Source organism: Haliaeetus leucocephalus, unplaced genomic scaffold (assembly GCF_000737465.1).
Source record: "Haliaeetus leucocephalus isolate CR32 unplaced genomic scaffold, Haliaeetus_leucocephalus-4.0 Scaffold406, whole genome shotgun sequence".
Lineage (NCBI taxonomy): Eukaryota > Metazoa > Chordata > Aves > Accipitriformes > Accipitridae > Haliaeetus > Haliaeetus leucocephalus.
Window position 1 is genome coordinate 7,422,708 of NW_010972842.1, and position 72,089 is coordinate 7,494,796.

A 72,089-nucleotide genomic window follows, 5' to 3' on the forward strand; every position below is an offset into this window, starting at 1 on the left:
TGCAGCCGAAAGCCTAAGGACACCCTTCCCTCGGTTACACGCTGATTTTACCCCCCCGCCCCCCCGCGAAGTTTCTCACTACATTTCCACCATAATTTCGAGTACGCTGCATCTAGAGACCGAAACTGAACCGGGGCTAGTTTAGCAAGTAACACAGATTGCGGATTTATTGTCATCCAGACGTACAGTTTATGGAATAATTCTCAGCGAACGGACTTGTGTATTAAAGCTGGTGTAAATCATGCTTCTCTTCCAAGGGCACACAGCAAAATGATTTTTAATAAAAGGGTTTGTGGCTACATATAATGCCCAAGGGTCCTAAATTCATGCTACAGGCAAACTGAAATTCTTTAGTACGGTACAAGGTATCTGGTAAAGATGTGATTCAATACAGATTGAAGCCTGGTGAGCCATGGGTGATACTGCTGGTGATTTCAAAGATGTTTTGAGCGCTACCTTATAATAAAAATTCAGCTTTTTATTCATCATTCTTATTTCGTGTTGAATTTCTGCATTTCTGTGCACTTGGATGATACACCAGTGAAGTAAGTTTAATCTCCAGGTTATTGATTCAACATTGATTGGTTTCAGACCCTCCATTGGAACATTCATTTGTTTGAAGAAGCTTGTTGTCTTCATTTAGAGTAAACCATTAAACTTTTCTAGTTGCCTCGACGTATCAGAATACTGGGTGAAATTTAAGTTGATCACAGTGCCAATACAGTCTGAGGAAGATGATAATAACTTTTTTAGTCTCCTTCCCCTGCTATCACAAGTGAAAATGTTGAGCCTGAGTTCTTCTGAAAGACCTACTTATGGAATGAAAATTCCATCTATGGTAGCGTATGGAGTAGCTGTCCATTTGTATTTTGCACACTTTCTTTAAACTAAACTGGTTTTAAAATACTAACAATTTTAACGGCAGTTTGTTCAGACCTCGGTAGCGTGGAACACTGGTAGATGCAAAGTGACAGTACTGCTTGTAGCCAAGTTACTTAGATTCCAGCCATGAGATCTGGACGTAGCGATAATTACTCTGGGGAAGGCAGGACCCCAAATCACAGTGAAGTATCTAATACTTAAGGCAATAAGAATTTTGTTTTCCAATTTTAATTTCTCGTTAATGCTGACCGGGGTTTGCTTTTTATGCTGCAGATCTCAGGGCCCAGATGCTCAAGAAATTGATGGGAGTTGTGATGATCCTTACATAGGCTGCTCAGCTTGCAGATCGAGGCCATCTGCCGATAAGCAGACTTTGCAGAGAAATCGTGATCCAGGGATGCATCGAATGGTCAGAAAGGAGTTCAGAACCACAGGATTCTTGTAAGGCTGGAAACAGCTGGTTGTAAGCCCAGCAATTCTTTGTTCCCACTGAACATTGACAAGTTTGCTCGCGGCGTGATGTCATCTAATTCATTGTGCTATTTCACAACAGAAAGGTGCTTTTGTCACTCGTTACATACTAAATTACAAGGAGTATTGTTTTTCAAAATCTAATTTGGATGGGAACAATCGGTAATTAGCTTTCTTCTACCAAATAGTACTGGTGTGAAAACAGTACCTATCCAAAATCTTTGTTGATCCCTCATGGGCACAAGCTGTGTGAAGCTGACAGTACATTAATTAGGATGTGAAGCCTTTCTGTTGATCATCTGTACAAATGTAAGCTTTCTGGCATCACCAGTAGAGATTTTTATTGCGGAGGATTGCTGATAGCTGTCTCCTTCTTCCAAACCCATCAGGATCCTGCCTGTGTTTCCCTGCCCCTGTACCAAACTATCTATTACAGTGAAAGCTTTTCAGTTCTTGTTTTCATGTCCTGTGCAGTGCCAGACAGACTGATGGGGCTTGAGAAGGGCTTTTAATAACGATTTTTCCCCTGCGCTCTTGAAAGCCCCCACAACTACAGAAATGCCTCTAGTATCTTCAAAAAGAAGCCTTTTTAGTAAAACAGCAATTTTATCACAGTTGTATCATTAAACTGATCATTAAAGGACTTTTTTCAAAGGCAGGATCCTTATTCACTTTGCCTTCAGGGAGTTTACAGTCCCTTCATGAGCAAGCTATGTAACTGTTGGGCTAGGGACTAATTAGGAGGGGGCTACTGAAAGAAAGGAATATCCTCCACCTCTCCTCTTACACTCTGCTTCTGGCAAGGGCAAGGGTTTTCTGCCATAGTGCTCAAGCGGGAAGAAGGATTTCCAGTCTCCAGTTTAAGGCCTGGTTATATACATTGTAGCCAGGAGACAGCACATAGTAAAAAGGGTTAGGGAGTCATCTTCCTTTTTGTGATTCCCCCCTCCCAGTCCTGAACTAATTCTGTTTCAGGGTAAGTCCAGCCTGGCGGTTAGTCCTTCAGTGAGCTGGGAGCTGTGGGCTGCAGTCCCAGCTGCACAAAGTCTGAACCCCCCCCAGGGAAGGCAGGGAAGCAAGTTGCACAAGGACTTAAACTCTGATTTGTGAGCACCTGGCAGGGAAGAGCTGTCTCTTCTTCCCCCAGACACGTTTTAGAAGAAAGTGGTAGCTGACACTGCATTTTGAATAGTCTACACCAAAGAGCTCGACAACATCTGGCAGACCAATTCCCTTTGCGTGGATCCTGTCTGGGCTTTGGTGTGTGACACAAGCACAAAGGCTTGGTCCCGTCAAGGCTCCGACGCTTTCGGCATGCCCTGGAGCAGAACGCGGCTGCTGCCCTGCCTGGGGAACTCCAGGGTCAAATCCTGCACTGCCTCAGGGGATGAAGGGAACAAAAGGCAGGTCTGGCAGGGATGGCTTTTAAAGCTCTTGTGTATCAGATGATGAACAGGCCTGTCACCTGAGAGTTGTAATTGCTCTTTTCAGCTCTGTTTTCCAACCACTTCAAAGCTGGGCCCTGAGCACAGCTCTTGTGTTCCACCAGGACACCGCTCGCCAGGCTGCTCAGTCTCCAAGGGCTGAGACTCTTTTCTTCTCCTTCTTTTTTTTTTTTTTTCTTTCCTGCTGAAAAGCTCCTTTTTTACTCCCACGTGGGAATCAATACTATTCATTAGACTAAGGGTAAAGAAAATAAGAGAGTGATTCTTTAGTCCGATGTGTGGGATGTGGGAGGATTGTACTCCCTCCCTACCTGGGCAAGCAGTTCCTCACTCCCCGTCCTTAGACGTTCTGAACTGCCTTTTCTTCCTCTCTGTGACTCAAACATATTCTATTGCTCCTTATTTTCAGTTTTATAGATCTGCAGGTCTGGAGGGGATGTTCAAAGAGACACAGAGCGTCACCTGTCCGTCAGTGCCGTCTTTCCCCATTCTGCCCTCAGAATTGCCACCGGCTGGTAAGTACTATTGAGCAGGGAGTCTGAGTAGCTAATGTTAAGTTAAGGTTCTCATTAGGAGTGAGTATACTTTAGGATAAAAGCTTTTTACTACTTATATTTATTGATTTAGCCCTGACTTCTTGCCCTTTCTCCATTCAAATGCTTCTTTAGTACCCAAAATGTCTGTTCCTCAGTTTGGCAGATTTGTTGTCACCTGCAGTCCTCTCTGATGTCTTTGCTATCTCAAGGATTTCATAAGACCGAAGATGGGAAAAAGACCAGCAGATACAACTTAAGTGTCTCCATGAATCAAATTGATTTACTTTAAGGGTCTCCTTGCTGTGTGCCGGTGCCATCAAGTTTGTGTATAAGTTACGGAACATGCGGTTTATGGCCCAGACGATTTCTAAAATGCTGAAAGAGCTTGAACTGAGGTATGCATCATCCACAGGTGTGTTTCATATGTGTTATGAAAAGTAAATGAACATTCTGACACGCATGCTTATTTTGAGCTAGATTGGCCACGGAAGTCTAAAAGCTTGGAAATGAAGGAGGCGAGTGTCAGCGGCTTGTGTGTCCTTGTGGATTTTCAGGGTCCTTAAGCCTTAGAGTTTGCATATCTCAAATACACCCAGAGACCTTGTTAAGCAGTCTTCAAGTCTTTGGAGCACATTTATATGCAAGGAAGGCATTGTAAAGCACTGGAGGATAATTTATTTTCATTTTTGATTCCAAAGGCAGCACTTGAGAAAATGTTACAAATTAACAGAAAGTTATTGGTTCAGTGAATTTAGCCTTTGATAGTAAGAACATTTAGGCAAGTAATTTGTCATGGCCTGGAGCAGTCTCTTTTAAAGCAGTACGATAGCTTTTCTATGATAACAGGTAGGTAACCTAACCTTTAAAATGCAGTTCTTCATGCAAATAAACCTTGCTGATGAACTTAAAAAGGTGATTTTGAATGCAGTCAGGCACTATTTCTTGAGATACCATATGTCTCTCATACAGCCAAAATGAAAGCAGGAAAGCTTCTTAGAACACCAGATTCATTTTGCAGTATAATGGGCTGTGGTGAGTTACTGCAGTAACTCTAAAATAACATCTAAAGAGAGAACATGCAAGCAGATTTTCTATTAAAACTTGAATACTACCCCATGGCAATATATGAAGTATTTGTCAATAATCTCTAGATTTGCAATATCAGGCACAAGGAGAAGGAAGATGGGTGATCGCACCTTCTCGACTTTAATTGTTCACAGATACAGCGCTAGAGTGGCTATACGTCTCAGGAGGTATAGTGCAAACCCATTTTGTGGATCTGCAGCACTGGTGGGAGATTGAGGAGGTTCTGCGAGGTGTCTCATATTGAGCGTGTGACTCATTTAATTGGCTCCTACCTCCTGCTCCCCCTCATACTTTTCATGGAGCTTCTGCACATTTTCTCTCCCACTCCCAGACCCCACATGCTGGATAGGGCAGATCATGAATGGTCAGTCTTAAATACAATCGGTCTGGTGAGCGCGTCCGATGCCCGGACTCATAGAGAGAGCACAGGAGGTGGTGCATTGCATAGAAAAAAAGAAGAAAAAAAGAAAAGTAATAACCCCCCCCGAGCCTAGAAGATCAATCCCTACATGTAGCCTTTCTCTGCATCTCTTTCTCCTCATATGACTCAGGGTGCCAGGCGTGGGTCCCCATTCTGTGACCAGCGCATGGAACCCCAGATCATGGTGCCGCAGGATCCCCCAGGCTGATAGGAAGATGCTGGGTCTGGTACAGCAGTGCTGTGAGTTTTGCTCCGGGCAGGGGCTGTACTTACACAGCTGCAAAGGACAGACAATTTTCTGCACACAAATTCCTGCAAAAGGTTGTTACAGATCTGTAACTCCTCACAATAATGCGTCATAGCTGTGAACCAATGTTATAAAACCTTTTATAAAACAACAAACTGAAGCTCCTAACAATTACTATGATGCCTTCCCCCCCCAGCCGGTGTCCTTTTTAAAGCAGATAGTTTACTACTAGCATTTAGCAAGCAGTTGCCAAATAACGTAGGAAAACTATGTAGGAAAGAAAGAAAATTGTATATTACTTTGGTGAACAACATTTTCTTTGCAAAGCCTTTTACAATCCATATTAATCCAGGCTGAAACTGCTCTGACTTTGCTTCCACTAATACCAAGGATGAGCACAACCATCCATTATCATTAGTCAATTTTGGAAAAAAAAAAACCAAACAACCCCCAAAAAAGGATATAAGGAAAAAATCTATGGGGAACTGGCACTGTGATCCTGGACCTGAATGCAGCTTCCCTGCTTATTTCTTTTGGCAATACCTGAGCTGGAAATAAAAGAACACATTGCCCATTATTTATAACCATGCATCTTGAAATCAGCAAGGGTTACGGGAAGGGTAGAATTTTGTTTACATGCAGAATTGTGTTCAGTATGCTGCTCATTCTTTCTGTTACAGCCATAAACCAGCACGGTCTAACGCAGCAGCATCTCTCCGTAATGACCACGTATTGCCGTCTCGTTGGCAGCGCCTGCGGCAGCGCTGGGCTGGCCTCTCACACTGAGCATGCCTCTGGCCTGATTCGGCTTTTGCAGAGAACCTTTCTCTTCTTCTTCCTCATCCTGCCATTTCAGGACTGAAATGATCGCAATGTTGCTCAGCGCAGTTTGTTTATTTGTTTTTGCAGAAACTGGAATTCCCTGTCCTGCTCTCTCTGTCTGCCTTGTGTCTTGTGCTAGGGTGAAAGTCAGTATCAGCATCTTTTCTGGGCTAAGTTTCATAGTAAGGGATGCCTGAGAGTCCCCTTTAAACTGTTATTCGTACAAAGGGCAAAACTTAATGAAATAACTATGTTTTCATTTTTTTTTATTTGACAATGTTTTGAGGCATATGATCTTGCAAGAGTTATGAGACCAGTTGTGGACTTGATAGTATCCCTGTTTCAATATAGTGGTTAATGCCTGTATATAAATGAATATATATTTATTAAGAATAAATTTCAAGAATGTATTATATATCCTTATCAATGTACTCAGTTGAGGTTAAGGTCTCTGCTAATAAGGATTTGTTTCCAATACACCTGTGGTATCTGGATGGCTGATGGTGTCTGAGTGCTTGGGTTTTGAAAAATGGTGAACTGAGAAAAATTAACATATTCAGAATAATCTCAAAATATTTCAAAACAGCTTGTCCTTTGAACTTCAACTGTAGCTGGAAAAAACTTGACAAGTCTAGAACTTGAGAGCGATTTTAAAGTGGAGGAAAAAAGTATCTTGAAAACTGATTACCCGGCAAATAAAGCAAAGAAGCATCTTTTGATCTTGTGCAAAAATTTTGCTGCAATTGGAAGCTTCCACAAGCTGTTGCTGTAGTCACCACCTGCAGTAACATTAAGTAAAGCAGAAATGTTTCAGAGCGTGGAAGAGCATATGGTAGAGACTGACCGTCCTTGTCTCCCAGTCCATTCCTATCCTCATTTCAATGTCTTGAAAAAGCAATTCGTTCTTTCAAATCCCGAAACAAGAAAGCTTTTTTATCTTTGTGTTTTGTGCTTGATTACAAGCTCCAACTGAAGATTTTCATGTGACTGGAGCATCTGCAGGGCGTCCTGTCCAGATGGAATCTCTAGTAAAGCTGAAAAGTTCATGTTCACTTGCTCGGTTCTTCTTCCCACAGTCAGAGCATTTGATCGTTACTTCTCCTTTACCCAGGTGATTCTTTTATGAAGCTTGTAGGCCTACCCTTATGCCTGAGACTTCACTCCCTTGTAAGTTTGGCTGAAAATCAAAGTCCCTGGGGAGACAGACAGCTACAGAGACAGCCAGCCTATCTGCATAAACCTCATTTACTTGAGGCACCTTGTTAGAAACAGAACAGCTGAGCATAGGGTTAGCGTGCCCCGTCCCTGAAGAAGGGAAAGTGGGAGATCCTGTGCGTTGTCTCTGCTATTTGTGCCTTTAAGCACGGAGGACCGTAGTCAGCCGTGTTAATGGTTATGTACATAGGTACCATTGATTTCAGCAGGTACTTTCACTTAGGAGCAGGTATAACCTCATTTATGGCTGATCTAATTGATAAGAGACTAAACAGAGTTACATTGGTAGGTATTACTGAAGTTAAAAAGGTATTGGACAATTCCGGTAAATGACACTTTGGAGTCCTCTGACCTGCTCGATTCAAAAAGCTTTAAAAATGCAGGGCGGAATGGATGTCCCTCCATCCATTATTCATTCAGGTAATCTCATCCCATCACTATCACTGTTCCCTGAACTGATGTTATTTTTTTCTTTCTTGGACTGTAGTTTTGGCTATAAGGCTTTTCAGATCTACCATGAATTTAAAATGCAAAATCGGAGGCTGCCTAAGATCATGATGGTATCCAAGTTACCATTTTTTTTTTGCCCAGGACACACGCATCTCTGTCATTCATGTCAGTACGTGACCCAGAGGGAAGAGATTTATAAAGCAGCAAATTTTGATGTCAGAAGAATGTCAGATCTGCCTTCAGCTGATTTTTTGTAAGTTTATTATTGTATGAACTCCTGTGTTCAAGAAAACAGGAAGAAAGGTGAGTGCAAAGTTTTATTTGTATTACAAAGTAAAATACTTTAAATAGGAAGCCTACATTCCAAGCAGTGGAAATAAAATTCCATTTTAACCTGTGGAAGTTTTGCTCTTTTGCCCCTAGAACTAGATCAGTTTTTGTCAGAAAAAGCCTTTATTATTTGATCAACTCCCCGTGCCCTCACAGACAACTGTGTTTTTCCGGCAGACATCTGACTGCTAGAAGCTTGAAAAACAACACATGGTGAGGTAAAATAACTGCTGTGCTTTAACCAGCCAAGTCTGCTTTTCTCTTGCTGTAAGCTCCCGTTCTTTTGGCTGCAGAGAGCACCTGCTTTTAATGAACACAAATAAGCCAATAAAATTCATATGTATGTTGTTATGAGGTTTCCTTCACTTTCGACGTAAATATGATTAGCATTTTGAACTCCAAATACCTTCTTTGGAGTTTAAACATAGCTCCCTGTTTTTCTGGCATCGCTACAATAATTAATCATACACATTGGGAGAAGCTGCAAGGAGATGACAATTCGGGTGTCTTCTCTTATTATTCTTGGCCTCACATAAATCCATTAGTACCTCTGTCTCTGGATTTGTTAGTGCTGATTCCTGTATTCATGTTCGTATTCAGTAGGATGTCACGAAGGCCGGTGTGAGTGGAGACAATGTTAAGATTAAGATCCAAGTAAGAGTCTGAGTCTTAGTGGTAGTTCTTTTTTTGGCAATTGAAATGCAGAGGGCAATTTTCCTAACTCGCAGAACTAAATTTTGAGAGTCAGTTGTTGGTTTTTTTTTTATTGGAACAACTTTGTCTTTTTCATCTTTGTCCATTGCTACCTTTTTCATCCTGAACAGTCAGTACTGGCACATTTTCTTTTATCCTTTTGTTGCTTATGAGTTTTGTGATGTGACCCATGGCTTGCACCCAGCCAAACGTTAAAGCATGTGCTCAGGTAGTATATAAGAATAGTTTTGCTGAGTCTATCAGGTCATCTATGCTCTTTATTCCTTAGTTTGGTTAGTGCCGTCAGTAGCTGCAGGATGATTTAATCTTTGCATTTCTACTGATCTTTTGGGTGGGAAACTGGGAGGATAGGGTCGGTACTCACCCTATTTTCAAACCCTGCCTGTTCTTCTCTGGCAGTGAGTTTCCAGCGCTCATCTACTTCTCTCATATTCTTCTGAACCCTGTCAAAAGTGTGGAGGAATAGCTAGCTGTTTTTGAAGGAAATATAATTTGGTATGTTAGACAAAAATATGTACGGCATGTTTGGCAAAGCTCCTGTAATGGCTAGCATCACCTGAGCAGAGCCAGTGCTTGTGAGATGTGCATTCCTATTCCGAGCTTTTATTTAGAAGAAGACATATCAAAATTTGATTTTAGCCAGATTTGATTTTCAGTTTGGGTTGGACTGACAGTACATGGCTGGTGTGTACTTGATGTTAGAGAACAGGTATGTTCTCATGTAAACTTATGCTCCAGATTGTTATTTTGTCATACCAATTCTTAAGCAGCAACCAGGGGATTAATTTTGGAAGGGCTGGTAACACTGTATTTTGTTGAGGTCACTGAGTAATTCCCATTGTAAGTCCCCGGTTTTGGTTGCTTATAGCCTTGTAAAAATTTCACAGTTGGAGCAAAAATATCCCACACTGTCTATCTGCCTCAGCTGATGTTTAATTAGGAAGTGTCAGACTTTTCTGAAACATTCTGAAATACATCTCGAAAAAAAGGAAAAGCAAGCAACCAGTATTGCCTGTGTTAACATTTCTGATGATTTTTTTCTTGGAAACGCTCTAGCACCTCCTTGTTTTGCAGGAATTTGTGAGGAAATAGCCAGTTTAAAAACCTTTGAGCAACTACGTTTTGCACAATGATAACCAGACCGCTTGCTTTTTACCAACGAAATACCCTAAAGATTCTGCCTGCACTGGGAATGCCCTAGACTAGGACGGAGCAAAGGGAAAAAACTGCTGCTGGGGGTTGTGCTGTGTCTTGAACGTGACATCTGAACTGGGAGTCCATCTCTTCTGTTTTTATAGTGAGCAATCCCGGGACCTGAAGAGCTGGGAGAAGGGAAATCCTCCTGGGACACTAGAGGAGTGCTTAGAGGTGGGTGTGAGAGCAAAACAGTAATGGAGAAAATAGTAGGCAATAGTGTAACTGATGACTATGGTAAACATGCACAGAGAAATGTTATGAACTAAAGAAAACATAGGCAAGCTTATTTCTGGTTGACATTGTGTCTCAATTAGTGTGAATCAGAAACTGGCCCGAAACGTGAGACTTATCAAAAAAATCAGGTAATCATGGAATACTTTAGATAGGAAGGAACTGCCGGAGGTCATCTGGTCCAACTTCCCTGCTCAAAAGAGCCAACTTTGAAGTCAGATTGGGTTTCTCAGGGTCTCGCCTAGTTCCAGCCTCTCTGAGCAACCTGTTCCCATGTCCTGCTTCAGCTTGTCCAAGTCAAGAAAACTTAGATCCCCTTTGCCAGGCAGATATGATTGACAAGTTTTCTCCTGAGTGGAAAACCTCTGAATCACTCAATGCCACTTAGTAACATTGGGTAAAATCGGTAATTTCAGTGTGGATATTGGCAGTGGATGGCAGCTTTTTGTGAGCTTTTTCTGTGAGACAGTCACTTGTATAGAATGAAGCGTACAGGTAGCCTGCAGCATCTGTCTGGAGTTACAGAGCTCTCTTCTGTATTCCCCTCATTTTTGCCGCAGCCAGAAATGTACTTTTTCCTCTGTCTTCCCTCCTTTCCCCCAGTTTATGTGTTTCTAATCTATTGGGAAGGAGATCTTACTGGAAACTAAGCTTTCGTTCAGCTAAGCCTGGGTCTGCGTGTCACCACCTGCTCTTAATAGCCACCCCACTCAGCCTGAAGATTTAACTTGGCAGAACTCAAGGTTCTCGGGGAAATCAGCTTTACAATTTATCCTCACATCCACCCAAGCATATCACAAAACACATCAAGTTTTCAAAGATTTTCTAAAAGTAAAAATCACCCCACTTTGCAAAAAGAAAAAAAAAAAGCTAGTTTTGTCCCTATCCCAGTTATACAAACTAATTAAGAATGTTTGAAAGTCTAGAGCAATATTTTGATTAGCAGTATTTGTTGTTTCAAAGTTGTATGGCAAAGCATCCTAGATAAAAAAGAATGTGTATGTGTCTTGCATCCAAAAATAATTAAAATTCACAATTATGGACAATATTTATGTCAGCACCGGTTTTGGTTATGGCACGATACCATCTGGTGTGTGGGATCAGCAGCACAAAGTCATTTGTTAGATATTGTACAAAATAGCAGCCTTCTTTTGTATTTGCCATTTTTGCCTATTTCCCCATACATCTGCATAGGGTCTAAACGGACAAAAACCGGGAAAAAAACCCCTTGCTAAGCTTCTCTTTGAAAGTGTAAGGTGATGAATACAAATTTCCTTGCGGGGTTTCACTAACACAGAACCTTTAAGCAGGTTTTCTACGGTAATAAGGGCTACGTAATCATTCTGCCCATCTCCATTCCATGAGAACAAAGTTTTACTCTGGTGTCCAATATTAATCACATTTCTTGGATGAACGGACCTTTTGTTATTAAGTTACTAAAATTTAGCACATATTGCAGCTGGGTCAGAGAAACCCTCCCTAGGAAAAAATCTGCAAGTTGCCTGCTCTGCTTGGCCTGTTGCTGGCCGCTCACCAGATAGATAGATAAATGCTGCTCAGCAATTCAGAACAGCAAATCTGGGAACCAGCCCCGGCGCTGGGCTTGGAGGACGTGGATAGTGAAGGGTTGGGGGGGGAAGATGGGTAGGTAGCAGCGAAGGGGGCTCGTCACAAGGATTGAAGCTGGAGTTGCTATGACAGGGGAAAAAAACGGCATTGCAACATCCATAAGAAACAAAGCCTCGTGAATTCCTCCGTTGAAAGAACAGGATACTTTGTAATTTAAAAGTGATAAATCAAATTTCAGCTGTTTGATGTTAAGATGTTTTACGGTAAGCTACCCACTATGGTTAATTCCAATTCCAGCAAACTCCTTGCAGTTCTGAACTCTGAACTCTGATCTGAAGCTCCGCTGGACTTCGTGTGCATGCACAGTTCTGTTTAAGTTTTAAGGAGTTTGTTCTGTTTAACAGTTTTAAGGAGTTTGCGTTCGGCCTGGGATCAGTACGCTCATTCCAAACTGTTTAGTACACTGTGTGGTAGTAAACTCTTGCTCCGAAACACTTAATTCACAGTGACATTTATACACTTTATAAACAATTGTAACCTAAAAAAGCCTTTTCCTCTGTGGTCACAAAAAAATTGCAGATACGACTGATGGATCATTTCTGATGGTGGCATTGTTGTGGTGTTAGATTGTCTTGTTTCATCTTCGAAGTCCTTTTCTTCTAGCTTTGAGAGTTCTCCAACCAACCTTCAGAAGAGTTATGTGAAGCCAGGAAAGTCCCTCTGGAGTCCTGCAAGGTCCAAGTCAGGCAAGGAGGATTTACCTTCCCCTCAGGCAAAAGATCCACTTTCAGGCAATGACAATTTTAGGGCCAACTACCCCTGGGAAAGGAAAACAACATGGAGAAAGCTGAAGTGAACAGACTTGAAAATCCATTGACTGGGGAAATGCCCTCAACTCTTGGCAGTCAAGTCATAAAGAAAGTACTGCAGAGGGATTGTTTTTGTGACAAACCTGGGTTACTGTCTCATGGGCAGTCGAAGAGGACAAAGTGTTTTGCAAGTACCCGGTTTTGTGCTGGACACCTTGAGACCCTTCAGTGTAGTTTTGGAACTCTTCCAACATCTGGGGATGAAAAGATGAGAAAAGAGTTGATTGTTTAATTTTTCTTAAGTGCTGTTTGGTTCGCACAGCTCAGCATTTGTTCCTTTCAAGAGTTAGTGGAAGAGCAGTACAATAGTGATACTGCTCAGCTCTTGTATATCAATATCTACGCATGGATTTGCAAGCGCTTTATGAAGATGGGTCCTATGACTATTGTCATTTCACAGATTAAATGTTTGAGGAACAGAGACAGATAATGACAGACCTTCTAAATGACCTCAGGTAAATGGGGAAAACTGGAAGTATACACATTTATTGCCTTTTTCCTCACCGTTTTCCCCCCAGATTTGTGTAATAGTTGCTTCTACTTTGAGGTGAGAAATGTAAATTCTAAAGGGCTTTTTGAACCATGTGTGCTATGTTAAAATGCCAATTCTTTCCTTGAAGGTTAATAAAGTGATCTAATTCGTTTGACATGTGTTAAAAGGTAAAGATTCCAGAAAATGAAGCTTGAATACAGAAAAACCCTAGTACCATCTCCTTCCTGAGTAGGTTTTGCTTTGATGTCTCTTCTGGGGTGAAACGAGTATTTAACTAAATGTCTAAAAAGAGCTTTGCAAAGAAATGAAAACAACAGGCCTCCTCTTTAATCCAAGGTAAACATTTTTTTAGAAAGACTTGTTTTCCTTTTAAATATCTACTAACCAAATGTCGATTTCCCAAATTTAAAACTAGTATTTACCATCATCAAAATTATCATCGAGAAGTACTAGATTTCCAAGAACACAGCCATGCATGTAACACCTGATGAAATACAGTGACATAAATGAAAACCATTGGACTTAAAAGGGGCAGAACCAGCAGCAGGATCATTTCTGTGACACTCAATACTTAACTATTTCTTTACTACATACACTTCAAGAAGAGAAGGGACTGTGATGCCTTCCTGTGTTTTCTGTGCAAACAGGCAGAGACATTCACACAGGTACCCCTCCAATAACAGTTACTTGTAAGATGTGTTTTCCAGCTATGAGTTCAGGCATGCTTTATCAATAGTAAAAATTGGATTATCCACCACTTCCCCAGACAATGTGTTTCAGTATCTGCTCATCCTACCCATAGTAACTGCTTCTACTTTCCACCTTGATTTGGTATGGTTTCTTTTTGAGCCATTGGCACTGCTTATGTCTTTGACATATGCCTTTTACAGATAGGCATGGAAGATGAAGGTCTTCCAAGATGCTAAGAATTCAGCGTGACCCCGACGAAACCCACGGCAAAATCCATTATTATGGTTTTCTGCTACATCATGCCAACACATGAGTCAGTAAGCCGTCTCTGGTTAGGAATTTAGCTTCAAGGCTGAGTATGTTTGAGTAGGAACAAAAAGCCCTTCTGCATGTAATAAACAAAAAAGTTGTTTCTGTTTTATGTTTAATTAAAAATTGATCTAGCTTTGCTCAAGACTAATAAACATGCCTGAGAGTCTTTCTGAAAAAGAGTGGAACATGCAATTGTGAGAAATTCTTTTGATTCTGAAATTGTGTGTTTATCCTGGATATGTCTAACATGCGTATAATTTGATTCAAGCTTAGTGCAAGCCAGAATTAGAACAGCAGATTGCTTACTTTTGGGAAGAAGTGTAATCCAGGGCTTTACTGCTTACATTATTTGTGTAATTAGAAAAAGGCTATGGTTGATGTCACTGGTTTAATCTCCAGCAAGCTAGAGCATTTGATAACCTACTGACATTGAAGTCCAGAAGACTGCAGGGCACATTTTAACTAATCCGTGACTAAAAGAATAATTAATTTACCTTTTTACAGTGTTATCATAACACTGCAACGGGAAATGAAAACACAGTTTCTTAATTATTTAATTTATTTTATTTCTTGTTTGGAAAGTCAATATTTTTATTCAAAGATAATGCGAGGATTGTGTCTAATATTTACACCACAGCAGTTCAATATTGGACCCTCAGAGAAAAGTCTGCTTGTTTCACTTTCAGATCTGGTCTAGTGATAAGTTCTCACTTATCACAGTACACACTTCAGCCTTTGTCTGCCCTACGCCTGTTAATCGAATTTAATCTAAGCAATTTAATACACTGATCATAAATCATGATTTAAATCAGTGATAAGGAAAACTTAAATTAAGGATTTGTTTTTAACATTTTTTGCATTTCATTTAAGGTTCTGTATAATAGCATTCCCAATATAACTCACTTGAATCCTGACTTTCAATTAAATTTAACCTTTACAGTTGAAGGTTCACCTTGATATACAAAAGATAAAATCTCTTTAATTTGAACAACCTTTACAGTGTTACATGTATTTATAAATGCTTTTAGAGTGTTTTCAACATAGAAACATGTAAATAATATATTTCTTGTTTACTTGTTTCTTGATTACTAAGTAACTAATATATATCTTGGAAGTTGTGGCAAGCTGCATTTAATTGGAAATTAGGATCCACTTACATGCAAACCAGATTTCCTTTCTATTGAATTAAAACCCCTTCTTCACTTCTTTAATAAAAGCAGTAAAAACACCAGGTGCTTAAATTTCTTTGTAATATGGAAGAAATACTGGCTGTGCTTAATGATTTAACTGAATCAGGAGATGACTAAGTCTTCTGAAGAAGTAGAATTAATAGATCCTCTCCATCTCATTTCTGAACTGGAAGAAGAATACAAGATTTATTACTTTCTTAACTTTTGGTTTTTCAGCCAAATGATCTGATTCATGGGCAAAAAGACAACGTCCTGAAAAAATTATTTAACTTTTTAGTCAATTCCCATTCTAGACAATTAGCCAATATATTCTATCATTTTCAACTTTCTTTAAAGTTCCTGCAAACTTGTACTACTTCAATGACTAAAATTTTTTATGGTTGGCACGACTGATGGGTAGTAACTAGGGGCATAGCAGTGCTTTCCTTTTCTGTTTTTAGGCATTTAATTTAGTACTTTATATTTGGAAGTGACAAGTGCTTTTTTGATCTACCTCTTTGTAAACTGCTATATAATTTCAAACTTTGGCAGTTCCTTCTGTGCAATTTTTTCAGAGGTCTTTCCACAGCTCGGCAGTGTTCTCAGTAGATTGAATCCAGCCATCACCTAAAGTTTGTTTGATAGTAAGTAAAATATGAGAGCATTGATAGAGAACAGCTAGCAAGTATCTTCCAAGTAACCCATGCAATTAATAATCTCTCCAGTATACATATTAATAACACAAAGATAGATTAATGACAATTATTACGTTTCAATGAGTGTATATTTTATGATTAAAGCTGAGAGGAAATCTATGAATGTGCTTCTGAACAAAGAATAAGCAGTTGATTCAATTCACTCACCTGTGCCAACACCATTTCCTGATCATTGCTTTCAAAAGAATAATTCTTCTAATGTCATTTCATTTTTCTTGCCTGTTTTTTGAACATTTGCATTTGCCATGGAATGAAATGCACATTTCAATTTTTTTTAACCTAATTACACTGGAACTGCTTGAGAATTCTCCATATGGGATCTTTTTGGACATTTGTCTGTGCCATAGAACCCCCCTCTGAATGACGAAAGACTGTAATAAACAAAAACCAGAAATAAAACCAAATGTGAGCTTGTTAAGCAGAGAAAAGGAAATTGATGATGGTTGGAAAAATGAGAAATATTAGTGTTTTGCCCATTACTGTGATTCAACTCCTTACTCAGTTACATGGAACTGTATCATTTTTATGAAGCTAGAATTGACATAAAAGATTAAAGGTATTTTCCCACTGATTCTGTACCACGTTCAAAATGCACCCTCCATCCAGGAAACGGGGAATGGCTCTTTGATGCTATAAACAGGGCTATTTACTAATTAATGAGTTTTAGTTTTCATTGCATCTTAATAAAGCTCATAATAATTTTAAATTAATTTTAAAAATATTTGTAAAATAGAAACTATAATTAAACTAAAAATATTTAAATTAAAGTAGAGGAATGTTTATTAGTAACACTGACAATTTCAATATTTAGGAGTCTAACAAAATAATGGCCAAGCAACTTGGGCCAGGCAGCATAGTTTTCATTCTAAGTAATGCAAAACTGATGCATTCTGCAAGATGCGTGGGGTCTTTGGAAAGTTTGCCTCTTGACATGTGCTCTGTGAAGGGCCATTATTAATTTCAAATATTAATCTAAAAAGGGGGGTATGGATTTTGTAAACTGAATTATGGATTGAATTCAGTTGCTGGCAAAATACTACATATATTCATTTGACTAGAAATGCCCTTTCCTGCTTAAATTCTAGTACACAGAAGATGTATAAAGGTGATTTTTTTTTTTTCCCCAAAGGCCAGTAGAGGGTCATTTGTACCTTAGGCATGTGCAAAATATTTAATACATGCAGAGAGCAAGGTGAACAACCTCCTCCAGAAAAAAACCAAACACCTTTGTTCCTACGTTGCCTTTACATGAAGATAAAATATTCTGGGGAAGGAGCCTTTATTATAACCTCTCCCTTACTTCCAGAAGAGATGAAGGTTGCAAGAGGAGAATGAGAAGCCCCTTAAGGTATGGTGTCTTATCACCAACTCCCCTGTTAGGTGCTTTTACAGACACAATCGTGTCCCTCCTTCCTCACCCATCTGGCTCTACATCCCTGCTCCTTCCCTCCCTCAAGTCCAGCCCTTTGAAAGCCGGGTTACCTTCCCAAACCATCAGCAAACTAACCCAGGGTAAAAAAAATTCTGCTGCTTCCCCAGGCTGCCGCTCCAGTGAGCTGAACTGAATTACTGGGAAGTCAGACAAGTGCGGGTGCACCAGAAAAATAAGATGGAGAGGTACAGAGCAAAAGCAGGTGGTGAGATTGGCTTGAATATGACAAAACTTCATTCTCCGAGCCCTGAAGTGGAGCCTGCAGCAAGGGACGTGTGCTCTAAAGTGCGGACAAGTGCCTCGTCAGCACCTGCTGATGGAGAAGGGAGTTAGTTACAGAGGGAAGGCTGTGCTTGTTCAACGGAGAATATTTGTTGCTTGTTCTCAGTCCTTCTTTCCCTTCTAGCTTATGCAGCCAACCACAACCCCGAAGTAGGCTGGTGGTAGACTGGAAATAGGAGAGCTAGAATATGTTAGAAGACAGGAACCAGTCTGCAGGGTGTTGTGGCCAGGTGTCTCTTTGGACATTTGGGTATTTGGGAAGGTGAATTCAGAACAAAAGATCTACAGCTCTAAAGCTCAGAAACCAGCAGGTTGCGTTGACGAAGGCTGGACTTGGCTGACTCAGGAGAAACACTTCTTGGCAGCCTTCTTTCTGAGTGAGCACATGTTCATCTGTATGGAAAAAATACAGACAAGGCAAGGATATTATCATCAGGGAACTCAGGAGATTGCACAAAGGAGTACTTCAAAGGCAGTACAAGAAAATCCAACTGTATACGTACACAGCTTGACTTCTTGCCACCCCTGCATCTGCAGCATCTCTGTAAATAATTTCCTGCATAGAGACCTTGGCATTCTTCTGTGTTATTAATTATTCAGTATGCAGTTCATGAACCACAGGGGAGAATGAGTTTGTTGCTGCATCAGAGGGACTTGGCTGAACATAAAGTAGGAAGACTGTATGGTTCAACAAGTTTGTCATGGATTAATATCAGCACCACATTCACAATGCCACTGAATCTGGGATTGAAGTGCAGTTCACAACTGGGCAAAGATAGATTACATACCAAAAAAGTAAGCAGTTTTCAGCCGGCGAAAGCTATATGCTGACTGCAACATGAGCTGCAGGAGTCTAAATGGAGAGAATGAAAGTATTAAAAAGATTCTGTTACCTCTTTTTGAAGAAATGTTTACATTTCTTTACAATTGTAAACCTCTGAATTTTCAAAGAAAACATTTTGACCAACAAAATAGTATTTGAGATTGCCCATGAAACCAAACCCAAAATGCTTGAACGTCTGTAGTGTTCATGCCAATGGAGTGTTAATCTGCTGGGAACTGAACTCTGTAGTACACGGGATTTTGAAATGTTTATGTCTCTTTCTCTGAGTTTCTCAAAGTTTCTATTTTTTCCTCCTGGAAACACTCTACATGGGGCAGAGGCATGGTGATCCGGAGAAGGAAGCTTCTGCAGAGCTATCTACAGGGCTTTCTTCAACCAGAAGCTAAAAGTAGCACCTCCACCAGTTAGGCTTTTCTGTACGTACATGCTGTATGACAAGCTGAGCAAGACTCTGCAGCATACAGTGAATGTGGGAGAATTTCTTCTGCCCTGGTCTCTCTGCCCTCTGTACGCACTGTGGAAGGATAACTCTGACCTGGAGCTAAATGGTTTGGGCTGGAGTCCAGGCTGTGAGCCTGGAAATGAGGAATGAGGGTGGGAATGAGGAAGAACAGAAGGCATGGGAAGTGAGATAAGTTATGAGAAAGCTGGGAACTATTGCTCTGTTGTTCTTAAAGGTAGGGTTGTAAAGTCAATTTTGAGGGAAAATACAGAACTGAGCAGAAAATGAAAGCTGTTGCAGCTAGAGCCCTGCTAGGGAAAAGTGGGAGCTGAAAACTGAGCTCTTACCCATCTGCAAGCTGAAAGCTTGCTTCCCCTGTCTTTGTAATACTAAAATGGGGTGGAAAATCTGCTAAACATCTTGTCAGCAAAATATTCTAACATATTATTGAGCGTAGGTAAAGTAGTCCTTGTGTTGAGAGTGCCTTTGTATCAGGAGAAATGTTTTTTTTTTCCTTTTTAGGGGAACAGGAAGAAAATGGGCCTCTCAAAAGAGTTCAGTGCCCTAAGCTTTAGGAAAACAGGAGGAGAATACTGATAATTCTATCACATTTGCAATAGAAAATGCTATTAAGGGTGGAAAGACAAGTAAATTAAAAGTTTCAGAAAGGCTGTTCAAACTGAATGAGATACTTCGCTAAAACACAAATCCTCTCTCTTAAGAAAAGCAGCTTCCTTTGTTTTATGATCTTTCCTGGGAAAATTAGTCAAGACTTGTCACCTGATACCCTTCTATTTTTACTGCTTAGCAGATACACAGTTAAGAGCAGGAATAGTGAAATTTAATCTTTAGAACCAAAATCTTGTCTTAGTTGTACACTAATGCACTGTCTGCATTGATGTAGACTCTCACTACATGCTAGTGTAGACTCTCAATTATATCTTTTAGAATTTAGAATTTGTTTTAGAATTTAGATTTTTTTAGAATTTCTGTCAGGTTTTACATATATTGCTATGTATGTAATAAATATTTAGGCTGTATTGTCTACTGGTAATGGCAATAGATTAGAAATATTTTGCTCAGTTCTATTAATAGTGATGAAAAACTTCAATGAGCTGGAAGTAAAAATAGTGTACATTTCAACACTGTTCATCTTGCAACACTTTAGACTACCTTCATTGCATGCACAGTATCTCAGCTTCTGATATAGGTGCTGTGAATGTTGGTTTTGATCAAAAGGACATTTATTTTCCTTGAAATTTGGTGCAGTTTATCATCCTATGTCCTGAAGGTCTCTAAAATATCTTCTATTTCTGTTTGCCTAGGAAAACGCCATGGGAGGTGAATCAGGTGGAACATTAGGTTATAATTTCATCTCACAGAACATTTTCCAGAAACATTTATCTCATTAGAAAGCTTTAACGTTGCCAGAAAGGGAGACCATCATTAACGGGAGAGCAGGAGCCAATGAATTCTGTATGGTTATAGGAGCTTTTGAATTCCTGATCTCCAGCCCTGTGACAAAGATGTAGTCCAGTCCTGGAGGCTTGCAGTCTGAAAAGCCCTGTATGCTGTATTTCAATGGCATGGCTCAATCCTGGATTGGGCCATGTCTTTTAATCTCTTTCTGGGAATGGTCCAAAAGACTTTCCTTATAATATCTACTGCCTGTGATGAGCTTAGAGGTTGGAAATCTTTAAATTAAACTGGGAAGGAACTAGATGACATGCTGCGGGTAGTAACTTAGAAGTGGGTTACTGCTTTGTTTGGGGGTATTTGTACTTGGGAAAGAATTAATATAGTTTGGGGTACTTCATACATTTTTTAAAGTGTCTTATATAGTAAAATTAGTGTATGTTGAAATAATGTGGTTTGCCTTGCCATTGGATCAACTAAGAACATGCACAAGCTCGTTTATGGATCAGTGATTAGCTGATTAGCAGGAGCATGTGAAGTGCCTTAATGCAGTCACGGATACATACTCTTAATCACCTTCTCCATCTGAGAGTGCTGCAGAACTGTAATTGCCAGGCAGAGTCTGAGTCTTTGGCCACCACTGTGAAATACAATCTTCCACACAGATAATATTCTGCAAGACTATTTCCAGCAATGGGTCCTATTTGCAAATGTAACAGACTAAAGTAAAACATGCTTCTCTGGATCAAAAGCCAATCAAACCCCCTTCTGCTAATGAGAGACGAGACCGAAATAGTAGAAAACACATTGTGAACAGTCATCAATTGATTAAGAAAAAATGTCTGATTTGAGGATTGAGCCAGACATGCTGTGAATGGGGTTGTCAGGCACAAGTGGTGCTGAGTAATGCCAGTAGGAGAGAACGGGGAAGCTGAAATCATCCTAGTCTCTGGTACATCTTCTAGTGGTCTGATCACAACCAGTCAGCTAAGGATTTGCCTGGCCCTGGAAGAAGCTACCTAATATAGGCTCACCCTTTCAGAAAACAGGTAAAAAGACAGGTTATGCAATGTTTTGGCCACTTTCATTCATCTTAGGGGGGACTGTGGTAATGTGAAAAAGAAATAGAAATCAATGCAACAGAAATCAGTTCAGGTATCGAGTTTAAGAGCATTTTCCTTTCTATAATGTGAAAATGATAATGAAGTATTAGAAGATTTGGATCACAACAGTGGGTCCTAGACCTGGTTGCCTGCTAAATAGGCCTCCTCTACAGTAATTAAAGCCCCTGGTAGACATAAATTTGACAGTACTGCTAATTACCCAACCTTGTTCACTGAAAGGGAGCTAGTTGCCTGTAAAACAGAATAAGTGTAATGTAATAGAAATGACAAAGACTCAGAGTTCAAGAGGAAAAATAATACGTTTGGGATTAGGAGCGCAAGCATCTTTATATAGTTTCCCTTTGTATTTGTGCAGACTTGAAATTTGTTCAGCAGACAATTGTGGGGAGCGAAGAGCTAATGTGACTGATGAACACTGTCCCTCCTGTTGGCTTGATTTTGTTTTTCTGAGTACTTCCTTTTTCATTACTGATCCCAGTGAACCAATATTGTGCGCTTAGCACTGCTGCTCCTCATCATGCCCAAATGATGAGTCAGGCTGCAAGAATCAGGTTGGCCTTGCTTAATAAAATTTTGGCTTTTGTAAATCTTTCTGCCTGTTTTGTCTTTTAGCAATAATGAAGTATTCATAGCAAGTAACAATTCCTTCTGATTTTTTTTTTTTTTTTTAAATTACCATAAGTCAAGAGCAGGAAGAATAAATGATTGGATAAGGGTTTCACATGTCAGGCTTAAATTTCTTCAAGCGTTCTGTAAGCGACTGATTGATTGTGCCCACACACCCATCTGCATTTTTAAACATTTTTATTTCATGTTCAGTAGAAACAGTATTGTTTATTTCCTAAAGGATAAGCAATTAGGAATGAATATAATTAATATACGTGACTTTTTTTCCTGGCTCTTATCACAGTTCCAACAAGCCATCCCCATCTATGCTTCAGTAGGTTTTATGAAACGCTTGCAAATGACAGGCAGATGGCCTCTTTGGGTTGCTGTATTAAACAGTGAAGATTAATATTACCACTCCTCATGCAGTATGTTCAATCACATCTTGTCTGCCAGAAGCTGGTTGTTTTCAGTGCCTCTGTCTATAAATACTTATGGTCTCCTCTATAACTGAACAAATAAACAAACAAACAAGCTTGAATAATATTTTTTAGAAATTTCTTAATATTCTTAAGAAATCTATCTATAAATAAATAATATTTCTCATAAAGTAATATGAACCTATCCATCCTTCCTGAATTTACACCTAATCCTTATTTTTTTAAGAGACCACACTACCTTTGTATGGTTTTACTGTCTGGTTCTCATAGGGGAGGAGAATGTTTATTGTGAGAGCTTGTCAACTGATGGAAAATAGCATATGACCAGATGCTAAGGGTATCAACTGACAGTGTAAGAATTACCTCATACCAGCTCCCTATGTAGAAGTGTTTTTATAGAAGGTAGCTCTTGCCGCTAAAAGTTTGACTTCCCAGCACTTGAAGAAAGCGAACCTACATTGTCCTTAGGCTGGAAACGGCGTGGAATTGGATATTTCTAGATTTTCAACACTGGAGCATACCTGGCTAAGGAGGTCTGTGGTAAATTGTGGGTTTATACCTAACTACTCCTCTGCCTTGACTTCCCAAAGTGGAAGAGCTCCAGATGATTCCCATTTAGAAAGAGGAATTTCTAAAGAATAAAACTGTCCATGGAAGATATTTAGTATATCTACTAAAATGTCTACATATAGTGGAATATCCCAATGTCTGTTAATCATTGATTAGAAAACTAACTGGAAGTGTCTTCTTTTCTCCCACTTCTATACAGCACTATGCACACTTAACATAGATTAATTGACAATCATTTCATCTCTTCTGCATCCCTGAGGAAAACCTTACTGAATGAATTATTTTGATACAGTCATTGACACAATTTTTATCCACTTAATTTCATTTTTCTGTTTTAAATGACAGCAAAAAAATGATTTTTATGTCTTATTACTTTGAAGGTATTGTATATCTGTCATTCAGTAAACATCTACCATGCTAAACTTTCCTTTTAGAGATAACAAAAGTGTCTGAAAAGCTGCCTCATGCTGTACTCTGCAGCTCATCGCTTTTCTCTTTTTTATCTATTCTTGCTCATGCTAATCAGTGGGTTGATGGTCTGTGATACTACAAACACCTTCATCTTTCAGCCTCTCTGCAGTTAGTCACAAGCCTTCCTGGAACAGTATTTGATCCTAAAGACTTTATGAATAAAAAATTGAATTGGTCAGTTATCTGTAAAAACTATATGTTGGAAAGTGCCAGATATTTTATTTACTTTGGCATTTTATCATAGGTTATTTTTCCTAAGGAGTTTGACTGGATAATATGAAGATTCTTGGCACTCTTATTAGTACTTAAGCTATGACAACTGGGTCTAACCTCGAAGAAGTAAGCTAAAAGAAAAAAAAAGACAATTACAGTATTATTAAATGCATGCTACTGTTTATAATACTGTGGCAAATCTTGCTACCTTGTCCAGCTGTATTGTTCTGAACTGGAAAAGCAAGATCCAGAAGCTTGTGTTTTAAGAGTATAGAATAGTTTATATCGTATGGAGGACATCCCCAAAACACTGCTCACAGCGTGAGGTCTGTTGACACCACTAAGCCTACGCAGTGGCCAATGCCCCCATGCTGCCACTCCTCCTTGCAGCCATTTGCATGTTATTGAACTTTGGGAGGGACTTCGTGCTTAAGGTATGAGAGAGAACCACAGTCTCAGTGGACGAGTAAGAAGAAAATGGCCAAAAGGCTAGGAAAAGGAAAAATTGGCTTTGGCAGATGTAAACTACTTCGTTTTTTACGCAGGGGGTCGCAGATTGCAGAACCTCGGTTATTGATGTTAAGGCCCAGCATCCCACAGTGGCTTTGTTTGAAAGTAACAATGATTTCTTCAGAAGAGGGAAGATAAATCTCTTTCTGAAGGTGATGCTAACTATAAAGAGAGCCCAAGAAATAAGACTAGACTTCTAGGTTGTAGGCAGCTGAAATTAGATGAGATGATCCTTTTTTTCAATCATCCTAAAAATAAAAGAACAAAAAATAGTAAAAAATAAGTCATCATCCCTGAGTTTTTCTTTTAAAATAGTACCTTATTTAATCTTATCACCCTGAGATAAAAGAATGCAAAACCTTCAAACATACTATAATTATTTTGTTTCATTAACAAATTACCTTCACTATTAAGAATGCCTTTATTTTAAAACTGAATGTAGCTTACATCAGCTTTCAGATCCGGTTAGTTCTCATTTGTTAAAGGGCTTTTTGATTCAGCAGATGAATTTCTGTCACAAGTATATGTATCTGATGTTTTATAAGCTTATTCATTTTAGAATTCCCAACCCCTACTTGAGGGGCACCATTTTGGTGTGCCCATAGGTCCTGTAGTTGTAACTTTCTGTCTTTTTCAAACAGAAGCCCTGGGAAGGTCTTTTAAGTCTAAACTGTTGTACTAATGCCTAAAAATTTAATCTTTCTTCTACTAAAATAAACATGACATAAACACAGTTAAGTACACAGCTGGGAAAACAACTTTGAATGAAAGAAGGTAAATTGTTCTAATTTTTCTGTGGTTAGAAGCAAATATTTCAGTGTCGTTGATTTTAATAATTTTTCTTTTTTATAATTAGAAAGTAGTTCTTCCTAAAGGTAGCTGGTTTCATTACCTTTGCTTGAATAGCCTGACTAATTTGATTTCATGCCATATTTAGCAACGTATGTTGCTAAAAATAATAATGATAAGGCTATAACAATTTAGCTATATTTTGGCAGTCTTAAAGTCGTATCTATACAAACATATATATAATGTTCTGCATTGTATTTTTAAGTCCTAAATGGAGTTCAGTGTCTTTAGTGCGCATCACGTCATTCATCATGAACCTGATTCAATGTTCGTTGTGATCTATGCATTTCCTTTAGTGAGATTTGGATTGTGCACTCGTGTGAAATCCATTTAATTTTCACAACTTGATCCTGCATTAGGTCTTTATCCATATGGATGTAAATGCCTGTGATGCTAAATGTTGAAGAAGGACTGATACTTCAAGTAATAAAATAAAATAAAAGTACCCACACTAGCTCTACCCATGTGAGTGCAAAAGCAACTGAGATATTCTGTTGTTTTGATTCATCAAGAAAAAGGTATAAGAAAGTATTTTCACCTGCATCTGATGGTCAACTAATACTTTTTCTCATGTATAGTTGTTGGATTATCTTTTTGCTTTTTAAAAATCATCCCACCACCTTTCTGTACGTGAGTTACAGAAAACTTTATTATAGAGCCTCACCTTCCCAGTAGCTCTTCTGACTGTTATTTCTGGGTGTTATCTGAGAGTGCAGATAAATTAAAGACTTGCATTCAAGGAACAGTATAGTTAGCATGCTCTATAGAAGCATGCATATCAAACGTGCATGTTGTATATCTGAAAACAAAAAGCAGCTCTCAAAGCATCAGATTTCTCAGTGTTGCTGCAGTCTATTTGCCTTTGGAGCTGCAGAAGCTTGATTGCTTGATTATGGATCGTTGCAGTGGTTAAAACAACTCTGGGGCAAATAGGTTTTCCTTTTTTTTTTTTACAAAGAAAAGGAGCTGAAAGGAAGAAGAAAATAGAAAAATCTAAAATTGTTCTGAATTTAAGAGTGGTTTCTTTAGCAAAATGGGCTGTTCTTGGAAAAGTAATGTTCAAACAAATGTACACTGTGAAGCCTATTCAGGGAGGAGCGGGTATGTCTGCATCCAGGACACTGAAAGTTCCTGCCTATGCTTTCTGCCTAGCTACTCCTTTTTCGTCTTCTGCATAATACATCACATAATTTCCAGCCTGTTCATATCCATAATCAGGAAGTGCCTAACATAGTCATCCATTGATTGACTGTGTGCAAAAATGCTTCCATCTCTCTGTATTAAACAGCAATACAGCCAATTTTATTTTGTATTTTTATAAACAAGTAATCAGATTATGACGTTGTATAGTCTAAAAAATAGTGTATAAATAAGAAAGGAAATTTAAAAAATCAAAAACCAGTTTGAATACTGTTACATCTTACACTATTTAGATCAATATTGATGCTAAAAAGGCCTATTGTACTTTTTTAGTTTAGTGTCCTGATTTGAGAAACATCAGCATGCTTCCTCTTTAGCTGGCCTGGGCATTACTCCTAAGATGCCATGAAGCGATTCTGTGGGTTGGTAGAATGTGAAAACCACGGATATTATCGTGATTTTACAAGTACTCTTAAGTGCTGCAACTTTAATTAAAGAAAAGGCTATGTGAGTTTTGTACAGAATGTAAAATATACGGTAGCAAACTGCTCTTTGCGATGCACATTTAACTCGCAAGCAAAGCAGGCTCATTACAAACCCACCTCTCCTCCAGCAGCTCCTCGGTCGTGCTCTGCGGGCCACCAGCCATCTGCAGAACGTTCCGTGGGATGTTCTCCGGAGAGCGCAGGGGAGCATGTGGTGTTCATTCACTTTGCTTCCGTTCTTTTAATTGCACGAAAAGAAGTTAAAAATCTGTCAGTACTTTCCCAGTGCCGTCTAGCTTCACTGTAACAAACCCCAGGGAGTCATGGAGAATTGTTCATCCTAACGGGGCTGGTTTGGCAATTTGCTGTATTGAAACAGTGAAGGAACATCCAATTTCAACTACCCAGTAATAAGTTGTGCTTTTATGGCAATTACTTCACACTGCTCAATATTTAAAAGATGCTTTAAGAAGAAAACAGTAAGGAAATTAAAAAGGAAGAAATAGGCCTTTAGAGGCTAAATCCAGCACGCTGTGATAAAGACGAGGAAAATCGGGTTTGTGTCTAGAACAGCCTTCTGTAAGCATACACTCCGATATGGCTGATGACCAAGGAGACTGTCCCTTCTTCCTGTGGAAATTATTAAAAACAGGAGGAGGGTGTGACTTGCTTTAAATGAAGTTAGCCAATGTTTGCTTTCCTTGTAAACATATAATGTAGCTGTGAATGGGGTGGAATTCATTTTCTGTTAAAAGAACTGATGGCTGTGGTTGCCACGATCTGTAGAGAAGGGGGTCCACAGACAGAGTTTTTCTTCCGATGTCAGCTATGTCACAAAGCTTACGATTCCCTGGCTTACTCCCTATTACACCATCGTATAGTATATACCAACAGGGTAAATTCATGGCCCCCATTTAAAGTCAGCAGAGACAACGTTTATGCCAGAGATCTGTTTAGTTGCCTTTAATCTCAATAGGCTGCTCTAATTGGTTTATTCAGGCAAAATCAACAAGCATAACTTTTTTTTTATACTGTCGAGTGATTGTTGCTCCACTTTAATGTAATTTTAGTTAAATTTAATTTCAAGCCATCTCAGCTGAATTACTAAATAATAACATTAAAAGCAAAACAAACCTGAAAAAACAGATACGCACTCAGATCTTGTTCTGATTGCAATTCAGGAAAGCTAAAACCAGACAATAAAAGAGCTTGTAATTATTTGAAACAAAGATCTATTTTTGAATAAACTGAATGTAGGTATTAAATCCAGGGTATTAATATTGGACATGTGCAGACAGACATCTGCTTCCATTTGCTCCAATCACTTTAACAACATCTAATAGTGGACGTTAGCAATTTTATATAAATTAATTATTTTAATATCAACATTTATTATCAAAATAACTGTTACTTAAGTAGGCAAGCCATAGTTCTATTATCTATCTATCTGGCATATTCTCGTTCAGCAGGGTAACTTTTAGTCCTTCATAGTATAACAACTGTAAATATTTACAATTTCCATTTTCTAGGTCCAGATTTTACGGTTTGTTCAGCACTCCAGCCATGATCCACTGAATTCCTTGGTAGGGAGCTTAGTAGAAGCTTGACAGAGAAGATGAAGACAGTTTTCTACTTCAAGCTTTGATGTAGCCTTGGTGTCACTGGCCATTCCCCTTTCTTTGGGCACAAAAGAGCTGGAGAACTGGCTTAATGCTGAGCTATACTGTGAAGATATGTATGGCTCCGATGTTTGGGACTGACATTTCTAGAAAGCATGTGATGTGGATCTCCTCCTCCTGCCATCCGACACGGGAGGCATTCCTGGGGGAAAAGTGGTGGGATGGCGTAGGTGGGAGCAGCCTCCTGGGGTCACGGCAAAGAGACACAAGTCAAAGCAGGTTGGTCATGGCTCTAACTTTGTGCTAGGACCAGTCTGGTGTCTGCTCAGGAGAACGTGCGAGTTAAATAAAAGGTGTTTGGGTAGAAATGACATAGGTCCTGTCCATTCTGGATCCATTCTCATTGAGTGCTGAGCCCTAGATATAAACCTTTGGTCCAATTGTAACTTGCTTTCTCTTGACACTGTTGAAAGCTTAAACTTTAGATCTGTGATGCCTCTCTTAGACCCCCGAAATCCACCACCAGCATGAGAGTGCAAGTCTTATGCAAAGTTTTGTTTTGATTGGATTTGAATATTAGCACATAGCAGAAAATTAGCAGTAATGTGGCTGTCCTGGCTATGCAAAAACAAGAAGAATTAACACTTCTTGCTAATGAGGTCTCACTAAAAATGGTTATGATTTCTTCTTCTCACCCTAACTACTCCTTATCCCTGCCTGGTTCCACAACTGTTGTCCTTTCGATTTGGAGCAATTTGCTAATGTAGCAATCAGCTGATGAGCAAGGGTTCTGTGCTTACAGCACAGAACATGTTTACAAGGTACTTGTAGCAAAACCGTTCTCGGTGATGAGCTCTCTCCAGACACCTGCACATCTTGCTTTGAAAGCAGGCAAAAGGAACTGCGCTGGACAAAAAAGAGGCCTGTGTGACCCACCATGGTGGGCCAAACATCCAGTGTGTGCACACTTTGAGTATCGCTTCTCTGACCGCTCTGTAGTACTACAGTTCTTGTTCTGCATGTCACTGCATGATAATAAAAAATGTGCTCTATCCTTATTGCTTGCAGACAAAAACAGATATAAAGAAAGATTGCAGAAGGTGCAGAAGCTTTAGATCGCATGAAGTTACATGTGATAAATCTAAAGGTAATCATCTGTGGTCGTAAATACAATATACCTCGCAGAATTAAATTGAGCTAGTCGGCAGCAACTGGCAAAGACATACAATGCTCACAGCTTTCTAGCATTCACATTTATTTTGGTAGCTCCACTGGTATTTGTGATGGTTTCTTGTCTTGAATCTCATGACAGGACTTGCAATAGTGCAGGTATGGTCGCGTAATTTTTTAAATCGACTGGTGACTGACAGCCCCGTTCCAGCATTGCCTCAGCTGCTGCCCAGCAAGAGGTCAGGCGTATGGCCCAGCACACCCTGCTTAGGAGGAATGCTCTGTACTGGTGGTGAGACAGTGCCTCATTGTTTGCAAATACAGATTTCAATGCAAGGACTTGAAATATGCTTCTGTTATTTACTCGCTGATGATGCTAATAGCATTGAAAGAGTAAAAATACTTTCAATATATTGTATTTTTAAATTGCAGTTGTTCTCTAACAGACGAAATTATGTAGCAAACATCTTTTTTTCCCTAACTATCCTATTTTCTTTCTTTCTGCCTTGTACATCGCTTTGCATACTAAGACATCATTTCTTGTCAGATGTATGATACATATGTTACTCTAGCTAAAACATCTGTTATGTAACTTGTCCTAGGTCAGTCTGCTTAATTATGACATTTTTTTATGCATCATTGTATTCTGCAATTGTCAGAGAAATTCTATAAACCTTGTTGAGGTAAAAATTTATATCCAACCATTCTTTCCCTGTAAATTTCTTCTGTGAACTTAAAAAAAGCCAAAGAATGAGAAACACTAATTTCTGGCAGCTGTTTAACATGGAAAAAGAAATGTTTGTGTTCGGTGTATCCAAATGTTTAAAAGTAACAATTTCTACTATTGAGGCAGTGAGTCTAGAATAATCTTACATATATAATAAACATACTTAGATTTTAGTTATTTAGTGTCCCTTTAAACATGCTGCTTTCTAAGAAGCAATTAAGGAAGTTTTCATTAGTAAAGTAATTACTTTTTCTACATCTTGAAAATCATTGATCCTGCTTCCCCTTAAATCAAGTGTAAAAATGCCAATGATTTTAAGAGAAGATTCATGTTGCAGGTTTACATATCACTGATCACATGTAGTCAACCGGCGTTCAAGATGAAATCCATCTGATCAAACGTAGGCACCTGCTTATGGGCAGGACGAATCATTCCCCAGGCTCCACTGACTGACCTCTCTACGAACACAACAGGTAAGAACTAGCTCTGATGAAGACGTAAATTGTAGACAGCTAAAACAAAGCACAGTTAGCTTTACCTTTCATCCTTCACCCACTCCGTCTTCAAAGGTCTTCTGTTCTAGCAGGCTGAAAATTAAAATCTCTTCTTGGAATCATCATCGGTCAGCATTCGGCCATCCACAAGGACCGCACATTTCGCCAGTGATTGCGGTATAAACAGCTCGTATTTCAGAGGATGGAAATACCGCCTCAAAAATGCAGCTTTGTAAGAATGTGCAGTTAACAATTTTTCATTTGTATTTTCACAGTTCATCATGCTGGATTTCAAAACATCCAGCTGTATTTGTCTGGGAAGGGTCTGTTACTGATTGTAAGGAGACACTTTAAAGATATTTGTTTAAACTAAATATTTATGTGAGTTTATAACAGATAGGAAGATATTTAAACAGGATAATAATTCTTAAAATGACTTAGACATACAATAAACTTAGAAGGAAGAAATAACTGATGTCCCTCTGAAGTCAGAACTATGTTGTCAGCTGGTTTGTCTCTGGACATGTACAGGAACTACAACAGCGAGAAACAAAACCCAAAAGTTGTTAAAACAACTTTGTCTCATTAATCTTTCTCTCTTCCAAACATAAATTTAGGGTAAGGACTGTTGGAGCTGCTTCATCTGCTGAGAGACCAAGGTCTTTAATGGGGTACCTAGAAGGAAAATAGTATTGTCTCAATCTTGCCGTGTAAAGGTCTTTTTTTGTTTGTTGTGGCGGTCATACATTGTAAACAGTTAGGTCTTTTGCTGTGACTATGGAATATTTCTTTTAAGTTGAAAACCTGTTTTGTAGCAATTATTAGGTTGAGTGTACCAACTGTTACTGTGTGGTAGCTTCTGCCAGATGTTTCTGAGAAGGCTAGTGCTTTATGGGAACTTCAGGCAGAATTTGTTATTAGCATCAACACAGGCACCTGGGTCGCCTTGGCCAGAGGGAAGCATCAGCATCAGCATCATCACCTGAGCTCAGGTCATGGACTGCGTGCATGCCAGGAACACCATGAATGTGTTACGGTAGCAGAAACCACATTAGAGGTGGCTTCAACAAGGGTGTTGTACTTCCTGAGGAGAACACGCTAGAGGAAAGTGGAGGGATCACCGAGGCAGCTTGCTCAGGCACCAGTTTTTGGGGCTGCCTGGAAGTGTAGCCTAAAATAGGAGAGCCATCTGAGTCCCTCTGGCTTTTTGAAGTCAGTCAGCCACCTACCAGCTTTATCAAATGGTCTCCCAAACCATGCCATAATTCTTTGAAAAATAATGGTAAGAAGACTATGTCAAGTAGGAATAACTGGAAATATGACAGCATCAAATGATCTTGTGCCTGGTGGCAGTGAAATGAAAAGATGCTGGGCATAGCAAGCAACTAAGGACTTAAATGTTATTCAGGATTTTGCAGGAGTCCAGGGTTCACCAGAAATGAAGAATTAAAATGTAACCAGAAAGCTTTACATTATAAACTGACAAAAATGATGTCATTTTGAAAGTTGTTTCGCTATTGTATAAACACAGTAAGACTTGCATATGAATGGACTTGCTTGGTAGCGACAGGACAAAGCCATGAGCCGTAAGCAGCAGAGAGACTGGGCAGAAGCGCACTATTATGCAGCCTGGATTGTACAAAAGACAGAAGTAAAATGTCAGTGTTCTCCTATGATAATGTGCTCTCTAGCAAAATTAGATGTCAACAAGTCGCAGCTCAACAAGGCGATGGCTAACCTGCCATTGACGGCAACAGGAATGGAAAAAATGATGGTACCTAATACTGTGACTAACTTGCTGATCATCATATTGTGTCATCTCTTTTCCTCTCCTTGGGCAATTTCTTAAGGGACTCATGTGGCAGAGGAAAGGAGCTTAATTTGGCAATCAGGCAGAGCTGAGGCTACATTGAGGAGCCAGGCCAGGGTGAGAGAACTTTTTACAGGGGAGAAGGGTCTGTAGAGCTAGACCCAGTAACTGCTCTATAAGCAAAGATCAGAAAGGTGTCGCTCTTGTTCATTATCACAAATATGACAACCACCAAGGTCACATGTGATGAGAATGACTGCTGCCCTTGATACTTACAGTCTAACACTTAATACTCATCAGGAGGTTTATGGCCTCTTCAAGTGAAAGACCATCTAACTGGGTAAGAAAGAGTAACGCTGAGCTCAGGTTGACATAAGATTTGATAAAAATTGGGATATGGCCCCTTGGGCTTGGTGCCACAGAGATGTGGTCAAAGCATTGGAAGGGGAAGCTCAGCACCAGGCTATCGGACTCTGAGGAACACAGTGACATGGCTGAAAACCTGTGTTTATGTTTGGAAAAGTGTAAGAAGAAAGAGGTGTAATGAAAAACATCATCATTTTGTGAAATTTGAAATGGATTTCTTCTTCCTCCCTGAACATTTTTAGTCCACTCAAAATAGAGTTTTGTAAAATAACCAACAAAGACAATGTATTTTGATTTTTTTAAAGAGCTTATGGAAGTCAGCACCTTTTAAGAATTTAGAGGAAAAAACAATTTTGGGGAAGGCTTGAATTCTTTTCTTGTTTGTTTGTTTTGCTGGCTTTGTTTCTGCCTTTGTACTAGACAGTCTGTAAAAATGAATTAAGAATTGCTATGTGGGCTTTTTTATTGGTACCGTCTAAAAGGCCTGTATCCACCTATAGTACCTATTTCTTTCTGCCAGTACACATAAATCTCTTCCATCTTGCTAAAATAATGCACTCATTAAATAGAAATGCAAGGAAAGGGAGATTCTCAAAACATAATCAGTGTTAAATCAAACCCAAATTGTTTTCTTTGAATTGAGTTTAATAACAAAACAATCCCTTGCAGTTGCAAAGGTGAGTTGAAGAAGCATAAGTCGGTTAAAGCCTCAACAGCTTCTGAAAAGAATTCTTACTGGTCATGTACTTGCAGAGCTTCCTAAGAAATATCAGTCCACAAAACCAACAGAGCCAATTGTGTAATCCTTATGAAGAAGCAAGAGAACTTGCCAGTGATACAAGGTAAGTGTACATGCATCGTGAGGTCTCCCTATGAGTTAATTCCTACTGAAAAGCCCTGTGATTCTGTTAAAGGACTACCAAATCCAGAGCAGCTGATGTGAACAGGCAAGGTGTGCTAGTGTAGGCTTGTCACCCTATGGATGGGACCGCACGCCTTTTGATCTTCTTGGAAGATGGTTGTATCTTCTTACTTTATATTATATGGGTGCACCTATCGTGAAAGACAGCTTTTGCAAAATGCATATATAATCACTTCAGGGTAATATAGGCCAAACACAGTCCTTGAGTAGGTCTGGAGTCCATTGGGGTTATTCCGTTTAACAACAAAGTCAAATTTAGTTCTCTATCGTTTTAGTAACTTGGCAAAACTCCCTGCAAACAAATCATGGCATATCACCGAAGGCTCTTAGGTAAAACAAGGATAATAGACTTTCTTCTGCATAGCTGTTGCTATCGCTGCAAATGCTCAAATTGTGCTCTTTGCGTACAAGAACTGGACTGAAACGTCAAAGAAACTGTCAGGGCTGTGCTTGCGTTTGGCTCGTAGTCATTTGTTCAGCAGATCTGGAGAAGAGGGCGAAACAGGCTTTATAACCCTGTGAGAGACAGCATCACTAATGCTGCCATTAAACTTTCTATTTTAGAATTGCTGCAACTAGTTTCTGAGTGGAAGAAATGTAAGAGGCACTATAAATACTGGATTAGCAGGAAAGCAAAAGCAAACAGGGACTAAAACTTGCAGAATCATAGGCTGCTCAATATTCTAGAAGGCCAAAGGGCTGGTTCAAATTCACTGGGGCTGTGCTCTATGCGGGAAAAGAAGAATTGCTTTCTCAAAAGGGTGAAAGTTCATAGTATAAACTCAGTGCATGGTGTATATCGTATCAAGCTTTTTATTGCAGTGCCAGAATTTCCTCCCTCACTAAGTTACAGAAGGTAGTGCAGAAACAGAGGCAAACTAGAGTTAATATGGGTATCTCTGCGCTGTACTGCTATGGTCACGTTTACGTTAGTGAATAAAAGAGGACAAGGCATGCTCTGCTGAGCCCTGCTTGTACAGACTTAGCGGCCGACTTCCCTCTTTATGCTTTAAACTGAGGTAAATGGCACCAAGGTAAAACTGAAATGTAAATAAAAGTATTTGTCCAGATAGTGGTCTGTGCTGCTGCTGCTATAGTGGGGGCTGTGTATAGCCAAACTCTGGAAAAATGCCTGCTGGAGACATTAGCTCATTGGCTTCGGTGACACGCCGTGTCCTTCAAGGCAAGCATGTGGTTAAATGTTTTACTGGAAGGAGGTCTCTGTCATACTGATTTGAATTATTATCTACAAGGCAATGTGACACTCATTTTCTCATCTCTCCTTTAACTCTTCTTTTCTGCTGTTGCCTATAAAAGATGCACAGTCCTACTTCTCTTTCTTTATTGCTGCTATTGTCAGCTCCATCTTACTCTCTCAATGTATTCTCATCTTTCTTTTTCCATTTTTAAACCTAAGCATTTCCTATGCATTCAGATGCACCCTACCTCAGATTTTTTTGCAGACTAGCCTGTGAGACACTCACTGTATCCATCTGTGGTGGGTTGACCCTGGTTGGATGCCAGGTGCCCACCAAAGCCGCTCTATCACTCCCCCTCCTCAGCTGGACGGGGGGAAGAAAATATAACAAAAGGCTCGTGGGTCAAGATAAGGACAGTTTAATAAAGTGATAGCAAAGGTTGCGCGCGCGAAAGCAAAGAAAAAAACAAATGATGCTATTCTCTACTTCCCATCAGCAGGCGATGTCTGGCCGCTTCTCGGGAAGCAGGGCTTCAGTACGCGTAGTGGTTGCTCTGGAAGACAAAATGCCCCCCCTTCCGTCTCCCTTAACTTCGCTTTTATATCTGAGCTGACGTCATATGGTATGGAACATCTGTTTGGTTAGTTTAGGTCGGCTGTCCTGGTTATGTCCCCTCACAAGATCTTGCCCTGCCCCAGCCTGCCATTGAGGGGGGGCAAAAATGTTGGCGAGACAGCCTTGATGCTGTGCCAGCGCTGCTCAGCCAAAACCCTGGTGTGTTATCAACACCTTTCTAGCTACTGATGCAGAGCACAGTGCTATGAGGGCTGCTATGGGGAGTATTAACTCCATCTCAGCCAGACCCAATACACCATCCTAGATTGCTCTCGTTATTTTGCATATTTGTACAAAGCGTTTTGTGATAACTGCTGTTCATTGTGTGGGCTGCTTCTTTGTAATGAATCCAGAAAGATAAAGAAGATTTTAAATAGAAGCAATCCTGTGTTCAATCAGTCCTTCCTTTTTGCGATAGCTGATAAGGGAGAATATTTGGGAATTATTTTTTTTTTTTACCATTTTTATTGTTAGTTAACTGGTATGTACCTGAACTTAGAGACGGTAGAATGAGGAAACTTCATTTATACTGTGGTACATGGTTGAGTTGATCCCAAGAGCCACACTTTGACAGAGTTTTTTAATAATTGTTAATTCATGCCATTCTATTATTATCCACATGTCTGAGTAGGCATGCACTTAAAGAAATGCATTTCTGATACTACAGGCTCTAAATAGAGCACCTGTAGACTTTCTTCAAATCTGTGTATGATGAGAAATAGATGCAGAGTAGGCAAGGCCTCTACCCCCACACAAATATGTCACATAGGCTTGAAAATGCATCCTCCAAATTATTCTGTGGATGAGTAGAAAACAACTGGCAGTCATCAGCAAAATGCAATACTTCACAAAATACAGTCTAATATTTTACTAATGGTACAATTGCAAAAAACGCAATGCTTAGCAGCAGAAAAAGTCTGGCCTTTTAATGCTCTGTTAAACACAAATGTTATTAAATGACACTTAAGGTATCTAGATGATGTAGTGTCTGTTTTAGATGGCAACTGGACAATTTAAGGTAATTAAAACTTACAAAAGTCCTGCTTTTGCTGTTGTCTGGAAAAATGACCATTGAATTTAATGGGAAAAAGACAAGTCCTTATTTAGGTCATAAAGTGCCATGAATGATTTCTGACATTCAGAAGACATTGTGCTTTCCAGTAAAAGAATAATAAGAAGTGTGGCTAATCTTTCACTGCTTAATGAATTGATTTATTTCTTAAAATTGTTAGAAAGTGCATGGGAATCATTTTATTACTTTGCTTTTTAAATGAAACATGTAGATCCTTAGGGAAGGGGCTGCCTTCCAGTCATGTATATATAAAGCTTGGTCCTTGACTGAGATTTCTAGGCACTGCCACACTGCAAATTATAAACATCGACAATAAAATGCTTCTTATAGAATCTGTTTGGATTTGATTCAAGAATGACTAAGTCACTTCTAAAGATTCTGGCAAATAAATTCCAATCGCCTCTTGTACACATGCTGAGCTTCCAGTAATCTGCTAATTACTCTTAAAATGAACACAATCGGCAGCCTGCAAGAAAATATGCAGCAAGTCTTCAGTCATACAAACTTTTGAACCCAGACCTTTAATAAACATAATGAGATGGCCACTTAATAAGGGCTTTCATCAGAGTTTTAAGGCACTTCATTCTGCACTAAACTGCAGAAAGAATTTACAAATAAGGAAACTAAATTACATACGATGCTTTGGGAATAAAATATGGTTGATTACTCCAGCTTCAAATGTCCGGAATAGGTGTGTGAGAGAATATCCCTTGCCAAAGAGCTTTATACCCCATTATACACTTCCTTGAAAAAGCTGAATCTCTATTTCTGAGGAAACTTTTTAAGATTAAATCTATTAGGAACCTCTGTCTTATTCCAGAAATTAACTCCAAGAAAACTGTTGATGAGACTGCAGATCCTCCTCCTCTTAGAATGAATCAAATGAACATTTTCAAGAGGGAAAAATAAAGAAAAGCTTTTTTTCTTTTTTTCATGAGCTAGGGGAAATGGGAGGCCTTAGGAGCGCAAAGGGGCTTTTATGATGCCCTAGGCTACAGCATGGACCTAAGTGGCTAAAAGGGATATAACACATTAGGACTGTATGGACTGACATGCCAAAATCTCAGGGATTTTGTTCTTGTGGTACCTGAATGGGCCAATCCAGTTTTGAAGAGCTTTGGTATGATCCTTCAGGTCATACTGACTTTCTTGTTGGGATACACCGGTGGTATCCCTCGCACCATGGCTCCCTTCCCTTTTCCCTTATTCTCACTTCAAAAAATGTTCCTGTTGAGTTTGGGGCTGCAGGACCACACCGAGGGCAAGAGGCATCTGGTGCTGAAGTTCTGCTGGTGCTGATCTAAACCCGGCCCAGACCTTCTGTACATGGTTTTAAAAAATCAGGCTGATTCACTGGGCATTCATACTCTCAGCATTTCAGCCTGTGAACCTTTTCTCTTTGTGATGTTTGGTATTTTGAAGGAAAAAGGCTAGTAAGTATTTTAAATGTTAGGAATTCATGAACTTGCGCACGGTATCTGCCGTGTTTGGATTTTGGGTCTGTCTCAACAGTAGGCAGTATTTCAATCAAAACAATTTGCGAGCAAAGTCAACTTTGGCACAGTTTCAACTATTTAGCTAGCTGGAAGTTAAATACTCTATTTTTAAAGCTATTTCCAAATGAAGTTATGGATTTGAAGTATGCCCCTTTTTGCTCTATTAACACTGTTTGAAAAGGCAACTTCTGAATCCAAGGTCAGAGTTTCAGCCGGTCATGAACAATGCAGCATTTTCCACTCTATGTTATTACTACGTGTAATTTTGCAGGAGCAGCTGTCTAAAATATAAACCATGTCTGTGTTATCATGGCAGTAATCATTTGACCAACACTGCTCTTTTGGAAGCATTGTAATCTTTTTTTCTCAAGCTATCATCAGTACCTAAAGGATTGCTGGGTTCTCTTTTTCTAAAGTACAATTTAAAAATTATGTTGGATTTTTTTCCCTCTATTCAGCCACAAATCAAAAGTATTTTTCATCAGTTTTGCTAGTGTTCACTATAGAATTAAATCTGACATTAAAAAACACTAAAGGTACTTGTGTTGGAGGAAGTAGACCTTTCAAGCTTTCATTCTTCAAAGTGTCCGCTTGTCAAAATCAGAAAGAAGAGGGGAGGGAAACCACATATTGTACGGTAACAAACAAACAAATAAAACGCAAAGGATTTTTCTTTTCAAACCTAGCATGTACTCCAGAATAGTTCTCACTATGGGAACACTTGATTAATCTCAGCAGCTTCCACTTTTCCCAGTCAGGTACTGTCCTGTCACTTCTCAAGGTAATTGCAAATACAAAGCTGTTTTACATACAATAATGGGTGAGCGAGTTGGTGTTCCTGCACATTTTGCCAAGCTGCAGAAACATATTCTGAAGTATATTGCACATTACTGGAGAGTGCATTTACCCAAGGGAAAATGTGTCCCAAAATAATTTATGATCAGCCCTGTTCTAGCAAAATACAAGGAACGTGTTGTCCTCTCTGGAGCCTTGTGACGCAGTTTCACTGGTATAAAATTAGACAAGGCTGAGACTGGTTCCTCTGAGTGATTGTACAACCGACACCTGGTTTTGAGTCCTGCACTGGATTTGTGGTTTCCTTTGGGTTCACTGAGCACTGCTGAAGGACCTGAGCCTGTCACGCCCCCATCCATGGGTTAGTAGGGCCAGGTTCTGCAGATTCCTCCCCTAAAGCAGTGGGAGGTTCAGGGCTTCAGTGCATGCTCTATTAGACCCATAAGTCACTTGATTGAATTGAGGTACAATCTGCTAATTATATTTTTTTTTCCTTTTTCTCTGTTTTTCTGTTTGTGGTGGGTTTTGGTTTGTGGGTAGGTTTTGTTTGTTTGTTTGTTTTTGGGTTTTTTTTTGTTTGGTTTTTTTGGTGGTTTTTTTTTTTTTTTAATTGGGAGGGAAGGAGAGACATGGGGGGGAAAGAGGAAGAGAAAGGGAGAAGGGAAGAATGACAGAGAAAAAAATCCTCTGAGACCTTCAGCCTTCAGCAGCGAAGATGGTGATCCCTGTGGTCAGTCTTCCAACACTTTACAACTCGCCTCTCTGAATTCTTACAGTGAAGCCCTGGGTGAGAAACTAAACTATAAAGAGATAATTATATGGAGAACAATGCATGCATGCATACGCAACATTTTTAATGTATACTTGTATATAGACTATCTATATAAAATTTTTATATACACTTTTAAAATATAGGACAGCCTTATGTAAGAGAACTGTCAGATATTTCCAGGATTCTTCCACTACTGAAGCTACTGCAAATCAGTGGAATGCTACAGAATAGCAGGATAATTAAAGTGCTAATCATAGGGCTAATCTCCCCCTCTCTGCCTATTGGAGTGCATTGTTGAGGCTTGACCCTGGATAACAGTCTGGAAAACATCTGGAGTACGAGAGCTGGCCTCGCTACCTCAATCTTAGGCCTTCAGTTGCAATGAAAAGGTTTATTGGGTAGCAAAATGTACAGGGGACTCTCAAGTATGCTTAATTACCCTTTGCTATAATGCAAGAACCAGGGGGCTTTCAGTTCTTATAATTAAGAGATACTTAAGAAGGCAGAAGGAAATAATGTTATGCTTGTGCTGGGACTGGCCTTGGAAACCAGAGCTATCAGCTGCCCCCTGTGAAGACATCCTTAACTGGTGATGCTTTCCAAACTTCCACTGCATGGGCTGAACTTTCTGAGGCAGGTGCTTGCCTCAGGCTTGAATTATGCACTCTTCGCTGGGTGAAAAAATGGCTGGATGGCTGAGCCCAGAGGGTTGTGGTGAACGGGGTGAAATCCAGTTGGCGGCGGGTCACAAGTGGTGTTCCTCAGGGCTCGGTGTTGGGCTCTGTTCTATTTAATACCTTTATTGATGATTTGGATGAGGGGATCGAGTGCACCCTCAGCAAGTTTGCAGTCGACACCAAGTTGGGAGGGAGGGTTGATCTGCTTGAGGGTAGGGAGGGTCTACAGAGAGATCTGGACAGGCTGGATCGATGGGCCGAGGCCAATTGTATGAGGTTCAACAAGGCCAAGTGCCGGGTCCTGCACTTGGGTCACAACAACCCCATGCAGCGCTACAGGCTTGGGGAAGAGTGGCTGGAAAGCTGCCCAGAGGAAAAGGATATGAGCGTGCTGGCCGACAGCCGGCTGAAGATGAGCCAGCAGTGTGCCCAGGTGGCCAAGAAGGCCAACGGCATCTTGGCCTGTATCAGAAATAGTGTGGCCAGCAGGAGCAGGGAGGTGATCGTCCCCCTGTGCTCGGCACTGGTGAGGCCGCACCTCAAGTGCTGTGTTCAGTTTTGGGCCCCTCACTACGGGAAAGACATGGAGGTGCTGGAGCGTGTCCAGAGAAGGGCAACCAAGCTGGTGAGGGGCCTGGAGCACAAGTCTGATGAGGAGCGGCTGAGGGAGCTGGGGCTGTTTAGTCTGGAGAAAAGGAGGCTGAGGGGAGACCTTATCGCTCTCTACAACTGCCTGAAAGGAGGGTGTAGTGAGGTGGGTGCTGGTCTCTTCTGTCAGATGGCTGGAGATAGGATGAGAGGAAATCAGCAGGGGAGGTTTAGGTTGGATATTAGGAAAAATTCATTTACTGAAAGGGTTGTCGGGTATTGGAACAGGCTGCCCAGGGAAGTGGTTGAGTCACCATCCCTGGAGGTATTCAAAAAGCGAGTGGACAGGGTACTTCAGGACATGGTTTAGTGGGCATGGTTGATGGTTGAACTCGATGATCTTAGAGGTCTTTTCCAACCTAAATGATTCTATGACTCTATGATTATTATAATTTTTTGCCCTAGCATCCCCAATCAAGTTTGTACGCATCTCAATGTGTTCTTTAACGGTGCACTTGCACGCTCTTCTCTTCAACTTGCATCTCTGGAAGCACGGGATTTTAGGGGTGGGGAGTGGGAGGAGAAAGGGGACAGCACACCGCTGTCCTTCACCCACTGCTGTGCTGGTGTTGGCAGTCCTCCCAGTCTTGTGGTTTCTTCCCAATGGTCATAAAGTCTTTCGGTTGAATCCTCTTTTTCCTGGGCAAACTGTCAGTGTCGGTATGGTGGCCCAAAGAATGAAGGGCCACTGCCAAAGGGCAGCAAGGGGAGACAGGATCTGGTGTAAAGAAATATATAATTGTGGTTTGCTTGTATTTACTACCAAAAAGTTGTACAATAACACACGGTCAGCACTGACCAGCAGAACTTATTGTTAGCCTGATTTCAAAGGCACAATAGTCCTTGAAAACTCTGCATTGGCTGTTACTATGTCATAAAATACTGTGTGTAAAATATAGGGCATAAAAAAATCACCATTTGTGACAAAATACAGTAGAAAATAACATATGAATATAGAATTAAACACATTTTTTCAAAATCAGAAAACTGGTTTTATCATTTTAATGTTTTTTCCCCTTCAGTTTTTCACCTGCTGATTTTCCACCAGCACAATGACATTTTGGGGAAAAATATTGGTTTCACAGAGACCAGCTTTGCATTTATAAACTTCAACCCACAAAAACGTCTCTGAGACTTTGCTTTTATGCCTTGTAGAAAAACAGGGCTTACTTTGTTTTGCCTTTTAAAAAACAATGATAAATGTTAAAATGAAGTTGCCTTTCAGAAGATGTGCCCTCAATACCAATATTTTTGGCTCGTACAGGAGTAAAAATGAAATTCTGTAGCCTGGTTTGGGGAAAGCTGGTCTTCATGATGCAAAAGCTCTTCCTGATTTTGTCTGCAAAATTATCTAATTGTGGTGAAATCATTGCCAGTCTGAAGTTCATTTGAATGGATTAGTAGCACTGGATTCTGACCCTCCTGATGGAAAAGTCCACTGAAACTTTGTCATTCCTTTTGAATGAAAAATGTGCTGATCTAGTGCATGCGAAAACAAAACAGAAACTGCTTGAAGAAAAGCAAGACCAACTACAGTGTTCTGTCCGTAGGGATGGGAAGAGTTGTGGGGAGGGAGAGCACTAACACAGCTCACCTCCTGCCTCCCTGTTGTTCTGTAGGGTCTCTGAAAAGTGAATGTAAATAAGGTAAATAAGTGCTCAGCTGGTGGGGCAGGGGGAATTAAAAACCAAACCTAAGGCTGTAGGTCTGATAATCTATGAAGAGATTGCTTTTCAGTAAAAATAATAAAAAAAAAAGGCATTGTTTCATTTAAAAAAAAAAAGAAAAAAAGGTCTGATTTGCCACTGCTGGTGCAGGCAACTGCAAATGGCAGTTTTGGAATCCAGCTGGGATTGACCCCATCCTTGGAGAGCACAGGTGGTGTTTTACCTTTCTGCCAAGAAAAACAGTTTTCAATTACAGCCTGGCCTCTGTGGGAATCTCGCAGGCAGGGGCTGTCTGGAAGAAATTTCGATGCCATGCATTTCCTCCGGTCGTGGTCACAATCCCCTTGCTGATTTGCCTGGGGTTGATTTGCCTCTTGCAAAGAGCACGTGTTTGCTTTCATTTCAGTGCTTTTCAGTTTGTTTCTGCTTGAAAATGCTAGTCTATAGTTTAGACCAAAGTGAATAGCTAAAATATTTTTAGTTTTCTGGAAGAATAGCATTTTTTTTTGTTTGGCTTGTGCTTGACATAAAATAAACCAGTTTATTTACTTTCAAAATACATGTTTTTAGAGTGTAGCTTTTTTTCAAAACAATAACTGGAAAGTAAATTTTGAAAGGTTAAAAAAGTGAGTGAATTTTTCTGATCACAGTGTATTTTTTCATGTTTTAAAATCAAAGCTCTTCAGTGCATTCAACGTGAACTTGCACCTACTTTAATTGACTCAAGTCTTCATTTTTGATGAGTAAATTATCTGTCTAAAGAATCTGACATCCTTCTGTATGAAGGTTTGATGTTACAGAGCGTGACACTGTTCCTTTTGATTGCCATGGTATCTGATCACTTTGACTAAGATTCTCTCTGCGCATCTGAAGGGAATTAAAATGTTTCCAAAATGGGATTTAGGACCTAGAGTTACTTTAGATGCCAGACCTTCTGGTGTGACCACATGCCACACTGCAGAACACATGCCTGTTCTTTACTGATCTTCTTAGCGTGAGGGTTGTCTAACAGGAAAATCCTTTTGACTTGGGAGGTTTACAACTTTAGATGGTGCTCCTAATTTCTTTCTTTATTTTCTACATGTTTTATATTCTGTAGGTTTACTAGATGTTCAGGCATTCTTAGAACTTTGGGTAGATGTATCTTCAGAAAAAGACCAAGCACAACTCTAAGGGATTTGTTGGTGTTTGCCTGCTTTTTCTGACAAACCACAGCTGCAGGTGAACTTGGTGACTGCTCTATTCTTTAAGCAGCCAGTAGCACAGCTGTGCCCTGGGGAGCATTTAGCAAGTACAGATTACAGGACAGGTCTAAATTGGTTCTTTGTGTATTATGACCTGTGTCTAGAGTTGAAATGCCCCATAACTAGGTGGGACAACATTCTATTCAGATTTAACGTTGACCTTTAGAACTACATGAATAACAAGGATAGTGTGGATTTAACAAATTATTATGCCAGTACTATAATGTAACGAGTGGTGATCCTCAAAATTTTTCTGAGGTGACACCACATAGGTATTTACAGCGACACTCAAAGGCAGTCTAGCCTTCTTTGCAATTCCACATACCCAGAAGCTGTGGCTGTCACAAGGAAAAAGTTGCCCATCGCCTGATGGACATTTAATCCAGCTTTGTATTAGAATACATGGAGAGCCCAAACAGACACTGCAGACCCATCAAGTAAGAGGGATGCTTGTCTCATCCTTACTTGGTGGGTATTCTTCTTTCCACATGACTGGAAGAGGAGTGCCGGAAAAAAAGTAGAGAGGGTGCTGTAGGCTGAATCTCAGTCCATTCCGCTAGAAGTAATTTGGGCACTTGTGATGTGAAGTAATTTCAACTCATCAGGCTATTTCTTATCTATTATATTATTGGTACCGGATTTGATTAGAACTGCTATGCCAGATTCAATAGTTGAGCATCATAATTGTAGTGCCTAGTAAACATAGCTTATATTTGAGATAATATTGCATTTCAGCTGATCAAATCCAAGTATATTCACAACTTTAATTTTTATGCTTACAGGAATTCTGTCTAGCCTATTTAATACGTTGCATGGAGTTTAATTCTATGAAGATGGAAAACACAATCAAATCAGCTTGCTAGCTCAATATCAGTTATTAGAATTTTTTACAGTTACCCACAAGCACAGTGAACTATTTCTCTGCTCCTGTACCTGAACCATAATAGTCTAATGTTTAATCAATTTTTAATGTAAGATCTGTTATCTAATTTAAACTTTGTGTTTTAGTTGCTGTGCGTGGAAGTGGTGTATAAAGGTGTCACTTGCACATACTGACTGATCTGGAGGAGTTGCCATTATAATCCTTCTAACACTTCTAAAGTTTAAGAGTATTTGTACCTAGGGGCCCCGGTCAGTCCACTACTAGAAAGGGTGTAAAGGGTTGATGCTGAGGCATGGAGCGAGGCCACAGCGGAGCCCTGGTTATGGGGGCATGGGGAGAAGATGGAGGGGCTGCTCGTGAGTAAAGCTTGGGGCATGGCTCTGAGGCGAGGGAGCAAGAGCTGAGCTTGATGCAATAGTTTTTAGCAGTTGGTTTGGGAATTGACATCGCTTTTAATAATAGCCACCTCTACTGAATCAGCTTGGACTAGCACTAATACAAGCCCTTTCAGTAGCCCCGCAGGCAGAAAATCCTCCATGGGAGAGAACCTTTTTGAGGTCATGGCATATCACATGAATTCACCGTCTGCTCTCATACAATTTACAGCAGTTTCAAGCTAGTTTGACTCTGGAGCTGTGCTTTTCTTAGTCTGGTCTTTGCTGAGCAATGTTTATTGGTACTTTAAACACAGGATCCTTGAATAAATGTATTAAAATTTTGCATAATAAAAACTTAACTGGAGCTAATTAAACCTGACTAACATGAAAGATTAGGAATACAAAAGGTGTATTCTCCAAGCCATGCCTCATTCTTCAACATTTATAGTATTTATTTGCTAGTAGAAATTATATAGGACTGCCTATACAGAGAGAACTGAGTTTTTTAAAAGAGTTTCTAAGTATCACATATGGTTCAAAAAAGCTCAGTCAAAAGTGCATCCACTGATTTCCTATTTCTATTTCTCCATCAGAGTGAGCAAGTAAATATGTTTGAAAACAGCGATTTTTTTAAAATTAATGCATTCATAAATGTATCATTTGTTTATTGGTTTCTGAATGCTACCGCTGTTTTGCACGGTAAACATTCAGCTAATATGTTTTCATTTGCCAAAACCCCTCCAGAATTGTATACCCAATAGCTATTGTTTAGATAGAGAAGATGTCATCTGTAGCTGAAAATATTCAATACATTTCCCTTATTTTGTTCCAAATGCAGATATAATATGGTGAAAATGTATGTCATGTCTCCTTCCATGTCCAGATCTCTCTGAGCTCTCTCACAGTTTGATGTGTGCAGGGAAGACACAGCATGGCCCAGGGAGGGAAAATCATGAAAACATGTGGAGCTGTGGGTGGGTAAATACTATAACTGTTATGCAGAAAAGATTCACGCAATCACAGAATAATGTAGCCTGGAAGGGACCTCCGGAGCCACTCTGCCCAAAACAATGCAAACTCCAAAGTTACATTAAGCTGCTCAGGGCTTTGTTCAATCTTTTTTGGTTGTCTCCAAGGGTGGAGATTGCACAGCATTTCTGGGCAACTGTTCCAATATGTGACCACCCTTATTGTGGAGGGGTTTGGTTTTTTTTTAATCTAGTATCTAACTGGATTTTCTTTTGCTGCAAATCTTGCCTAAGTGTATCCATCTTAATGAGAATTGTCTAGTTTCCCTCTGTAGTGAATAGAAAGAAAGAAACCCCTCCTGAAGTCTTTTTGGAAGGGACTGAACGTCCTCAGGATGTGCCTCAGACATGGAGGGAGCCCATGTAACACAGAGAAATGGTCATAAGGCACTTCTAGATAGTCAAAGTCAGGTGAGGAGGATCCTGTCTGGTCTGACAAAGACACCTCTGCATGTGCTTTGAGCGGACTCTCAGGAAGAGTATTATTGGAGCACCTTCTCACTGGGTCTAAAAGATTCGAGCTAGTACTCTAACTGCAGCTGGTTTTGCTGTTTGGGATTGGTTTAGTACATTGCCTTGCATACCCCAGCTTAGTTAGCTCCCGCTGCCCGAATCCTGAGCCTTCACAAGAGAGGGCAGCTTCTCTTCTTGGCTGTCTGGCTCTGAAACCTTTAGCTCTTGCAAAGTGAGCAGTTAGTGAGTTCCCTCCACAAACCAACTCTGTAATTTGGAAGTCTTGATCTTTTTTAACTAGACAATTTTTAATGAGATAATTATTTCATTATACAGTCCATTTGTTACTCACTGATGCTATAAATGGCTCATTCTGTGGGTAGGTGCCATATATATTAGTATTCTCTTGAAATACTTTTAATGCTATTTTTTTGCTATTTCTTACTGCTTAATTATATACTATAGTCCATACTGCATGCACGTTGCAAATGGGATTTTTTTGTTTACCTTTTGTGGATTCCTTATTCTTTATTGCATATTCATTTCTGTTTCATCTTAGTGTGAAAATCTCAAGTACTGGCACCTGAGCGGAATGATTCATGCCATGGGTCTGGAAGAACTAGGCTGAGTTTAGAATTCCTTCTAATAGTAGAACGCTTTTAATTTTAGTTCAAATAGTCTTTCTTTTACAATTTTTTTTTTACTTCCTTATTTTTTCATGCTAGCAAATTGATTTAGAGACGTTTTTAATTAGAAGAAATGAGGATGGGATTTTTATGCAGAGAACTACTGGAGGAAAAGCAGCAAACAACAATCAGAAAAGCAGAGAGGGCCAGAGGCAGTGGAGCAGCTGTAGAGAAAGAACTGGAAGGAGGGAAATGATTTCAGCCAAAGGCTCAAAGCCCTTGCAGGAGCACAGCAGCCTTAACGCAGGAGCAGTGATGGCACTGCCTGCATTGTCCGGGGAGCATCCCTCTGCGAGGAACTGGCTTTAGCCATAGGAGATGGGTATCATCGGTTCTCCTTTCCAAGTAGGAAAGACAGTCTCTGACTGCTAAACCTGGTTGCACGCTTAAGGAGTTTGGGAGGCACTGTTCATGCCTATTATTACTGGTAATAATAATAATCAGCAGCGTGATAATAACAGTAACATCCTTATCCAAATGTCTCCAAAAATCAAGATGGCCAAGGTCTCTGTGGGACTGAGTCATGAAGTTCAGGCTGGTTCATGGTCAAGGGCAGTAATCTACGTTTGACTCTCTTTTTTTGTAGATATTGTAGAGCTGACAAAGCAGTTTGTAAACTTATTTCAGAAACAAACATTATACATGAACATACAGAAAATATTTTTGAGTTTGTTTCTTTAGTGATCTGAATTATGCGATGACAGAGGTAGTCTAGATGAAAGCTTTGACATTGCAAATTTAAGGAAAAAATGTTTGTCTACATTTCATTTCTGGGCTAATGTGCTGGTATATAGGCTTTGCTTTAAAAGTTATTCGGGTTTGTTTTGTTTTATAGTTATGTGGATTGGAATAATTTTAATTTTTTTTTTTTTCACTATCCTTTTAGGTACCAGGAAGCTTAATTAAAGAGAAAGAAAGACTACATGGTGTTTCCACAAACAGCTCTGATTAAAGCTTCCCCTTCTGGAGGCAGCATCTGTTCCCAGGCTGCGTTCTGTGCTCAGCCTGCCAAATTAATACAACAAACACATCCACTGCTCACAGCTGCCATCGTCCTGGCACGGAGCGGGGCAGGCAAGTGGAGGGAGCGTGGCTGAAGTCCTAAGCATGCTTCATCTCCTCCAGGCATGATTCCTCATTGCAAGGAGATGGGGGGAGAGAGCAAGTGTCCATCTCCCTCTATCCTTCTTGCTCAGCCTCTTCAATCCCAGGCTTCTCCCCATCCTCGACATACCTGTCCTCAAACGTGTGCTCTGGGTCCTTCCATTTATTCCAGGTCCTTTCTCCAGTCTTGCAATATTACCATTGTCCAAGCCCTTTCAGTCTTTCCAGAGCCTTCCCAGTTGAATTCCCCACCCTTTTCACCAAAGTTCCACAACTCCAGTTTTCATTGCTCCATGAGCAATTTTTGCCTCATTTATGGCAGTACTTAAACCAATATTTAGTGAGGGCAAAACAGGAACTGGCAGAAGCAAAGGCCTTTGGTAATTTTAAATTATCCTTGCAGACAAGCAGGATATTAACTGCTCGCTCAGACTGGTCTGTTGAAACATAAGACCGGTAGGAACTCCTGTAGGAGAAACTTCTCTTTTAAGTTTTAATATATTTTATCTGCCCTGGAAAGGTCTCATGCATTGGAGATATAGATCTGTCCCAGGATTTCATGTCATTAGATTTTCCAAAGAAAACAGGTTTCATCAGCATTACAGTGCAAAACTTCTGAAGGAAAAGCCTGGCACTGGGGGTTGTTGTGTGGCCTTTCCATGTGTGCCAGTCTGTAAAAAGCCAGGCTTATGGACCCAGGAGGCTGTAAAGAAACAAACAAAAAACCCAAATAAAACCAACCCTTTATGAGGAGGTACGCATAAACTGGTCTATTGGGTCTGTGCCCTATTTGAAGCAGTAGATAAAAAGCATTCTGATAAAATTTTCCATTAGTATTGCTTTTTTATCATAAGGATTATGAAGAACATCATCAAGGCTTCTGATTTTAGTGACTTTTCCCTTCTGTAACACTCAGCTTTGCATGGAGTCTCACCTCATTCCCCCTAACTGTTCAGCTGTTACAGGGCGGCAATAGAAAAAAGATAATAAGATAGATAATACCTTTCTCTCAGGAAAAGGCAGTCATAACCATGATTGAAAGTCATGAGATATTGCACATAGATGCACATGAGGCATTTAATATTCAAGCTTTCAAGTTAATTGTGTATTTTAAAAATGAGGCTAATTTAAAGAATAGCTTGACTTGAATATTAAAGCAACAGCCAAAACTTTTCTTCAAGTAAAAAAATGACCTAAAAAGACCCAGAGAAATTTAAAAATCCTTTATTTTTCTGAGACAACAGTTCTGAAGAGTCTAAAGCCTACCTACCTCTTTCATATTCAAAGAGATCTAAGTGCCAACATTTTCTTAGGCTTTTGAAGATCTTACTTTAAAACCTCATAAGCAGGAACTAATGACCTATCCCCCCACCTTCTCTGCTGGTAGAGATAATGTTGAAGTACGGCATCTCTACACCAAAACACCTTAGAGGACGGCGGTTGTTTAAAACTCTTTGGCTTAACTTAATTCCTTGTCCCCAAAACCTTGGAGTAGGAGCAGTTACTTTTTTTCATTATCTGGCCTGTCGTTCCAGGGATCAGGCTGGATTATCATAATGATTTTGTTGGACCTTAGTGTCTCTTAATCTTGTCCGAAGGCCTCTGGTGCTTCACATTTTCCTATGAGTCTCTTCACCGACGCAATGGTGTGTGGCTCCTGTCTTCTTTCATCGGTCATTTTGCCACTCTAAACCTTAAGGCAGTTTTGTATACAAAACAACGATATGTGCTTGCTGTTTTAATTACTTCGTTGGCCATTGAGTTATTCTTGGGCAGAAACAAAACTAATAGCAACTGCTAGAAAGTGATCAGGGCAGGATGGGAATAGCTCGGTTGTCTTTAGGAGTCTGGGAAAAATCCCAGTCAGTCCAATGCCAACATTCAGAGATGAGGTTTATGGGCTGCTGGCTATGGCTCTGTGGCAGCCTACCAACAGACTTCACTGAAAAATGAGGGGAGAAAAAAGATGTACCTGTCGTTAATGAGGTAAATTCTTTTTTATACTAAGCAGCGAGGTTTCTGACTTGCAACAGGAAAGTGTGTGCAATGCCTGTTGTCATACCCTTACATAGCCATGGTATGGCTGATGCAGATGGTATTCTAAAGTCTGTGATGACCAGGTCTTAATAGTCCCTTCATCAAACTCAAAATACTTTTGCTATTGGTCCAGTAAGCAAATCATGACTACATAAAAACATTTTGGGTCATATACACCTAAGTGAGGATGCACTGTGAATAAACATTGAGTTTGTATTTATAAATCCCAGGTGGTTACCAACAATTTTTCCATAAAATATTTATATTATGTCAAGTTATGTATTTATCACATTATTCCATTTCCAATTCCATACTTTTGGGTTTCTTTCTGCTGGTGTTCTACAAAATGTTTTGAATATTGCTTGGTCAATTATATAAACAATGTACAAAAATGTACAAAATAATAAAGGGTTTGTGCCTGGCCTAACTTTTTAAGGACCTGTGCCTTTTGCCGTATCTAATTTTTTATTTTATATGTGTCTTCAAATCACTCCCTTCAGAGCTGAACCTCTCAGAAAATGAGTAATCATTTAAAGAGGAAATTTACTGGAAATATTTAATAGCTATTGGGGCTCTGTGAAAAAGCATCCCACTGACAGTGCTGTCTGTGCATTTCTCTGTAATGATAATCCTCCTCCTTCCACTCTTCCTACTTGTTTGTTACAAGTAGTAACTTTGGCAGAAAAAGAGAAGAATCTGTGCTTTAAAAATCCCATGCCATCAGAGGATTTCCCCTTGCTAGAAGTTTTCTCGATGATCTGTTGTGAGCAGCTCTAACACACCAGCTTCTTGTGGGAAAATGTCTAAATATCTTTAAATTTTGTGACATCACTATATTACTGGGGCAAATGACCAACATGACGGTATTGCTTCAGGGAAGAAATAAATTCCCCAGTACCCAAGGAGTGGCTGCCACTGGTAAACCCTGGCATTCCCATCCCTGGATAGCCACTGATGCATTCATTTGCAAACTTGCGACCCTGTAACTGTGACCAGCCCCTTGCAGCTCCTTGGGAAATTACTGTTGCATCAGTCAGAGACGCCGGAGTTGTGGTCCCTTGTGCATCTCGTGCACAGTAGCAGGACATCCATAGAGTGCTCCCACATGGAAATAATGCTAAATTTGTAACCCAGAGAGGGAAAACAGCTCCTTGCCTAAGTGTAGAAGCTCAATATTTCAGACAGGCAAAAAAGAAGACGGGGACTGAAGGTAGAGGTGTCTCTGGCCTTGGATTGTGGTTCCACTTGGAGAAGAGAGCTGAACCTTTCACCCCAGCCCCCCTGCCCTCCCAGAAGCCACCTTTCCATCTCTGCCTACCTTTCCTGCTCCACGGCATCCTCCGCACAGGATCCCTCAGCTCCTAACCTCTCCTGCTGCCGGGTCCCCGCTCGGCTCATGCCAGAGTGTGCCATCCCGCAGCAGTGGGCTCCTTCCTATCCTAAATCCCTTCTCTCCAAGGGTATTCTGCCCCGCTGAGCCTCTTCTCCAGCTTTTCCTCTCCTGCCTCTTTCGCTGCACCTGGGTCTTGCATCTCCATCAGACAGGCTCCAGCACCGAAGGAGCGTGGACGTATCCAAGGTGAGAGCTGAGGGTAGTTGCAGCAATACTGACATGCTGATCAGACAGAGAAGTTCCTTGGCTGTTTCTGGGGCTGCTGAAGGAGCTGTGGCTTGTTTGTTATTGCCTGCACAGCAGCTGTGAGTCAGGTACTATGCTGGCAACTGGCTGGGTTAAATCTCACCATGAACTTTTAAATCTGTGTGTTTTCACATGGGGTAACTATGGGTAGACTGTTAGGTAGGGAAGGGAGGAAGGAAAGAACCAACCAAGGGAGGATGGAAGGAAGAAATGAGCTCCCCTTGCTTACTTATGTGGTAGTAGGTATGTCCTCTGGGTCACGTCACCTGCTCCAGTGCAGGGCTGAGGAAGGCCATCTACTCCTTTTATTTCATGCGATTCCAAGTAAGGAGAATACATGGGTAAATCTCAAGTCCCAGAAAACAACACAAATGCAAGAAAATTACTAGTTCCATATGTTGCTTCTAAAGTCCTGAAGAAAATCCTAAGGGGTCTTTAATTCAGGACTTGTGACCAGACTAGATTAGTTGGTCACATGGATGTGGACGGTCTGTGCAAAGCTCATTTTAATGGGAAAACAACTCTTTTGGTTTCTGTGTATAACTTCTCTTCCAATCCTGTTTTTTTCAAGATATTCTGTTCTACTTCCTTTGTAATGTTTTTATTTGCAAAGCACATTGAATTTGATTCTTGGTCTCAGTTATTTAATATCCTTGTATGGTTTGCCAGTAATACAAAATAAATGATTGTTTCTTTAAACATATTTTTGTTTCTTAACTACTGGAAATGTAAACACTTGTAGCTGTAGCAATGCAACTTTAGTATATAAGTCAAAGTGTCTCGGGGGAACTCAGTGCACACTGTGGGCTTCCACGTACCATAGAGAAACTGGAGAAACTAATAGTTGTTCAAGCATCCTCAAAAGTACTGCAAACTCTAGACAAACAGTTTCTGACAAGCAACCTCCCATTGCCAATTGAGATTTTCAGATAATGTGGTCCTATGTAGGACTTGGCAGTTGTCAGATTGGGATTTTTCAGTCTGGATTATTCTGCCATTAAATAAGTGGTTAAATAAGCCCCCCAGTTCCTGTTCCATTTTAACAGAAAGGCATGGCACAGGGGACTCAGTGCCTTGATTTAAGCAGGAAGTCTGTTTCTAGCTTGAGCAGAACACATCCCTATTTCTTTAGTATAATTGCATCCATCCCTATTCTCCTGTTGATACTGTGCTCGAGATAATGAAGCTGTTGCTCAGACTGAGTCATCCCCGAGCAAATGAACGAAAAATGCTCTTAAACATGGGACATAAGACCTGGTTGAGCACAGTGGTTATAAATACTGTATATTGTTTAAGGTCACCATTCCTTGTTAAGAATAGTTTCTCTACTGTGGTCTTTGCAGTTATACTGTAAATGTAATTAATTTGTATGTTTTAATTTTTTTTCTTTTATGTTTCAACATTACATTTTCTTATTCCTATTTGATTGTTGGAGAATTAAAATCTGAGAGATTTCGAGTTAGATGCAGCCTAAATGACTAATTTTTTCTCAAATTGGTGGCCACAGTTATAACTACCCTGTCCTGAACTCACTTCCATTTGCTTCTTTACTTCCCCAAACTGAATAAGATAACAGAAGTTTCAGATTAGAGAGATTAAGTTAGCCAGAAATGAAGCTCATACTTGTCTCCTGTAAATTGGATGGGGAAGATGCAAGAAGCTAGTTCAACTAATTATCAGTATTTCCTCTTTGTAATTAAACATTATATAAGTTGTTAACAACATTTTAGGTAATTTGAAACTTGCTTCATAAACCTCTTGGAGGAATGGACATGTGAATGATATGATGACTTTATACTGCTGAGGATTAATAAGGGAAATCACTGAATCTTAATTACTAATTGATTAATGAAATAAAATATTACAGACTCATTAGACTGTTGAGATTGGGATTATATGCTGGCACTGTTACAGAGTATTGCACTCAATGATTTACAAGGTCTTCTGCTATCTTCTGTTCTAACTGGTGAACCCAGAAGTCAGAGATTGAGAAATCTCTTCTTACGATGCTGTTATTAAAAGCTCAGAAGCATAGACATCTAAGTAAATCTTTCAGCTGCTTATGATAATACTTACAACTATGAAAGGATGTCTAAAACATATCCTTCTATGTCGAAAATATCCTCTCTGTGACTTTGTCATTCTTGGCTCTCTAGGAGAAAACACCCTCTTATTCCTCAGCACTATTTAATTTATTTCAGTATCAAGAATGTTTCTGAAGCATAGTAAGTGTAACAGATTCAAAAAATTAAACTGCTTGTAGGCAGGGCAAGAGGTTTTTAAGCTGAGGATGGGGAGATTTTATACCATCTCCCACAGTATGTTATTTTGAACACCAGCAGTACTAATGGGAGGTTGCAGCCCTTCTTCCATTTCTGAATTGCATGCAAACCCCCAAATTCAAGGAAAAAAATAGCAGTCATAGGCAGAATAAGTTATCATTTGGAAAAGTAGACTGCAGTGAAGAACAGCGGGAACATAGACATGGTCTGGAAAAGGTGGTTTAGTTGCCACCCTTCAGACCTCCACCTGTGCCATGTAATACAAGAGGTGTTTGCACTGTGGAGTTGCTTGGCTTCTGGACACTGCTGTTGCCCAGACCTTTCTTCAGCACATGCTCAACAAGGCAACAGTTTTAAGCAATGCTGAGCTACTCAGTTTCTATCGTTTCAGCAAACTTGATTGGGATTCAGAAAGAACTCATCATCCTGCCTTTTTTCCCCTCCCTCTGCTGATAGCTTAAAACTTTCTCAGGATTGTCTAGCGGATCAAGCTCCACACAAAATAGAAGAGCAGTCATTGCAGTCTTTCAATAGCGGGAGGGATGTCTGCTTCCTAAATATGTACTCTGAGCATGTCTGCAAGAAGAAGGAGACCCAGCTTTGACACTCTGGTCTGGTCAAAGCCATTTTCACAGGAAGGTGCTGCATCACCAGGTTGTAGGTGAGCTCAGAGGTAAAATTTAATTTCTTTGAATGAAATACATGGTCAGGAAAGTCTAGGGACTGTGATGTTAGGTTGCTAGTGAGACAGATGTCTAAGAACTCTCCCCCCATAACTACCTAGGTTATAGGGCTTGTCTTAGTGGTTATTATCTTACAGAGATGCATGCTCTTACGAAGCATCTGAAGTCTTTGAGTAATCCAGGTGAGGAAAAAAGACCCCTAATCACAGGGTGGAGAGTGTATGTTTTCTCATCCTAGAATAACCTGTACAATTGGGAATTCTCCTACAAAGAGGCAGGCTTGGACCTTCCCTGGGAACAATATGAAATCAGGGGCTCCCAGATTCTGGGTGAGTACCAAGCTCTTTTTTGCTGCTGCACACAGCACAAACACAGTCAAGTTTGGGGGCACTGGAGGGGTCAGGCCAGTGATGGTGTAAGGGACACGCCTCACCCTGGGGAAACCACCTTTCTGACCATAATGCCTCCCAGACAGATTCCACCTCAAGTTTAGGCCATTTTTTGAGTAGGCTTTAGAAAACCCAATCAGTTATATCAGTCACATTGTCACATCTAGGTAGGAAGTGCCTACCTTCAAAACAGGATTTGGGTTATGAATTCCCAAAGAGATGCCTAAGCTCTCCCATCCCTTCTTTTTTTCAAGAGGATTTCTCTGTTGATTAGGCAGTCAGCTCCCTCTACAGCACAGTGCTTTGTGTATCTCCTCTGAGACACACACTTGTCTCGGGATTTGGAGGACTGGATGGCTGTGGCCTTTCCACCAAGGATGGAGGGCTGAAAGTCAGGTACTGCAAAAACTGAGCTTTGATCGTGGGACTTGTCATTTTGGAAAGGTACTGAGGGAGATTATCGACACGATGAGGGTTTGGGTGAGAATGTTTACCCTTGGCTTGAGCAAACTCAGGATGAAGATTTCCTACCTTTTTGAAAATCAATCAACCTCTGCTCATTAATATTACCTGGAGAGACTACATTAAAACATCCCAGTGGGGCATTCAAAGAATTAGCAGGGTTATCTGTGGCAATCTTCATCCTCAAACTACTTAACAAATATTAAGGTCTAGCTTTTGACTGAAGCATTTAGAAACAGAGGTAGTGCTAGGGGTTGTGTCCACCCAGTACTCCGGCTGCCTGTGCCCAGGTGGGCAGTTTGAGCCCTCTGAGCATCTCTGATGGCCAAACTGAAAGTCTCCACCCCAGACATCAGAGCGAAGGGAGGAGGAACATCCCCGTCCTTTCCCCTGTGGTGGGAACAGCAGTTTCCAACCATGGGCAGTTCTGAGTTATTCAACCCACCTGGCTGGTACAGCTTCCCATTTTTGTAACAGAACCTTATCTAGTCTTCTGCGTAGTAACGGGTATTCATTCACAACTAGAGAGAAATAATATCAAAATTTCCTTGAAACCAATGATTCTAAGTGTCAACTGCTGCTACAGTCCAGGAGCGCGTGCTTCAACTGTTATGGTCATATCACACAAACTTTGTTTTGGAGGGGGTGTAAGTCCTGAAATCTCAGAACAGGGTTTACAGAAGAGATGTATATATGCCTCTCTGAGTTACCCATTACATCCTTATGCTTTACCCTTCTCAAGATTCACTGATTTGTACTGTACAGGAACAGGCTTGATGACAAGGTCCATGAATATGGTTCTCTCAAGAAAATACATTCACCAGCTCCCTGTGTTTATAAGAATTATCATAAAGTAGTAACGTTTCCTCCAGACTGGCAAATCCTTTTGAGTCACATTATTTTTCCTGCTGAGAGCCTTATGCTGTTAATCAGTGCTTTGTTGACCCAGCTTTCTCACGGTGTAGTGGGTAAAGCTAATATTCTCTGTATATTTATTTTCATATCTTTTTTATATTTCATTTTTCATTATGTTGTTTTAACAAATTCATAAAGTGGTCCCAGAGAACTTTTTTGTTGTGCCTTGTTCACACTTCTGGTATGATGAAATTATTTGGATTTCTTATCAGTGCACTTGTGCAAATACATGGTAAGAAATGATAAAACACCAAAAGAAATTCTCTATGTTAATAGGTAAGCTGTGAGAGATCAAAAGGGATGACCCTCACCCAGGTGTAAAATAACATAAATTCCATGAGCTGAAAAGCTCCTTAGTATTTTCCAAAGCCTCATCCCAGGAGAAAGTTAGTGGCAGAGTAACTTGACAAAATGCCATGTTTTGAAAACCCATGTTTTGAGAAAAAATGCAAAACTAACAAATGTTCTCCTTTGAGGTTTTCCAAGTTTCTGATGTCAGAAAGAACTTTTCATTATAAAATCTAAGCTAGCCAAACATAAAAAATTTTAACATTTCAGTGAAAGCAAATTGCTGAATCCAAAGCACATTTTTGAGGTGAATGGTTCAGCCATAAACTTTTGGTGGATTTCACCATTTTATTCCAGTTTGAGATAGGAGAAATGTTTGAAATCTCTAAAAAATTTCTGGGATAGATAAGCCTTTTCCTTTCCAGCTCGGCTGACCCACCATGATTTTTTAGCCTCATCGGTATCTGTCTCTATGCTATACTTCAATTCTACAGAAGACAGAAGAGTCAAATCTTAAAGATTTTGGGGGAAAACTTTAAAAATATCTTTTTAAAAATTAAGATGCTGAAAAAAGATATATGATGTTATATATTTTTACAGAACCTAACATTTTAAAATGTATTTGAATGTATTGAAATAACCTTTATGTTCTTGAGGAAACTGAATTTATGTAGAGTCCTATTTTAACAAATTGGCATTTGAGTTGCAAGTCAGTGCAGAATACAGTCCACTTACTATGCATGATATTGGCTTTTCAGAGCTTTTTGACTGTGTTGTTTTCTATTACTTTACTAATGGATCTTAGAGGTATTCTGCAAATTTTCATGTCCTTAAGCAGGCAACAATCTCAAAACCTTGTCCTTTTTTTTTTCTCTCTTAACTTCCACAGTATTCTTTTCTTTTATTCTTTGAACTCCTGAAAAATCTGAGACGGGTTTTGTTGGAAGTGTCCGGTCTTTATTAGTTATATAGTTCTCCTCAACTCTTCGAGACCTTAGTGAAAGAAAACAAACAAGCAGCAAAGCTGTAGATACTTTGACTTCTTCATCCTTCTGCTATTGGACTCTGCTTTCTTCTGGTGATGTAAATCATAAATCTATGGATAGACAAATATCTCAACTTCATGTACAAAGCTGGATGTTTATAAAGCCTTTGAGGATGCCTTCAGTAAGGCAGAAATAAGAAAAGGGTTTCTGCTGCTGCTTTAGGATCACTTCAGGACTCATTCTTATCTGGGCAAACAGAAAACATTTCAGCCTTGGTGGCTAAATGACAAAGCTTGGTGCCGATGGTATTGGATACTGCAGAAGTGGATGGCAGGGCGTAAAATAAAGCTGAGTAAATATTTATGCTTTTCTCCATTCGGCAGCCAAACTAGACAAAGGCAGGGGAAGGGGAAAAGGAGAGAATTGGCTCAAACCACGTGTTTGAACTTCTTCAGGATTTCTGTCCAGAGGGAGAGGCTGGAAAGGAAAAAATGTTTTGTGTTTAACCAAACTGTGCTGTCAGGAGAGGGCTGGAGCTGGAGGAAAACATCAGTGCCTGCTGCCTCCCCTTGCATCCCCTGGCCAGGGTACCCAGCCTGGGGCCAGCGGGCCGAGGGACAGGGATTGCGTCCTTCTCCATCGCAGCTCAGGGGCTGGGTGGTTGTCACTCTCTGAAGAGCACTCAACCTGTCATAGCCCTTCAGCTGAACTCGGGTTGAAGTTCTACAGTTTGTTTATTCTCTTTGCGTTTTTTGACTGGGTGTAACTATGCAAAAGCTCCCTGTAGCGAAGATTAAGGTGCTGCGTCCTCCCTGCACTCCCCACCAGGCCAGAAAGGGAGCATCGCTGTGTCGGTGAAGACGACACTATCTAGTACAGAACACTGAGAGCACCCAGACCCAGAATTATCTTTGTTTAAACCACTCTCCTCAGAGATGTGAGATGTGGCTTCCAGTCCTCGAGCACAGACACTCAGTCTGTAAACACTGAACGAATGGCCTAACTACTTGGCTATCAAGACAATCTTTGGATCTGTCTGAAAATGTTTTTGAGCTAAAGCTACTTGACGAATTTGACACACTCTTGTAAATGGCTGTAACATCATCCGAACAGCTCTTCAGCGTATGTGCTAAAAATAAAGAAATCACTAGGCTTTAGCCTCATGCCTTTTGTTCTTTACTGCCTTCAGCAGTGGGATTGCTTCAGGGCAATGAGCACCCCTTCACCCAGCCATGAGCCAAAGTGCTCGGTGTACCTTGTGCTGACATAGATAATAGTGTTGTCTTTATAAAATATCCTGTGATAGGGCAGAGAGCTGCACACTACATGAAAGCGCAGCTCCAGAGGAGGACTAAAGGTTGGTTTCGCTTCTAATATATATTGGTGGTGGTCTTTGTAAAACCTACCTCATCACTTCCCTCCCAGACCACTGGTAAAGGTTCAAATGAGTCCTCAACAGAGATGAAAGCTACTGTCTTCTTCCTCTGAGTCCCCAAGCTCTCCAGAGGGGATGAGTAATGTTTTTGTTCCAGTAAGATACTGTGCATATCATCTCGCATATATTCTGTTCTTTTGTTTCTGCATCGTACAGGCAGAGCAAGGAGCAGTGCGAGTGGGAGGACAGCTTAAATGAATGGTTTGAAGACACTAGTCATCACGTCTGAAGTAATGGTAAAATTATCACATTTGCTGCACTAAACTAAAATATTGGGGTCAGGAAAGGATGGCAAACTTCCCCGTTCCATCCTGTGGTTAGCTTCTTTCCTATGGGCAGAGCTGAGGTATGTGTGATGAGGCACAGAAAACCATCACGTATAGCAAAACCATCAGCTAAACTAGTGATTTCAGAACATGCATTAACCCTTGCTAACCTGGACACACTCCCAGACCTGTTAAAGCATTTCTGTTAGAGGCAGTGGTACCTCAAAGGTCTCGGTAAAATTCTGCAAAATGGGTGTTCTGCTTCCCTATAAGGAAATTACTACATCAGTCAATATTACTCAATATCTAGATACAGCAGTATAAATAAGAAACATCTATTTTCCTTAGAATGGGAACTTTCCAGGTCTGCTGTTTCTTTTTTCCCCCCCCCCCCCAAACATTTGGCTAAATTACAAGAACTCATCAGCTTATTGCAAAATGAAAACTGTCTATTAATATTAAAGAGAACTTGCTCCTGTATGTTTAATAAACTCTTGTCACAGGCAGTGGAAGTCAGTGGAAAAAACCCAAACTGATACATGGAAAAGAAAAGACTCCTGGCAAACTCCAAGGTAAGCCAGGCTAGCTGTATGTGTATAAACACATTAGGTTATTTTTTCTGTTTGCCTCAGAGTATAAATATTATAGTAGGGCAAGATTTGTTTTCCCAGCCTTTGTCTGCAGCTAAGAAGATAGAAGCTCTGTATCTACTATGGCAACAGAAAGCTGTGTTTGTATTGGATAATTTCCACAAAACTTCCTGCTGTTGCCTCCACAGGTTCAAGCCCAGTGTGTGAAAAGGCCATTGGGTAATTGTAGCCCTGTCACGTCTTGTTCTGCTCGGAGCATCACTTGTTCTGTGATGCAGTGGTTTAAACCCCAGCCGCTGCTGTCATCTTGTGTATGAGAGCTCCTGCCATTGCTGCAGGAAATTATAGAGTTTTCTCGAGGAAAATTTACTTCCTGTTATGTTTTCCAAAATAATTTTCAAAACCAGTCTTGCATTGCTAAGGGCCAGATTTTGATCAGATTTAGTCTCATTTAATCCTATGAAGTAAATAATCCCCATATTTAACTAAATGATAGATAGCTACATGAGCAAGTTAGACGTGAGCCTTACCTGCTCCTGTCTCTCTATCCTCCTTCTGCCTAGCTCCAGGCCCACAAATATAAACGTCTTAGAAGCTTCTTCATATATTGCATAATCTAGTCCTTCATTTGGTGCTTTCAGAAACTTGATCCAAACCTGAAAGCAAGACATGAAGATTTTCCTGCTATTTAAACACCAGAACTCCTTTTCTCTCATTGTGGTTCCCTTTCATTCCCTATATTTTGGGTTTTTTTGACAAGTGGACAAAGCAGTTTCATTGCTTTTGTATTATTTAATACTTTCATTCATGGAAATACTGCAATATTTATAGAATATATATAAAAATATTGTCATGGGAAAGACAAATGGTCCTTGTGACTCTCTTGAATTTGGAAAATAATAGTTTCAGGCAACTGAATGTCTTTGTTCAAGGCTTTCCTTAGGGAAAAAAAAAAGAAATAACAAGTTATCATAAATTCTGCCTCTCCTTTAGGCTTAGGCACTAGAGTTAGCCCTTTTCTTAATTAAGTTTGCCATCCAGGATCTTTGTCTTTCAGAGAGATGCTACAACTGGAAGAAGTAGATTTAACTTAATTTTTAATTTTAAGAAATGATGGAGATGATAGTGTATTTCCTACGTCTTAGATTTCCTGTTGTCTATTTGCAGCTTTCACCTGGGAAAATAAAGGCACTGACCCACCAACCTTAGTCTATACCTACAGGAGAATTATCTTATGACCAGATTTAGTCTGGTTTGACCTGGGGATGCTCTTCCTCCCCTCCTCTTGTTTCCCTTCCCCACCCCCTGAGTGCTGAATTTGTGCTCTTTTGCAGAAACTCTTTGTGATTCCTAAAGAGCAAAGGAGAGAATTTAATAGTTAGAACAGCCAGTTGGGAGAAGCAGATCCTTGGGTTTAGTCTTGCCTTCCGGTATTGCTTCTGTACTTTATTCACTGAAAAATATGTAGTTTAGCCTGAGGGAAAAAAAAAGGACTATATTTTTCATTTTGAATTTCAACTTAGTCTTGTACCTAGTGTACTTTCATGTGGGGACTTGAAGAGAATTTTTGTTTGGGTTAATCTGAGTGGAAGCAAAAAAATTAGTTCTCTTCATTTAGCTCTCCCCTGACATCAAGAAACATATATTGCCTGCTCTGCCACCCCACAGCTTCAACAGAAAGGCTGAAAAGCTAATACTAGAGCAGAGGGTTGAGGGCATTTTACCAGAAGATTGTTTTGACCTAATTTAAGCTGAAAAATATATTAAATGTATGCCTACCACATATTAAGCAGCCTTTAAACTAGTCAACGGTTGGGTGCCATCACCCCTGCTTAAATGGGGAACTCAGAAGCCATGGAAAAGGCACAGGGTGAGCTGACGGGCTATTCCTGATGGCAACAAGAAGAGGGGACATTTGTTAAAGCAAGCATAGCTGAGACTCAGGGGGTCAAAACATTTTTTTAATGTAATTCTGTTGTTGGTTGTGGTTTGGTTTTTTTTTGCTTTAGGAACTGTAAGGAGATAAAGTGAATGTGCCAGAAATAGTGGCTTTATGACAGTTCTTGTCTGCGGGAGGTGATTTCAAATTATCACAGATGGCTGTACAGGATATTTTACTAAGGGTGCAAATAGTGGCAGATATAGTCAGAAGTTGCAAGTTGTAGCTCTGGAGTTGTGTAAGTGTAAGATTAAAAAAAAATACCTTTGATAAGAATAGTAGAGTTCAGGTTGGCCTTCTCAGAAAGTGAGGAGCAATTGTAACCTGCACAGCCTTAAGCCAGTAACCATTATTAAAAATAGAAGACACAGCAGTAACATCTGCTGGCAGCTGGAAAAGGGACCAGATAGGTGATACAGCATGTGCTGTAAAGTTACAAGCATTGGTAAGTAAAGCTTTGGTAAAGTCCATATCACTATGTCTTTACTATTGCTGGTAAGTCCAAGCCGGCTAGATTTTGCTGTGTAAATAACCTGAAGCAATTAAAAGACTAGAATTTGGAAAGACCTTGAAATATCGTATCGCCTGTCAGTCCTTTTCTCACAGCAGGCTCAATGACTTCAACACCATTCTTGACAAACGTTTATTGGGTCCTGAAGACACCTCTAGGAAGCACAATGACCACCTTAGTTATCTACTTCAGCTCCCAACTGTCCCCACTTTTTCTCTGATGTTTAATACAAGTCTGCTGTGTTGCAATTTCAGACCATTACCTCTATGCAAGATGAATATGGAGAACAAATTGTTCTATTCTTCTTTGGAACAGCCCTTTAAGTATTTTAAGTTGGGGGTTTTTTAAGTATTCATGCATTTGAAGTCAGTTTTTTATTACTGTAATAAATAACCCCAACTCTCTCATTCTTTCTTACTTTTCTAGACTTCGATTTCTATCATTGCACTTCTCTGGACTCTCCTGTTTATTCACATTTTTCTTGAAAATGTGGTGGCCAAAATTTGTCACTTTTCTGGTCTTGTCTTACTAACATTGAGTAAAGCAAAATGGTTATTTAATCTCTCTTTCACAGTATAAAAAAATAAATTGCGAGTGTAAAACTGAAAGGGCAATATTTAAGAATGTATTCAGTGGAACCTAACACTTAAATTATTATGAGGTATTTACTTACTTCCTAAGAATGAAAATCTGACTAAATGTCTCATTTTCCCCATTGTGCTAAGGCATTTATCTCCAAATATTACTAAATTCTGTAACTTATTTTGTTGTAAATTAGTTATGAGAGAATGGAAAAACCTTTTTGTCCAAACAACTCTAAACAATTTATCTTGTTCAGTGTATTCTACTAAGTATTCAAAGCAAGTTGTAATTGTGACTGTTGCTCTCAGGAAAGATTAACAGTGGACTAATACAATGAGAAAATTGCATGCTGACTCTAAAAAAGGCATATTTATGTGTTTCTTTTGAAAGGATAACAGCCCTTATAGCTCCAATTCATAATGTTATGGCTGAAAATTTGAAACTTGCTGAAGTCTTCTACCTTTCTGAAGTTGGACACCGAAATTTGATTACCTGAATTTTTCTTTTTCCTATTGAATACACTAGAAAATTACTCATGTGATTGTTACCATTAGGCAAAAAGGAAACAAAGTATTGCTCAAGGTAAGAAAAGGTAACTGTTGCTTTCATGTGAAGTGGACCAAGTACTGTTGAATTTCCACACTTGCCTGATTTTTAAAATAAACAAGTTCCAAAACAGTATAGTGAAAACCTAAAAATTAATCCAAGTACATGGCATTGTGACTTAACAACTAATAATAAGGTGACAAACTCCTTCAATTCTATCCATAATAAAGCAGAGGACCAGGAGGAACTGTTACAGGTAACCACCAAGCTTTCCATTTAATAGACTAGATAAGAAAGCAGTGATGCAGTGTTTAGTTTCTCTGTAACAGGACTGCTTTGACTCCTCTCTGACACCTGTGGAAGTAGGTAGCTATTGTGTTAAAAAAAAAAAAAAAAAAAAAAAAAAATCAAGATTCAGGCACTGGCCGAGGCCCAAATTAATACATACTTAGTGCGGTGATATAAAACCCTATACATGCATATAAAACTGTACTCTTTCTGTACATATATAACTTTAAAAGCTTATACGTATCAATGCACAGTGCACTAAGCAGAGACAAAATAGTGAAATAATCTTTGAAGTGGAATGGTGATGTTCTTATGTGACTTTATGCAGGTCTTCCCACAACCAGCTCTTTGGTTTAAATACAAAAGTTTAAGTGCCACCATAGTTAAAATGGGATTTACTACAGGAATAAAATGGGTAAGGCATATCAAATGACTAAGCTATGACTTGCACTGTGCCTTTGAGCTTTCCTGGCTAAAGGAACTGATTTTGACCTATAATACCTGGTCCTAGAAACACAACAGTTATAATCACATGTAGCCCAGAATCCATTGCGGTATTTGTGGACAAAGGTTGTGTGCAGGAATAAGTGTAGGTAAGTTTGTGAGTATACGAAATCTCTAGCAAGTTCAATGGAGAGAGTCAGTCTAGCAAATGCCTCTTAGTTTAAATCAGGCAGAAAAGAGATTTAAGCATCAACCTCTCATGGCCCAGGTAAGTGCTCTGATGGTTCAGGAGTGAACTCTTCAGGGACATTCTTCTCTCCATGCGAGAGTCTCCCTTTGCCTCAGATTGAGAAATCTTGTGCATTAACAGAAGAAATTTCATGTTTGATGCATCAGCATTTTCTGACTTAACATTTTATAGGAACAGTTCTTAATCAGGCCTGAACAGTCTTCCATTTCTCTAAGTCAATTACATGCTCAGCTCCCAACTCTGCAAGCCTGTCATTTACTTGTGCCTGTTTGTATCAGGGTAGCCCAAGTGAAGTCAGTGGGTGGGAATACTCTGGTTTAAGATTATTCATGATTTATAGTGTTTGTGGTGCTTGCAATAAGAAAAAAAAGAAGATAAGATATGCATTAATCTAAACCTTATGTACATGCATAATTTAGATGGGCCCTCTTTTGCTAAAGATAAGTGAATGATGAATAACAGTTTAAAGACCTTAGAGGACTTCATTTTTTTTAATCTGTTTTCCTTCTACTCATTCAAGCATCGTGCTCTCTTGTATCAAATAGCCGATACAATTAAAAAGCCTTGGTAACCAGATGATAGAGGAACTAGGAAATACCATTTCATGTGAAACAGTAGGAGCTGTCTGCATGGGTGATACAGTACGGCTACGGGATTTCTGCTCTGAAACTGCCTTTGGAATCTGTACTGACAATTCTTAAACCAGCAGCAGTAATTTATTGCTAACTGAATTATTTTACATATTACCTATTTACTTATTTGCCTTTACAAATAAATGTATTAGGAGTGTAGCATCAAGAAGGAAATAAAGGAAAAATATGTTGAAAAAGTTAAATGGAAATAATGAATAAAAAGATCCTATAACCTAAAGTTATATGTTTTCCTTTTTCACCCAGTAAGTATTTTCTCCCAAGAAAAGCTTCAGCCCCTTTTCAGCCCCCATGGAAGCTCAGTGTGTTCCAGCTCTGCCCTACATCCAGCAGGTGAGGGGTCCCTGCGTCCTTGGATGATGTTTGCTGGTGCTTATACAACTTTATCTGGACTCACTGCTCCAAAAGGATGGAGTCAGCTTTTTGTGTTTCATGTGAAATAATTTAGAACTTCAGAAAGAGCTAAACAAGGTGAAGATCTATTTCAGCAAGACCTTTGATTAGGCTTCAGCTGTAAGATTGTAAAGAGGGCCTCAAGAAGAACAGCATATGCATGTATCTACCATCAATATTAAACAATAAATACCTTTCTAGTACTCAGAATAGCTTAGCTAAGATCCTCAGTGCTTGTCTTACCATGGGAGGTATGAATTTAACCCAAACAGCGGCCCCTGTTTTCTGAATGCAGACTTCAGATTGTCTCATCTTTCGTCTTACTTTCCTTGAAAATGGGATGGAGACAGTGTTTTGTTTCTTCTTGTAATGATGACATTTTCTGGAGTACTCACTTATTCCTCAGACTCACCTTCTTGGTAGGATGTCCTTTGCAGGTCAACTTTAGCCAGCTCCTTTAGCTTCAGATAATGTCGTACAAAGACTCAAATCTTCCTTCTACATTTCGCACACCACGAATCACAAAGAAAAAGCGCGCGTTTGGTGGATTGTTTTTGTTTCCCAATGTTTTCATGCTGGCAGGTGGTCACAGTTTGACATTCATAACCTAGAGGTTATCAAAGCCTCACCTCAGCCCTTACTCAGCTACTGTGTGACCTGCCGTTTACTGCTGCCACTGACTGATGCTATTGAATAATTAGTTCCCCCATGCATTTAAGCCAGGGTCGTGTCCAGGCACCATGCTGAACCAAGGACTTGCGTAGACCTGCTCTTTGAAGACAGGGTTCTCCTATAAGGTAATACTCCCTTAATATTAATGGACCATTTGAAAATTATTGAGATAAAAGCATTATTTCCACAGTGGAGAAGATGGAAGAAACTTCTGCTTCTAGCACCGGCAGAGCACCAGTCTCTGGACACTATTTATATCACAGTGAGACAGACACAGGAGTAGCTTCTCCCCCAGCTTCTTCCTTGCTGATTCCTCTCTCACATATCTTCAGGCAGCAGAGAAGCTTTGAGGAGAAATAGAAGAAGAAAGTGTTTAATAGCCAGTCTTCTAAAAATGACAGACAAAGAGAATTACACATGGTCCCCGGTGAGATCATTAATGGCTGTCTGATGGAACATCTCAGGATCATATGAAGCTGAGTAACTTTAACTGTCCTCTCAGGATGGACTTTTTACCTCTTCCACAAAAATTCTGAACTTTGATATTCAGCTTTTATAAATGAAGAATACATTTTACTTTTATTAAAATGTATTTAGTACAAAACTGCCTCTAAAAATGCTTTTAATAAGCCCCTTAAAAATTTTGCCTTCAGCTGTCTGTGACATTGGAAATTGAAAGTATTTTCTTTAGAGTGCCTTTTTGTAATTTGGAAAATAGTTTGAGAGTATACCTACTATTTTTTCCAGAACTTATTTTTACCTGAGCAAAACTGCTGTTCATTGAAATAGAGCTTATTATCATGACAATGCTTCTGCAAAGCTGTGGTCCCTATTATTATGGGAAATTGCCATCAGGAAACTGAAATGATTCAGAACAGATTTCTGGAGATCATAGGCTTGCAAAATTAATCTAGTACCATCTATGCACTTTTGTATGAAATACGTGACAGTGTTTCTCATAAACAAAGCTAATCTTGCCAATTCATTTAGTCCTTTTAATATACCTTATTTATCCAGGACTACATCACAAATCCCCCATTATGGTGCAACTGCAATACGTGAGCATACCTGGGCTTGTGCATTTTCATGTTCCTGCCTTTATATTCATTGAATCCATATGGGATAAAATAAATCAATATGAAGAGGGGTAAGAAATCTGGTTGAGGATTAGCTGGCTTTTATTAGACACAAGATGAATTGTAAGTTTTCTGTTCCCTAGTCAGAGGAGTGTAATTTCAGGCTTCAGTTTCTGGTGCAAATGTGTAATATCAGGTTTTCTTCAGCAATGTTCTTTTTAAATCAGCTGTTTTGATGATGATCTCACTGTTTAGCCCTTTTAGCTGGAAGTGGATTTCTATGTGTGCTGTGTGCAAAGGGGCAGTGGGATGGAAGGCAGACTTGTGAAAACATGGGAAACAGATCTGTTCAGGACATTTGAGAGGATTCTTGCAATATTTTTCCTCCTGATTTTAATCTAGCTTTAATGGAAACAAGCAATGTCAGCGGAAAAAAAAAAGGGCTAACTACATTCAAAGTATCAATTCATAGGGCCCTCATCCTCTCAAAGTGAAGTCTGTGTGTTTAGTTTCTCTGAATAACAGACTTTCCAAATACCCAAATTGCTCTGAAAGGTGATTTATGAAGAAATCTATTTTATGAATATTTATGAAGAAAATCTCTGCCTGCTTTTGCTTCTTCGTGATACATAGAGTCTGACTCCATTGCTTCTCTTTGTATAATTGCTTCTGGAATAGTTAGTATTACTAATAATAAGTTTATTAGGATTTTGTCTGACATGCTGGAGGACCCTCAGGCATTTAGATGTATTAATTCTTCAGTAAAAACAGTCGCTGAATATATAGTAGATGTGTCCTTTCTTCTGATTTGTCTGGCTTTGGAATTGAACGGTAATTTTAATGACGAACAGACACACTGTCGAGTTTCTTCAATTTTATGTGGAAGCTATGTCACTACAGGGAAGTCATTTTAATCCTATGAGTTCTTGTAATTTCCCTTCTCAAGTCAACACTGGCTGGGTCTAAACTGTGGAACAGGGATGTCTCAGGAATATTTCCCATCTTCTTGATCTGCACAAATATCTCAGCTAAATTTGGACTCACTTTTTTTCCTCTCTGCTCCACTCCTCTTCCTTGATAAGCTTTAATTTCCTTAGGAAGCAAAAACATTTAATTTGCATTAAATGGAGCCAAGCAGTGCTCTAGCTAAGCTGAGACTTCAGGATGAACCGTGGAGTTTAGCAGTTCAATATTCTAATTGTTAAATGTAGACATAACCTTCCAGGATAATGAAGACCTTGAGCTCTAATACCAAAAAAATCAATAAACCAAAACCAAAACAAGTTAAATTCTATATTTTGTTGTTCAAAAATCTGCTAGATTTTCTTAGCAAAGACAATAAAGCACATAAAAATCACCCTCTCCTTTTTCTTCCCTGTACCCTGAAGCCTGGCTGAGAGTTACAGTTGTATTGTATTCTTAGATACAATTTCAGGTTGTTCACAGAAGCTGTGTTAAGGTTGTCACAGCAACCCAAGGCAAGAATTACCTTGCTTTTGCAGATTCTAGCTTCAAACCAAGTATTATTGCTAAACGCGGGGAGGCTAAACTTTGTGGAACTTTATAAAAGCCGCATGCCTATTAATTCTTCCTGTTGCTATTGACCTTCTCCACTCTAAGTGCTCAAAATCAGCAATTTCACTATACCTAATGTAACAGCTTACTCAGCTGGCTGCAAATAATATTTACTCAGCTGGATGAAATGCGCAGCTCAAAGACCAATTTAGTTTGTGAAATGTTATCCAGAGATCCTTTCCTGTTCCCTAGATGTTTGACACAGAAGCAGACACTAATGAGTCCCAAAGGCCAGACTCCCAGTCTATTATTCTTCTCTCCTAGCTCAATTAATGATTTTTTTCTTCAGGTTTATTTTTAGGGCTTATAAAATCCAGCAATGCACATATTTGTTCACATTCCACAGAGACCAGAAGAATAAACAAGTATTACAGTTCTGTATATTTCTTTTCCAATAAATCAAAACAAAATAACAAAAAATCCAGTTATCTTGAAGTTCTTGATTCAGCAATCACAGCATTAACACCTTTGGGCTTAGTTCTCCTGCTCTTTCTTAATTATCTTTCCTTCAATCCACGTGTCCGGGTTTCCCCCATATAGCTCTGTTCCCTATGTATATACAGAGCCTGATACGCGTCCAGTTTCAGCTAGATTTGTTTACACGTCTATGGCAGCAGAGAAAGATCTTAAAGTGAATGGGAAAAGTTCTTTAAGCAGTGTAAAGGAGCTTAGTTGTAAATGAGAACATGATCCTCTATTATGGTACAGATGACTTTATCTCACGAAGATAATCCATATAAAGAAATCCGAAATAGTACAGATGGCAGATTTTTCAAATGAAATCTAATTTCCTCTCAGAAAGAGGTCATAGTCCTTGTGGCCCTGTTAGTTTAAAAGCAGAAACTGATTCCACTGCGTTTCTTCCCTCTGAAAAACACTTGAACTTCCTTTTTCGTTTAGTTTGGGTTTTGGTGGTGGGTTTTTGGGGGGGTTGGGGATACACTGACATTCTGCTAGGCGGGGATTGAGTCACTAACACATATGCAAGAGGGAAATGTTACATCTATGCTCATGCATATACATGTACACTTGCTTTACCTTAAAGATGGCACTTTGACATTTATTTCAGCTTTAGTTTGTTGGCTTATTGTCTGTATTGATCTCTTCCCTGTGAGATGTTCCAAGGATTGCATTGTGTCCTCTACCATTCTGCTGTTCAGACCAACTGTTACTTGCTGATTTGAAAGAGCTTAAAGTCCTTCATCTTGTAGACACTGTAGCAGAAAAGAGCTGTTAGATAACAGATGGTGAGTCTTTATATAAAAAAGTAATTTTGTTGTTGTTGTTGTTGTTATTTTAGAATTGCCCTCTGCAGTTTGATTGTAGTAGGGAACAAGAAATTTAGTTTTCCTCCGGAAGTATGAACATTGTTATACAAATAAATAAAAAAATAAAGTGCAATTTGCGCATAAGGTCTGTCTTCTGTACATCTGTGTTCTGCAGCTGCTTTCTCACATTAAGAGGGACTTGACAGTTTTCTGTTTCTTGAATAATGATACTTACACTACAATAAGGTCACAATGGTATCTGGAGAAATGCTGACCAGAGATCCTAATGAGATATGATAACTTGCAGTAAATAAGAAGGAATTGTTATGTTTTCTTCTCTTTAGAATGCAGAATACTTTTAAATAAAATGTTTATGCACAGACTGGAATGGAATGAATACAAATCTGCATTCTTTAGTCCTTTGAATTTGAATGAGAAATGAAGTTATAACTGTTGGATATTTCCACTTGTACCATGAAATTTACAAAGTTTTAAAGAGAAAATGGATTACTGTACAGGTGCCCAAAATCATGATCATAAGGATATGTCAGTTGAGATCATGAAAGGAACAGACTAGCAACAAGGCATTGGGTTCACCTCACCCTTGATGTAAAAGGGAGAGAAATGTTTTCTCATTTAAAGAAAGACAAAGTACTATGCAGTAATGCTATCTGTACCTGTTTTCAGTCATAAAAGTATATGGAGCTTTCTTGATTATGGTCATTGTGAGCAATCTCAACATTAAATCCTATTCTTAATCTAATCAAGCTCTATATTAAAAATAGTTAGGTTTTAGACCCACAGTTCTGATTGCAAGCCTGTTCTAGCATCTCGGTTTGCTTAATTAGAAACCTTTTCTAATTTTGAGGCTAAATATATTCATGGACACTTAGCATCTATTTGTTTTTCTGGAATAGTCTAGTAGGTTAATTAGGTCCTAGTTGCAAGCTCTCCTGATGCTTGCCTTGTATTTTGTGAGAGCAAACTTATCTCTTCCCAGTTTTATTTGTATTTGTATTTTTTTACTTAGGTTGTCACTATAAATGATACCCTTATGCAAAACCTGATATCTATCATAGAATCATAGAATATTTCAGGTTGGAAGGGACCCATAAGGATGACCAAGTCCAACTCCCTAATTCTTCTTGTTACTGCTGTTTTGACCAGGGTGAAGAGCAGAGATATGTCAGCAGCTTTTAATTAGACAGCTTGAGTGTGGGTAGCGGTCTTAGAACAGAATCACAGAATCACAGAATGGGTTGGGTTGGGAGGGACCTTAAAGATCATCTAATCCAACCCCCCTGCCATGGGCAGGGACACCTTCCACTAGACCAGGTTGCTCAAAGCCCCATCCAACCTGGCCTTGAACACTGCCAGGGATGGGGCATCCACAACTTCTCTGGGCAACCT